The 69,343-nt window shown below is 45.8% G+C and overlaps 4 protein-coding genes across 12 annotated transcripts; 2 read left to right on the forward strand and 2 right to left on the reverse strand.

The window, feature by feature from the left end:
• Window positions 1–1,455: 1,455 nt before the first annotated feature.
• JMJD6 (jumonji domain containing 6, arginine demethylase and lysine hydroxylase) lies at window positions 1,456–7,176 on the reverse strand. 3 transcript variants are annotated; one of them, XM_082861236.1, is made up of 7 exons: window positions 6,840–7,176; window positions 5,937–6,325; window positions 5,197–5,483; window positions 4,219–4,316; window positions 3,621–3,709; window positions 2,776–2,914; window positions 1,456–1,990 (listed from the first exon to the last, which is right to left on the reverse strand). In XM_082861236.1, exons 1-7 carry the CDS (start codon window positions 6,966–6,968, stop codon window positions 1,859–1,861), a joined length of 1,263 nt encoding a protein of 420 aa, XP_082717362.1. In that variant the 5' UTR covers window positions 6,969–7,176; the 3' UTR covers window positions 1,456–1,858. The 3 variants fall into 3 exon arrangements, 2 of the variants coding, with proteins under 2 accessions (XP_082717362.1, XP_082717361.1); XR_014326976.1 differs by having other exon boundaries at window positions 1,869–1,990; window positions 3,621–3,714; window positions 4,181–4,316; XM_082861235.1 differs by lacking the exon at window positions 3,621–3,709 and having other exon boundaries at window positions 4,181–4,316.
• A 460-nt stretch (window positions 7,177–7,636) lies between these two features.
• On the forward strand, window positions 7,637–13,876 carry METTL23 (methyltransferase 23, arginine; the record flags this gene model as incomplete). Of its 2 annotated transcripts, XM_082860951.1 has the most annotated exons (5): window positions 7,637–7,728; window positions 11,702–11,806; window positions 12,814–13,051; window positions 13,137–13,221; window positions 13,381–13,876. In XM_082860951.1, 4 exons carry the CDS (start codon window positions 11,723–11,725, stop codon window positions 13,544–13,546), a joined length of 573 nt encoding a protein of 190 aa, XP_082717077.1. In that variant the 3' UTR covers window positions 13,547–13,876. The 2 variants fall into 2 exon arrangements, with proteins under 2 accessions (XP_082717077.1, XP_082717078.1); XM_082860952.1 differs by lacking the exon at window positions 7,637–7,728 and having other exon boundaries at window positions 11,718–11,789.
• Window positions 13,877–13,996: 120 nt separating this feature from the next.
• SRSF2 (serine and arginine rich splicing factor 2) lies at window positions 13,997–17,171 on the reverse strand. Of its 6 annotated transcripts, XR_014326960.1 has the most exons (4): window positions 16,578–17,171; window positions 16,071–16,381; window positions 15,689–15,792; window positions 13,997–15,059 (listed from the first exon to the last, which is right to left on the reverse strand). XR_014326960.1 is itself a non-coding variant. In XM_082860949.1 (3 exons), the coding sequence occupies exons 1-2, from the start codon at window positions 16,937–16,939 to the stop codon at window positions 16,078–16,080; spliced, it is 666 nt and encodes a 221-aa protein (XP_082717075.1). In that variant the 5' UTR covers window positions 16,940–17,171; the 3' UTR covers window positions 13,997–15,059; window positions 16,071–16,077. The 6 variants fall into 6 exon arrangements, 3 of the variants coding, with proteins under 3 accessions (XP_082717075.1, XP_082717074.1, XP_082717073.1); XR_014326961.1 differs by having other exon boundaries at window positions 15,689–16,381; XR_014326962.1 differs by having other exon boundaries at window positions 13,997–14,441; window positions 14,951–16,381.
• A 559-nt stretch (window positions 17,172–17,730) lies between these two features.
• MFSD11 (major facilitator superfamily domain containing 11) lies at window positions 17,731–41,792 on the forward strand. The gene is made up of 14 exons (XM_082860953.1): window positions 17,731–17,805; window positions 18,090–18,260; window positions 18,771–18,826; window positions 20,312–20,419; window positions 21,342–21,421; window positions 21,544–21,640; window positions 22,692–22,750; window positions 23,298–23,442; window positions 27,160–27,200; window positions 32,292–32,357; window positions 33,850–33,975; window positions 38,703–38,877; window positions 39,595–39,730; window positions 40,612–41,792. The coding sequence occupies exons 2-14, from the start codon at window positions 18,165–18,167 to the stop codon at window positions 40,774–40,776; spliced, it is 1,350 nt and encodes a 449-aa protein (XP_082717079.1). The 5' UTR covers window positions 17,731–17,805; window positions 18,090–18,164; the 3' UTR covers window positions 40,777–41,792.
• The last annotated feature ends 27,551 nt before the right edge of the window (window positions 41,793–69,343 follow it).

Consider the following 69,343-nt stretch of genomic DNA (forward strand, 5'->3'; position numbering starts at 1 on the left):
CACCGCTCACCACTCTCGGCGTCTCCGCTTGCGTGCAGCCGGCCACGTGGACGGCGGGAGTCCCTCACCAACACCAGCGAGGCAACAGATGCAACAAGGCATTCAAAGGATCACAACCCTCCAGCCTTGCGGTCGACCAGCTTGGTTTTAAAGGAGAAGCACAGCACCTTCTCACGCGACATCACGGAGGCCTTCGGTGCTTCACTAAGCATGCAGAGTTTTTTAACTTCTTGACAATCTAGTCTCAGTAAGCAGAAAAAAACAGCATTTGACCGGAGACGGGAGCTTGGGCCAGAGAGGATTATCCAAATTCAAAGAAGACAAAGGAGAAGGTAGGAGCAGAAGACAGGAAAACTGAGTTGGGTGGCCGCCAACAGCTCACGTGGGAGCCACTTCAGGGAGAGCTTCTGCTCAGGGGTGAGCACGGCCTCCACAAGTGTCCCTAATCCTGCCAAGGAAAGTACAACTGCCTGTAATCAGCATGTAGACAGCACAGCTGCGGCAAAGCTGGAAGGATATGTTAAAAGCAGGACCCCCAGGACCCCAGGTTGATGTAATGGCAGGGCTTTCTCTAAAAACTTTTCCTACAAAGTCACACCCCAAGGGCAGATATAAGTCTACAATATAGAAAAAACTTAAAATAGCAAGAAGAGAAATCTAAGTATGCCTGGGAAAAGGACAACTCGGGTTGAGAAATGCACCATCTAGTCTGATAAATCCACTTGATTAAGACACCCGAATTTCCCCCACGGAATTCCAGCCAGACCCCAGAGAATGAGGAAAAGACGACAGAAAGGAACGTAGGTCCTGTTCATCACATTTAAGCAAGCGCTAGGCTGCCTGGAGATACAAAGAACATAACAGGAATGTCAGCTGCAGCAGTCAGGGACTTTAGACAGAATCCCACAGGCTTCAGTATTTCACTATCTTCCTTGAAACCTCACGTCTTTTTTTTTTTTTTTTTTTTGGTGGGCCTTGTCGGGCGGCATGCGGAAGTTCCCCAACCAGGGATCGAACTCGTGCCCCCTGCATTGGAAGCTCGGAGTCTTAACCACTGGACCGCCAGGGAAGTCCAAAACCTCACCTCTTAATGCTACCTATAGTTGACACTTCAACTAGCAGCACATGGACAACAGGGTTCTGGGGTTTAAAGACCCTGGATGCACGCAGAGTCACCAAGCTTCAGTGGGAGCCTGTCGTGTGCCCAGCACCAGAGCAGGTGCTTGCAAAAAGATTAGCTTATGGATTTTTATCTCAAGTTTTAATTTATTTAGATCCTATAGGGTTTAAAACAAAAACCAAAACCCATTGGAGACATGATTAAGATTTTATAAGGAATCTGCAAGCGCTCAAAGCAGCAGTGGCAAACTGGGAGAAAAAGCAGGAAGCCACGCCTCAGGCTCTTCAGAAGATATGGGGTAACTTCTCAGCATTCTCTTCCTTTACTGCGGTAACTATCACTTCCCCATCAAGGGCACCCACCAGCGGAAACACTATCTTCTCCCAAGATCATGACAAGAAGAGCAACAAAGGGATACTCTGGTATTCTCCAGGAAAAAAGTTCCCAAGATATAAAATGAATTTAACTTTTATTATTAAATAATGTAAAGGGTTCCCTTGGCACCATCCACGTAGATTCTCGCCCTTATGCACAAAACAAGCCACGTTCACTTGCATAGGTAGCGGAGAAAAAAGCTACTGTAGCAAATGCTAAGTGACTGGACTCCCGTTCCCAGAGCATCCTCATTCTCTGGCTTTCGCTGGCCCTCCCAGGTCTGCAGGATCCACAAGGCTGCCCCCCAGGGCCCTGCCGCAGGCTGCAGGCACGTCCTCGCACACAGACGACAGCCACGCGTGGTCACCTGGAGGAGCTGCGCTCTTTGCTCACACAGTCGTCCTGGGAGGTGGTGTCCCCGTTTCCCACTGCGCTGCACGTCCTCCTCTTCTTCCTGCGGTGCATCGTCCCCTCGCCTTCAGAGCCGGACTCGCACTGGACACGGGAGGAGAAAAACAGGGGTTCGGTCGGATACAGCCCAGTTCTTCGCTAAACGAACCTCGGCCCTCAGGAGACAGCACGATACTGTCCACGCCTCCCTGAGGCAAAAGGGCCATTTAGGACACAGTCGGGATGTCCGTCTCCTCAGACCCCAAGGGTCCCTCCAGTGTTCTCTAACAGAAGGGGTGTTTGTTTGAAATCAAGATCCACCTCTAAGACTGTGTGAGAGCCAGCACTTTGCGATGGCATCGTGGAATTTCACTGCACAGCACTTAACACTCATAAAACACACGGCCTCCTCCAGAGAGGAGGCAGGATCAGTGGATCACAGAGTCATGAGACAGGCATTTCATCTGCTAAAAGCACCGATGCTCTTACCCAGTGTTGTGTTAGCTTAAACAAGGTGACTGAATTTGCTGAGTTTCTAGGCTTATAATTTACTATCCACGGGGGAGATTCCTAACGTGGGCTTTGAGTTTGGAGAATTCTTGGAGGTGGAATCCCGACACCAGTGTCCGCTAGCTGTGTGGTCCCGGGTCATTTACAGAATCCCCAGACACTCCTCTCACCTCTAGAGATGATTGTAACGATTCACTAGTATGTGCACAGCTGTAAAATGGGCAAAAGTCACCCCACGGCGAGAACGTGGGCAGCTGCAGTTCTTGGAAGAAAGCGAAACACGTTCCCAGCGTCCTCCCTCCCGGGTAGGAGGTGGGAAGGTCACAGCTGGTTTTCAGGGCGACCAGCCCCGGAGGCCTGGGCCGTGAGCACGGACTCACCTCTGAGTCCGAGTCGGACGAGCTGGAGCTGGAGGAGCTGGACGAGTCGCTGGAGCTGTCGGAGGCGATCCCCGTGGACTCCTGCAGGTCGACGGAGTCAGCCAGCACCGCCAACTCAGGGTGCTCCTGCCTCAAGATCCTGAGAGACAAGACCCGGGTCCTCAGTGCTGGGACAGGCAGCGACGCCCACACGCAGTACCCCAGACTCAGAGCTGAGCCCTTTCTCTCCTAGACGCGCCTGTACGGTGCTGAGGACACGCGGATCCACAGGCTGGGGACGAAACCCCCCGTGCTGCTCAGGCTTTCCTGAAAGGAAAACTAGCCACACACAACTCGCTACCCGCTGTGCAGACGAGACAGACGTGCTGCTGAGACGTGAGGCAAATCTTCCTCGAGTTAGTCTTAGTTTTCCCCTTGGGAGAAACAATCTCTCTCGCTCGTCGTTTTTCCTGAACCTTTCCTAGCTGTTGTTTGCTAACCTCTCCTTTCCACAGCACAGTACTTAACGATGGGAGCTGGGCTTGGTTACATTGGTTTGTAAGAGACAAGAAGTATCGAGCAACAGAGAGGGTCCCCCCTCGCTGGAAGCTGAAGCTGGACGGGACTGTCGGGGCAGCAGGCAGCCCTCCCCTTGGAACCTATTCTGGCGGCCACTGCAGCCAGGGACAAAAGACCTGCTGTTCAGGACGGCCTTCAGCGTGACCAAACAGCAGCACGCGGCGGCCTGCGGGACAGAGTCAGTGGGCCTCAGATGCCCGAGAGTCTGGGGAGAACAAAGCCACCACCCTTGCTGGCCCTCTCAGCAGGGAGGTTGGGCACTGAACAGGCCAGAACCCCTCTCTTACCCCGAGAGCTGGTCCCTCCAGGTCAGGGTTGGGACACAGTGGCACGGGGTGGCTGGGGGTGGCTTGCACTGCCGCTGCCCGTGCTGTATCTGTTCTGTGGATAAACAGAGGAGCTAAGTCTCCAGGGCAGCCACCTCGCTCACAAGAACTGAAGGTCATAAGTTTAAATGGGAATAATGCTTTGCGGTAAGAAAAAGAAATAACCAAAATAAAACCCAAACAAAACGGCTTCCTTTGCTAGTGCTAGCTTTGGGAAACCAAACCAAACCAAACCGAAAACAAAACAGAAAACGAGGAACAATCCCAACTGTGACCATGTTTTGACCGAGTGGCTTCAATCAAACATGCAGTCTTACCCTGTCACCTCAAGGCTGGCAAATATCCTGAGAACTACCCTGGCCTTGGACCCACTCTCCTCTCCCCGCGAGGTTTTGCGGCCCCGGCTTTTCCCAGGCCCGTCTAAAATCAGCACATGTTAAGACACCAGTGGACTCTTTCCATTTTATCTCTGGGGTAGAAGTTGGAACAAAGCAAAAATAAGGAAAAAAAAAGGCTCTCACCGATACCATTTCCTCGATAACTTTGGCCTCCCTCTTACCGTCTTGTGCCAGACAACAGGGAAGTTGGTGCTGCTGGCAAAATTCTGGGTAATGGCAATGGTGGTGTCAAGGTTGAGGACAACGTGCCACCAGCCTCCTGAAATCCAACAAGTAAACAGTTAAACAGGATTGGTTCTACACGCGATCGCGCCATGACGTAAACTTCACATAACAAACAACGCAAACTTCAGAACCTGGGGATTCCTGTCCACAAGCGACAGCTTGAGAGACACAGGACCCAGAGCGGTAAATGCTCCTCCTGAGGGCAGCGCTCACCAACGACCTGTTTGGGTAAAGTTTTCCTGGAGCGTGGCTGCACCTGTTCGTTTATGGATTGTACGTGGCTGCTTTCCTGCCACTTGGGCGGAGCTGAGCAGTTCCAACAGAGACTACCCAGCCTGCAGTGCCTAAAATATCTGTTCTCTGGCCCTTTTACAGAGTAAACGTGTCAAGCCCTGTAATCCAAAGCTGTGACCAGAACTGTAAAGGGAGCAAGTGCTTCAGTTTCTAGATGGAGGATGACCATCTTGAACACCCTTACTTCCCACACTCAACCTATCAAAACAAAGTGTAGTTTTCAGGTGTAGGATTTCCTGCCCCTTGGCTCCTAAGTCACTCTTTCCTGACTCAATCCACCCAGTGCTACACTGATCAAAAACCCCATTTACAGAAATTAAGCACAAGTCACTGAACATATTCAATAAGCAAAGACACTAAGTATCTACTAGAAATAAAAATGAACAGGCTCTCTACATACAGGAAGTTTATCAAGTCATTATACATTCAGGTTACAAGAAACGTGGACAGCAGCCCCCCTGAGCATGCGGCCACACAGCAACACATCACTGTCAGAGGCGGGAGCCGTCAGTTCACCCAGAGGCAGCGCGCAGAGGGATTTCTTTGACTCTCCCTATATAGTTGTATTCCAAAATTACAAATTACTGAATTCAAAGAATGTACTTTCAGTTCATCTGTACCTGGTACAAAGACAGTCTCTCCTGGTTTTTGTAAGATTTCCAGGGGTTTGAATTCGGGTGGCCAGGTTGGAAGCTGTGTCCGGGGATAGATAATATTAAACCAAGTAATAGCTTCATCTTGCTGGTTCCCTCCTTCTTCTCGGGTCACCTTGATGAGTTCCCTGGGCGTGCTGGTAGGGAACAGGCACCAGCGCTTGTGGCCCTGGACTAAGGCATTCCAGGCACTGGTTCCCAGGGGGTCGATGTGAATTCCGGTTCCAGAGCGTGGTGGCCCCATCACAAACCACCTAAAAGATGGAAACATCCAAGATATGAAGTGCAATTTGACCACACGTACGCACCACAAAAGAAGCTTTAATTTTACACCAACATGTTATCGTTATTTCAAAGACTACACACATTCTGGTATGCAGAAACGCTGAAGAAATTGTGCATGGACTGACCCCTAACAGAAAAAGGAAAAATCACCAACATGTCTTACTGCTGGACTTGAACTATTAAAATATCCCTTAGAGATCACTGGTTCAACTTTGGTTGCACGTTTGAATCACCTGGGGAGCTTTCAGAAATCCTGATGCCCAGGCAGGAGGCCCTGGGCAGACATCAGAAGCCCTCTAAATAAGTCCCAAGTGCAGCCAACAGAGAACCACTCACTGTTTTGGAAACAGATTAGCTGACTGAGCTCAGCTGCTCCTGCTGCTGTAGACAAGATTATAACCACACCACTGCCCAGTATTTACCTGTAAGGGGGCCTGCGCTTCTCCCCCGCATACTGGAAAAGGTCATCGGTGAAGAACTTGGGCACCTTGTAGTCTTCCAAAAGTTTCCTTCTTTTGGGGTGTTCCCCATAGCTGCTGTCAAAGATGTAAAGGGGGCTGTCATCTCGGGTGCTCTCCATGTACTCGATGTAGTATTTCATCTTCATCTTCACGGAATAGCCGTCGTTATCCTCACCACACTTGAATTTCTGGTTCCGGTATTTCCTTTTGAGGCGCTCCAGAGTCCATTTCTCCTGCGCGGACCAGCCCTCTTGGGCATTCAGCAGAACCACGGGCTTGTACGGTCTTTCGTAACGTTCCACAAATTCACCCACCGACAACTGTAAGGCGTCTGCCCTTTCCACATTGTCCTGAGGGAATCAGAAAAGATCTATCGCATTAAAGAAAAAAAAAAAAAGTCCGGCGGCAGTTAAGGGTGTCCCCCAAGGCCAATTAGCAATCACATACCCAAGGAGCCAGATTCTATTTCCGGCTCCTCTTAGGGAGGGAAAAGGACCTGCGTGTGTTCGGGCACTGCGCACCGAGCGCCACCGCATCAGGGAAGGGGGGCTTCGCGTCTTCCACTCGTGGCTTTTGACAGCCGGGGTCCCTAGGGCCCCGCCGCCCAAAGGGATGCAGGGGTGACGGGCCTCGTGAAGAGCGTCAGGGGCGTGGGACTCCAGCTGCCTCGGCAGGCGCGTTTGCGGCGCATAGAAGGAGGCCCACCCTGGGATCTGGGCCCCGATGACCTCGACCTCCGCGGGGTGCGGGCGAGCCCATCGTAACTCCAGGGGCCGTGCTGGTCGCGGACCTCGGCCCCGGTAGAGATGCGCAGCTCCCGGGGATGCCCGTGCCCCGCCCGGCCCGCGATCGCGGCTCGCTCACCGCCACGGCCGCCGGGTTCAGCGAGAAGCTCTCGTAGTAGTTGTGCCGGATCCAGTCCAGCGAGTCCTTCAGCTCCGGCCGCGCACTCCGCTTGGCCTCGCGGATCCGCTTCTTGCTCTTGTGGTTCATCCTGCAGGGTCACCAGCTGGTTCCGCGACGACCCTGGCGCAGCTCGCTTCCTGCCACCAGTGCGTCCCCTCCCCGACCCGGGCGGCGGCGGCGGCACCAAAACGTCCTTCGCTCCAGCCCGGCGCCTTTAAAGTCGCCTTCCAGAAAATTCACTCCCTAACCACCTCCCGAGCCTCGGGTTGGGCCTGCGTCGGCCGTCTTCCCCGCCCGCTACGGCCTCTTGCGATAAGCCATTGGCCTCCGAGCCTCTGGGGTCCGCCCTCACACACGCCGGGTCTCCGCCATGTTGGGAAGGTCAAGACGCTCGAGGCACCACCTTGCTGCGGCCCCGCCTCTCCCGCACCACCTTGCGGTTCGCGTCACTTCCGGCAGCCGGCAGTTCTATCGTGGCTGGCTTCCGCCAACCTCAGAGTTGGGGCTTCCTGTCTTCTGTGTCCCGTTGGCCGGTTTTCGGGTCTGTTCTCGCCACGTGGCCATTTCGTCGCCCGAGGGGTGCTTACCCCCTTTTGCCGTCGGGTACTAGCGACCCGACGTGGCGCCGGGGAGACGGCCCGAGCCGGTCTGAGAGCACCCGCGCGTGCAGCTTGGCAGCCTGGCGACCCGGCGCCCTCCCCTGCTCCCGGCCTGCCCGGAGGCCACCGACTCCCCTCCGACCGAGCGTGGTCTCCGAGGGCATGTGGTCCGGGCCAAGCGTTTTCGGTTCTCGGAGGAGCCGGGCCTGGGAGCTGAGGGGGCCGTGCTGGAGGTCCGCGTCCCGCAGGTGCGTGCGGAGGCACCCGCCGGGAAGCGCATTGGGGCTGGAGCGGTTCTCGGCCGACCAGGGGCTATAGGGAGGGGGTCCGCGGCTTCCCGCCTTAGGCTGGACCACAGAGCGAAACGGTTTGGACGAAGCCGTTTGGCAGATTAAATGTCCTTCAGTAAGAAATTTGAAGACCCTGCTAGGAGGGAGACCTTTCCATACCTAATATTTCTTGCCAGAAAAGTGGCATTCTTGACACCTAATATTTTTTTGATCTTGTTGAAGGGCTTCTTAATTCAGTTTCTGGGGGCGGGGGGAAGGGATTTCCAACCCTCACTAACCAAATAAAGTTTCTCAGGCTGGCATTGCTTCCTTTCAGCTCATGGCTGACCCCGAACTCTCTCAAGAGCAATTATATTTTATATACCTTCAGTTTTTCAAAGCACTTTCACATTGCAGTGTTTCATTTTTTTAAACATCTTTGTTGGAGTTTACTTGCTTTACAATGTTGTGTTAGCTTCTGCTGTATAACAAAGTGAATCAGCTATGTGCATACGTATATCCCCATATCCCCTCCCTCTTGCGTCTCCCTCCCACCCTCCTTTTCCCACTCCTCTAGGTGGTCGCAAAGCACAGAGCTGACCTTCGTGTGCTATGCGGCTGCTTACCACTAGCTATCTATTTTACATTTGGTAGTGTATATATGACAATGCTATTCTCACACTTCGTCCCAGCTTACGCTTACCCGCCCCCCCCCCCCCCGTGTCCTCAAGTCCATTCTCTACATCTGTGGCTTTATTCCTGTCCTGTCCCAGAACCTTTTTCTTCTTTTTAGATTCTATATATATGTGTTAGCATAAGGTATTTGTTTTTCTCTTTCTGACTTACTTCACTCTGTATGACATACTCTAAGTCCATCCACCTCACTACAGATAACTCCATTTCTTTTTATGGCTGAGTAATATTCCATTGTATATATGTGCCACATCTTTTTTATCCATTCATCTGTCGATGGACACTTAGGTTGCTTCCATGTCCTGGCTATTGTAAATAGTGCTGCAATGAACATTGTGGTACATGACTTTTTTTTTTAACATCTTTATTGGAGTATAATTGCTTTACAATGGTGTGTTAGTTTCTGCTTTATAACAAAGTGAATTAGTTATACATATACATATGTTCCCATATATCTTCCCTCTTGCGTCTCCCTCCCTCCCACCCCTCTTGGTGGTCACAAAGCACTGAGCTGATCTCCCTGTGCCATGCGGCTGCTTCCCACTAGCTATCTATTTTACTTTTGGTAGTGAATATGTCCATGCCACTCTCTCACTTTGTCACAGCTTACCCTTCCCCCTCCCCATATCCTCAGGTACATTCTCTAGTAGGTCTGTGTCTTTATTCCTGTCTTGCCCCTAGGTTCTTCATGACCTTTTTTCTTTTTTTTTCTTAGATTCCATATATATGTGTTAGCATACGGTATTTGTTTTTCTCTTTCTGACTTACTTCACTCTATATGACAGACTCTAGGTCTATCCACCTCACTACAAATAACTCAATTTCATTTCTTTTTATGGCTGAGTAATATTCCATTGTATATATGTGCCACATCTTCTTTATCCATTTATCTGTTGATGGACACTTAGGTTGATTCCATGTCCTGGCTATTGTAAATAGTGCTGCAATGAACATTGTGGTACGTGACTCTTTTTGAATTATGGTTTTCTCAGGGTATGTATATGCCCAGTAGTGGGATTGCAGGGTCATATGGTAGTGTTCTGTTTTTAGTTTTTTAAGGAACCTCCATTTTAAGGAACCTCCTTATACTGTTCTCCATAGTGGCTGTATCAATTTACATTCCCACCAACAGTGCAAGAGGGTTCCCTTTTGTTCATACCCTCTCCAGCATTTATTGTTTGTAGATTTTTTGATTATGGCCATTCTGACCAGTGTGAGGTGATACCTCATTGTAGTTTTGATTTGCATTTCTCTAATGATTAATGATGTTGAGCATCTTTTCATGTGTAACAGCAGCTGGTGGTGTAGGTATTGGCAGTAGCAGTTTAAATATGAGAAACAGCTTAAAAGGAGTTGAAGGCTGGAGTGGAACCCATTTCTGGCAGTTTCTAAATGCCTGCACGTTGAAATACCCCTTTGGATTTTTTTTTGCTGCGCCACGCGGTGTACGGGATCTTAGTTCCCCGACCAAGGATCCAACCCGTGCCCCTTGCAGTGGAAGTGTGGAGTCTTAACCACTGGACTGCCAGGAAAGCCCTCCCGGCCTCCTTTGGATTTCTTCCCAAATTTAGGGAGTGGGTGAAGAAAGGCCTTGTGAAAACAGATACACTTTTTTTTTTTTTTTTTTAACACCTAAATCTGCATAACTCACTCCTCAGGTCAGAAATCCTTCATTGTATTCCTGGGTAAAACCCACCAGGGCAGGCATTTTAATCATGCCTAGCATATTTTAGGCACCAATATTTTTGTTGAGTGTATTGAATGATTAGGTTCAGAACTTCAGTTCCTTCACCTTTGATATTTTTACCTCTTCAGCCTCCTTTCCTACCTCCCCAGGAGGGGCACCCTTTGCTCTAGCAAACAAAGTCTTGCAATTTTGCAGTTTAGCAATCGCTAACTTTGTATACTTACTTTGTACTAGGTAGTTTTCATCGAATCTTCCTAACCTTTCTATGAAGATAGTATTTTGCAGTTGAGGAAACTGAAGCACAGACAGGTTAAATAACTTGAGTGAGGTCACACAGCTAGTGAATTATAGATCTCAAGTTTGAACTCAGGCAGGCTCATTCCGGAGTCCTGGGCTATGTTACCTTGCCTCCCTAAATACCATGCTCTCATCATTCAGTGCCTCCCCAAAGGCTTTGTAAGTTGCCTACCTTCCTAACTGCAGGATTCAGCTCTTACTCAAACCTCTTCTAGGATGTCATCCTAGAACCCCACTGTTCCTCCTTAGCATTACCAGGTTATGCCCGTGCTTAAAATCCTCCAGTTATCTTCTCACTGCACTTAAATAAAAGCAAAGCTTCCCGTGCCCTACAAGACCTCACGAGTCTGGCCTCTGCCTTGCCTCTGACCTGTGCTTGTACTGCGCAGCCCTGCCTCCAGCCTTCAGGCCCACACTGCCAGGGCTCTCTGTGCCCAGTGAGAGGTTTTTCAGTTCCTGCTTCAGGGCCTTTGCCTGAATCATTCTCTCCCCATCTCGAGCAGACCCCTTGTGGTCACTGCCCACTCCCATTTCTCTCACATTACCCTGTTGTATTGTGCTTGTTGCAACCAAAAATATCCACTTGCTTACTTGTTGCTTGTCTCTCCCCAGTAGGAGATAAATATATGTGTATGTAGTTCATATTCCAAGAGAGTTACATCCTCAGCCTATAATAGCCACTAAGCCACTCAGGCCCTGGATAAACTCTTGTTGAGTAAATGAAGGTATGAAGAATGCCTATCACATGGTATTGCAATTTTATATCCCGACGCTCCCCCCACCATAGGATGCAAACTGGAGAGAGGGAACTGTTGTTTTTGTAATGGATGCCAGTGCCAAGCGCTCAGTTAATTGCTGTATGAATATTCTTTTTTAAAAAACAAATTTATTTTTGGCCGCATTGGGTCTTCATTGCTGCGCGCGGGCTTTCTCTAGTTGCGGCAAGTGAGGGCTACTCTTTGTTGCGGTGCTCGGGCTTCTCATTGCGGTGACTTCTTGTTGCGGAGCACGGGCTTCTCATTGCGGTGACTTCTTGTTGCGGAGCACGGGCTCTAGGCTTGTGGGCTTCAGTAGTTGCAGCACGCAGGCTCGGTAGTTGTGGTGCACAGGCTTAGTTGCTCCACAGCATGTGGGATCTTCCTGGACCAGGGCTCGAACCCATGTCCCCTGCCCTGGCAGGCGGATTCTTAACCACTGCGCCACCAGGGAAGCCCTGTATAAATATTCTGACTTCCAGCATGAGTTATTTATGGCATACAAAAAAATTCTTTTCAGGTCCTGCATCTTCAATATGGAATGTATGTTTGGCCCTGTGCTGTGGTCCTGGCCCAGTACCTGTGGTTTCACAGAGGATCTCTGCCAGGAAAGGCTGTTTTAGAGGTACAAGTGCCCTTGAGGTTTGCAAAAATCCTAGATTATTTTCCAATTTAAGTCTATATGCTGGTTATTGGGTTTTGTTAGGTATTTTTTACGTCAGGGATGATCTGGCCAGCTTGTGAGGCAGGTGAGCTAAGAATGTTTTTAAAAGTGTTTAAAAAGAAAGTATGCACCAGAGACCATATGTGGTCCACAAACACTAATATTTACTGTCTAGCCTTTTAGTCTTAAAATGTATCCCATGCTTTCTCACCACTCCATCTGGCTCAACTGCTGAAGGCTTACAGCAGAAATACTATGCTTAAACCCAAAGACTAAATACAGAAGCTTAAGAACATCTCTTAACTTTTGCAAAACCATGTAAATGATATGAAGGCATTTGGTGCTTACTTCTGGCCCAAAGTAGTGATGATTGTCAGCAATTCGGTAAAGGTCGGGAATCTCTATGCCCATCCTCAAACAGGAAGCGTGTGTTTCAACTGATGCAAATAGTAATATTTATGAAGGCACTCCTTGGTATTATTCCTTAGTATGTTTAAGCTCCTTGCTGCTCTCAAGACCCAACTGGAAAATCCCGTTAAATATAAGAAAGTCATGTTGCAGACCTGTCAGGTTTTAGTCACATGAAGGCTATTTATAATTGGTAGTAACAACTGAATGGCTGGTTGTGTATCCACATCACCCACTGAGCTTTTAGAAAGCTGGTGTCCTTTATAATTAGCTCCTTATAGATCACAGACCCTCACAGTTCAAACCCGTTTAAGGGTTGTCAGAATTGAGGGCCCTTTAAAATGTTGAAATGGGCTATAACTCCTTTGACCCAATTAGAACTGCCATGACAAATCTGGAGGAAGCGCCACATAGTAAAGCAGTGTTAAATTATGGCATGTTTTATAGATATGGCAAACTATCTTTACACATTGACCAATGCAAGCATGAAATGAGAAATCATTTGCCAAGATCCATTAATTCTTTGCAGTTCTAAGCAAAACCTTTAACCTTGTCATTAGATTGGAGCTGGAGTGAGCCTTCCAGGAATTATGGCTGCAAAATGCGGTGCTGAAGTAATACTGTCAGACAGTTCAGAGCTGCCTCACTGTCTAGAGATCTGTCGGCAAAGCTGCCAAATGAATAACCTGCCTCAGGTGCATGTTGTGGGACTCACATGGGGTCATGTATCTCGGGATCTTCTGGCTCTACCACCGCAAGACATTATTCTTGCATCCGATGTGTTCTTTGAACCAGAAGGTAAACCTTTTTTGCTCTTCTCAGTAGTAAATTTAGTCAGAGATACAATGGAATTAAAGTCTATTAAGAAGTTTTTTCTTCCCAGACTTTGAAGACATTTTAACTACAGTTTACTTTTTGATGCAGAAGAACCCCAAGGTCCAATTGTGGTCTACTTACCAGGTAAGAAGGTAAGCCTGAACAATCCTGCTTTACTCCCAATTTTATTAAAAGTTAACCCAAGCCTTACTACTCTACTCATTCAGTGTGTAGTTTAAGGATATAATGAGAATATATCTAAAGCAAAACAGGAAAAGCTTGGTTTTTTAAAAATAATTTATTTTTTTCAGTGCTGACTGGTCACTTGAAGCTTTGCTCTACAAGTGGGACATGAAATGTGTCCACATTCCTCTGGAGTCTTTTGGTGCAGACAAAGAAGATATAGCAGAATCTGCCCTTCCAGGAAGACATACTGTTGAAATGCTGGTCATTTCCTTTGCAAAGGACAGTCTCTGAATTACACCTAAAAGCTGTTTTGGGACAATGTCAATACTGATTAGCAACCTGGCAAGCCAACTGTGTGACTCAGACCACTTCAGCTTGAGTACAGTGGATCTGAAGATGGTCAGATCGGTTGACTTTAGATTGTGATGGGTCACATAACCATTAAAACAAAAATTAAAACTCCTATAAGAAAAAGAACTTCGATTGTTCCTAAGTCATTAAAATAGGGCATAAATTAGGTTATGAGAAGAGGGTTACTCAAAACCTTAACAAAGTGCTACCTTAGAGCATTGAGGATAGTAGGTACTTAACTGGCATTTCCACTTTATAACTTAGGGGGAAAAAAATCAACTACTAAACATTTCATTTTAATTCTATACAGTCAGTAACATTCACAAGATAATTGCACAGGTCTTTCAAATAAACGGGGGAAAAAAGACCAAGACATATTCTGAGAAAAGCTAACACCAAGAAAACGTTTTAATTAAACTACAGAAACAATGGTTATAGTACAGAATATTCATGAGCAAAAAGATACACCATGTTATAAGTACTTACAAAGTTACAAACCATTTGTTTCCTTAACATTTTCCACATTTTAAGTTCATACATGAAGATGGTCGGATTTACCATTTTTTGGGGGAGGGGGAGAGGAAGAAAAAAAAAAGGTGTATTTATCATCGCTAGATGTGCTCACTGTATGCTCCGTTATTTATATGCAAGGCCCGGGTGACTGGAAGTGCAGTTGTCAGGCATTTTAATAAACTGGACAGCCATTTGTTTCTGCACGACAAGGCATCTTTACACAGGAGCAATCAGGAGAAAACAGGAAACAGCCAAGCACTCTGCACTGCAACACGCCACCTTAACAGCTAACCAGCATTACTCAACTGCTACACAACTGCGCCTAGTGCACAAAAATACATAAGAGAAGAGATTAGAATTGTGTTTGGTAAACAATCCTTTTTTTAAAAAAAAAATCAAGTCTTTTCACCTGAAAAGTCTTTATACAAATTTGGGTTCAGTTTACCATTTAGACCTGAAGGTAAATAACATATACAAACAATTTACACCAACTTTCGTAGGTTTTTAATTTTAAGGTATGAAGGCAATGTTGAGTCAATCTCTTGACAGCTTTAGGCTGTGTGTAATGGCTGCACACGTTTCCTTAAAAGTCAGGAGGCCACAAATTAGGTTACCAATCTGTTTAATTTCAAACAAAAAAAGTCAGCACTATATAAACAAAAAGGAAATTTTACCTCAAATATCCAAGCCAATAATGAAATCTGAAGTCGTTCACCTCACTAAATTACAAGAAATTTGAATAACAGCAACAAAATGGCACATAAAATGAGTTTGCCACCTGAGGCAAAGCTTAAAACAAGTAAAAAGTTAGACAAAATGTTACAAAATAACCTTTTCAATAGCCAGTTGCTTGTTCCAAGGACTCTTCAGTGGACTGAGTACTACTGAGTACGTGGGTCCTTTTCCCCCAAGTCTTCCTTTATGTTGCTTGTCGACACATCTAGGTTTGAAAAAAAATAAGTTCAGTTTACCTTCCATTATTATGAAATCACCAAAGGTGCACATGGTTTTAATTTCAGTACTTACTAAGGGTCTGGTGAAACCAGTAGGTTACAGAAAGGTTCCAACCAGCCACTAATCAGTTTTTTAAAGGCCCAATTAGGAAAATTTCACAAAGGCTACCATCAGCATTAGAAGTTTGTGTTTATGTATTCTTGGCCAAATAACCCAGGTGAAAAATGGTAAGGGGGGAAAAAAGAAAAGAAAAAAAAAAGAGGGCTGTATCCAAACAAAAGCAACTCGAGATCAGACAATTAGTCTACATTTTAAGTTTTTAGTGTTCAAATGAAACACATTTGGCATTTCAGAATGCTTTAACATCTGAGCTACTTAGGGCCCTTTCCTTTTAAAAAATAGGACCAAACAATTTGAGAGTTAAAGACACACTATCCTTTCCCCACCCAGTGCAATCAATACCTGTAAACTTTTGGTTCCAAAAGTTCATTGCTTCGTTTTTGCAATTCGTTTGCGCCACATCCATTAGAATATGAAGTCCCAGTCAGCACAACAATAGTTGAACTGATTGTTTTCTCTAAGAGGATAGTGCATCTTTAACATTTAAAGACAAACCTGCTCCAATACACGCCCACAGAAACTGGTCCCTGGAGGATCAGCCAAATCAGTTAAAATCTGCAATACTGGCCAATATTCTTTTATCAAACAGGAGACCGCAGCTTTAAAGGGGAAAATGCAGACGTTGGATAAAAACAGCAAGAAATAGTCATTTTCATTAATAGGTCTCAAAACAGTTTACGAAACAGCCATTATTATCTAAGCTTCATACACATCCTTTCTGCAGACCCCTCTCTTCAGTTTTACTCCCAAAGCTGAGTTAGCTCAGAGCAGCACTCCTAACATGAGGAGTCACTTTTATATTAATCGGATCAAAACAACTACTCCAAACCCCATTTCTGAATTCGGGCCGTGAGTCTCGGAGCCCCGCAGACATTACCATTTGCTTAAGAGGACACCGCTCCTTCCTCTTCGGGAGACTTGGGAGGACTCTTGGATCGCGACCTGGACTTGGATTCCCTCTTGGACACGGGCGGAGGACTCCTGGACCTAGACCTGGACCTGGACCGCGAGCGAGATCTGGAGACAGACGAGGACTTCGACTTGGACCTTCGCGCCGATCTGGACTTGGAGGTTGATCGCGATCTTGACCGGGTACGGGACCGAGACTTGGAGCGGCTGTAGCGAGACCGACTCCGGGACCTGGACCGGCTCCGACTCCGGGATCGGCTGCGGCGACGCCGCCTAGGGCTGCGGGCAGGGACGGCGGCGCGTTAGGGTTCCGCGGCCCCGCCCGGCCGCCATTATCTCGCCGCCAGACGCCATTTCCCTGGTCGCGAGCAGAGGGCCCCCGCCCTCCCGCGGCTCGCCGGCTCTGCCCGGCCGCCACCACGTGTCCCCGGCAGGCCTTTGTGAGTCACCCCGGCCGCGACGCCCCCCCGCTTACCTGCGGCTCCGACGTCCGTAGCCACCGCCCCCGTACCTGCGGGGCGGGGGTCCCCGGCGGCTGTGGTGCGAGTCCGGGGGGCGGCCGTAGCGCGCCATCTGCACCCGCAACTCGCGGCCGTCCAGCACGGCCCCGTCCATGGCGTCCATGGCGTCCTCCGCGTCGCGCTTGTCGTGGAAGCGGACGAAGGCGAAGCCGCGGGACTCCTTGGTGTAGCGGTCCCGCGGGATGTACACGTCGCCGACGCGTCCGTACTTCTCGAACACGCGCCTCAGGGTGTCTGGCGAGGTGCGGTAGGTCAGGTTGTCCACCTTGAGGGAGGTCATGCCCTCCACATCGGGAGGCGGGCGGCCGTAACTCATGGCTCTGAAGAGTCGGGCCGGGGCCCGTGACTGCGCGCCGACGGACTAACGCCCCGGCGGGCTCGCGCGCTCGGCTGCGGCGGCGGTCTCGTCAGCCTAGCTCGGCTCGACGCCGCGCCTCTCCCCTGGCGGTTGGTTTCCGCGTGGAAACGTTTGGGAAGGCCTGACTAGGACAACTGAGAAAGCGCGACGCACCCGGCTCCACCAGAGAAGCAACTGGGCCGGCGGCCGGCTCCAGTGCCCGTTTATATCCCTCCTCACAAAATGGCGCCCGCGCCACCCGGAAATGAATCCTCCGATTGGCTCGTCTCGCCCCGCCCCGTAACGTCCCCGCCGCGCGCCCCGCCCTTGTCCGGCGCGCCTGCGCAGAACCCCGCGGGCGGGTCGAAAAGCGCGCAGTCACTGCCGATGGGAGGGGGAGCGGGATTTGCCGGCAGTTGGAAAGCCCGCGAAACGCTCCTTCCGGCTGCGAAGCGCGCTGTGACGGCAGGAAAGGGAGGTGCTCCCCTACTGGGCTCCGCCTTCTTTTCATGCCAATTTCTAAGCTCCACGCAGGTTTTCTGCTCGGACGTCCGCCCCGCCTCTGTCGGGGGGCGTACTCCTTCACCTTGCCCGTCTGTGTTTGCGGCCTCCTCAGACCGCGTCTCCAGGCCCCCTTCCGCAGTTCCTGTCTCCTTCGCTGCATTCCGCTTTTTAGCAACCCCACCCTTGCCGGAGCCCACGAGGTCGGCCCCGCTCCCCCGGAGCGGGTGAGGGAGCCCTAGCGGCGCGCTTGCACGTCCCGGGTAGCCCAGGACTACATTCCCCAGCAGGCCCAGCGGCCGGCGCCGCGGCTGCGGTCAGGTGACCGGGTCGCCTGACCTGCGGTGAGTCAGGGCAGGGAGGGCGGGGCCGTGCTGGCCGCTGCCTCTGGCCCTTGGCCCTAATCCCCCTCTCGGGCCCCTTAAGTTGCAGCTACAACGTTCTTGGCGTTTCTCCGGGTGTTGGGCTCTTCCCTACTCGGATCGTGTCCTAGGAATGTCCTAACTGTACCTGTGGGGAGAACTTCACCCTAAGCCCGGGATTCCACTCCAAGACCTGGAAGTTGACACCTTGGCTGCCCCGCTCCTGGATTTGCCTCCTCCTTTCACCATCTCATTTCTTCTCCCAGGATTGCAGTGGGTTCCCCCCGAGGAGAGCTGACTGCCCTCTGCTGCTGCCGACCTTTTGGCAGAGTTAAGCCAAAATGTCCCCGGAATCTAAAAAGCTTTTCAACATCATTATTTTAGGAATTGCCTTTATGTTTATGTTCACCGCCTTTCAAACTTGTGGAAATGTAGCGGTGAGTTGGAATTTGATCTTCTTCCTTTGAAGTGCTTATCATAATGCATTCCAAAAATGATAATCAACGTTATGTCTAATAATGCGCTTAAGTCGCACCTTTTATTTTGTCACCTACGCTTCCTCGTTTTCCATGATTAGGTTTGATTTCATGTGGCAGACGTTTCTTGTTGGGGTCGTTTATTTCTCTTACTTGATTTGGGGTTTGTATGCTGACCCATTTATTTTATTTTTTATTTATATTAAGGACTACATTAGTACTTGGAGAGTTGAGGGACTAAACCTAAGGCCTAGTTTCAGATGGTCTTCACCCTTCCCCACCCCGCCCCCACACACCCCTCATTGGTTTGCCTTCTGTTCTGTAGTCCATTCTCTTGTCTCGTGTTAGAATTTCAGTATTAAGTATTCGGCATCTTGAATTTTTACTTTATTCCAAGTATTTGGAGAGCGACTTTCTGGGGTGAGGGCAATTACAAAAGGTTTTCATTGATTAGTTTTATCTTCCACACAGCAAACTGTCATCAGGAGCTTAAATAGCACAGATTTTCACGGCAGTGGCTATACCAGGTATTGTACTGTATGATTGGTTTTACTTCGTATATCACAGATGTTGCTTAATTTCATCAAAATCACAGACAACGTATTGTAATTAGATTATTTCTTTATCTAGACTGCTTAGGAGAACATAATAGGATGAAGGTGATGAGTTTAGGTTTCATATAGAATTAGACACTGGGTTTGAAATACTGGCTTCAAAACTTAATTACTGCGATATCTTAGGAAGTTGCTTCTATGAGCCCAGTTTCCTTGCTCAGATCAATGCGTGTAAAGCGCTTGGCACAGTGGCTGGCATTTAATAAGCACTCAGGTATTGTCATAATTAACATCTTCCAAATCCTAAACAGAGGATGTTTTATATGACTCTCGAAATATTTGGTCTTCCTGTTTTTGTGATTTCGTAATTACTAATATATTGTCATCAGGAGTTTTTAGCTTTTTGTTAAGGTGTTTAGGGCCAATTTTACAGGTGGAGAAAATGAAATGAAAAGATCTTCATAAGTCACTAGTACGTTGTGGTTGAAGTTGGGAATGTAATACATACCTGTATGTAAACACTTACAGATTTCTTACTTTCTCTATGGTTAAATACTAGATTGCGGCCAACCCCTTACCCGCTTCCTCCCCAACTGTTCTTATTTGGTTCTGTGTTACCTAACCTAAATCTGACCTTATATATGATAATTGAGAGTAAAAGGATGCTAATGTCCATTTTTTGAAGTGATTAATAATAATACCACAATTTTTTGTAATGTTTTGTCTTCATGTATACCGTAAAGAACAAATGAAAGAACATTTGACATTTGAGAGATTCATAAAAGCCAAAGAATAATTTACTTGGATTTATAAATAGTGGCTTATAAATGACTCTTGAAATGATTTTAGTCACACTTTGCCACAAGACATATATACTGGGGCCAGGTCTACAGTAGCTGAATAATGTTCAAGTGAGACCGTTGGGTTGAGTTAAATAAATTCTGGTTTAAGCAAGTTTTAACTATGTGATTATTTATAGCAGTGAAATTTCATGCTGTTGCCAGGAGTTGTAGGCTAAATTTGTAGAGCAGATTGGTTGACTAGGGCCTCTGGAGTCAGATTACCAGGGATGGGATTCTGGCTCCACCACTGACCAGCTATGAGGCTGGACTTTTGACACGTTACTTACCCCTCTGTGTTTCAGTTCTCTTTTCTATAAAATGAGGATAATGATACGTTTTTCATAGAGCTGTGTTAGCTGCTATTATAATTTACTGGTACATTAAAAACCATATTGTCTAAGGCAGACTGATTCAAAGAAACATTTGACAAGACTTCAGTGTTTTGTACAAGTGAAAACTTTAATATGACATTCAGTGTAAAGATATAATTATAAATCCTGACTAAAGAATATGAGTGCTTATTGCAAAACAAACTATAGACTAAGTGGGTTTGAAAAAGTGATCTTTTGACAGTCTTTCAAGAGTTGTTTTTTCCTTTTGTGTGTTGTGTGTGCAGCATGGCAATTATTTATGGAGTGTTCTCTGCTTCAAATTTGATTACGCCGTCAGTGGTTGCCATTGTAGGACCTCAGCTCTCTATGTTTGCTAGTGGTTTATTTTACAGGTGAGTAGTCCAATTTTCTTTCATTTAATGAGAACACCTTCAGCTTCTTTCAAGCACACAGTAAACTTTTAACGAGAACTTGCTGACTCGGATTGAATAGATTATAGGAAGTATTTCAGGGATTTGGTTCTCTACTTGATGCTCAGGGACACCATTGTTTTAATGTGAGGGAATTTGTGTATATTTGCTTTCATTTTACCACCAATAAAAATAGCATCCAAAAACCTTTCTCTACAAGAGTTGAAAAGAACTCATGAAGTAATCTTATTTTGTATCAAGTTGACTAATGGGAATTAAAACGAAATAACTGAACTTTTCTTCTGGGCTATAGAACTGCAGTCCCACTATGTACTGAGCTGTTGGCAGAGGCCAATTGCAGACCTTTATTCAATGTCTCAGTTCACAAATTTGAAATAGTACGTTAAGAAATGGATAGGTCACATTTGTCCCCTTTTTGCCAGTACCAGAGAAGCCCTTTACAGGTTGAATTTTTTTCTTTTCCTTTTTTTTTTTTTTTTTTTTTGGGCTGCGTTGGGTCTTCCTTGCTGCACGCAGACTTTCTCTAGTTGTGGCGAGCAGAGGCTACTCTTCATTGTGGTGCACGGGCTTCGCATCACGGTGGCTTCTCTTGTTGCGGAGCACGGGCTCTAGGCGTGCAGGCTTTAGTAATTGCAGTGCATGGGCTCAGTAGTTGTGGCTCGCGGGCTTAGTTGCTCCGCGGCATGTGGGATCTTCCTGGACTAGGGCTTGAACCCGTGTCCCTGGCATTGGCAGGCAGATTCTTAACCACTGTGCCACCAAGGAAGTCCTACAGTCTGAATTTTAAAAGAAGAGATCCCTCAGAATTGATTCCTAGAAGGCATAATTGGCATTCTGTTTCAGGTATTGTTTGACTATAATACGTTGACCTGTTATATTTTAGCATGTACATTGCCGTTTTTATCCAGCCTTTCCCGTGGTCCTTCTACACAGCCTCTGTTTTCATTGGAATTGCAGCTGCTGGTAAGTATTTTGATGTTCATTTTCCCTATTTTCCAGGTCTTATCTAAGAATATTGTTTATATGTTTAGTATATAAAGCTAAATGATTTCATTCCCTTGATAAACTTTTGATTTGAATTTTAGTACTTTGGACAGCACAAGGAAACTGCCTGACAATAAATTCAGATGAGCACACTATTGGGAGAAACAGTGGCATTTTCTGGGCACTCCTACAATCCAGGTAATAATTCTTATGGCTCAATCTTTCCTATAATTTTTTTTGTCACACCATTTTTTAGACCCTGGTTGTGTTGAAAACTCAGATCTTCTTGTTTCATGAGTTAAGTTCCTAGGTACATGTGATGGAGATTTAAAATTTTATGGGATTACTTACAAATGCATGGACCTACCTCATTGGAATTTATGACTCGTAAATGGAAAATAATATTAACCATAATGTATTTAGCACCTGCTATACTTTAGGTACTACTGGGCTCTTGAATTTCAATAATCCTCACAACCCCCTGCAATAAGAAGGTATTAGCTCCATTCTACAGATGAAATAACAAAGGCTTAGTTAAAAGTTAACTGATCCAATCATCTGGATTCCAAAGGCCATGTCCTTCCCACCCAGCTATGCCACCTGGTAGCTGTTAACAGTTAAATTTCTAAAGTGAGACTAACTCTATAATGATACAGCATATTATATATTTCCTAAGTAAAAAGCAACAACAGTCATTCTGTCATGGAATCTGTCCTGACGATTTACCCTCATGAATCCTAAACGCCTAAAATTTTGGCCATGATAAGACTTAACAAATGCAGATGTTGTTTTAAGAGATTGTATATTCTGAAACTGGAGTGTAAGTGAATGATTTCTTCCCTAGGAAAATACTAAATAAAGTATCTCATTAGATGCAGATAACTAAATCATGGATTTTGTTTTTCACCAATTCTTTAAAATATAGGATTTTAGAGGAAGGGTAAACTTGTTTCCAAGGAGTCATTTCCAGAGCTTCAATAAGTCGCATGTTTCACAGTGAGTCAGGTCTTTGGAGGACAGTCTGAATCAGGCTTCTCTCATGGGGAAGGAGACAGTTCCATCTGGCTCAGTTGAGTTTTTCAGAAAGAGGGTGAAGTTGATGTTTTCAATGACTTAGGGCAGGTAGATAACTTCTTTAATCATGTAGGCCTCTCTTTCTCTTCTTTTACAGGTAATGGAAAAATTATTTCAAAATCCATAAATATGAAAATAACTTCCCAACATCCTCTCCCTCCTTTTCTTCCCCCAGCTTGTTCTTTGGAAATCTCTACATATATTTTGCTTGGCAAGGGAAAACTCACATATCAGGTTTGTCTTATTCACTGTGCCTCATTCAGTAAGTTCAGCGCAAAATAGCTGTTCCACGGAAATGCCCCATATTGCTTTGTTCACATTGTTCTAGTGAACCGTGGTACCCTCAGTCCTCTCACATTTTAGCTTTTAGTCATCTTTTCCCTTGGATTATGTTATTATACTAAGACTACAGTTTATGACTGCACTTCAGGCAGCATCTCAAAGTGTGGGAGAAGGTTATGCTCTGTGTGAGGAGACTAGTCAGTTGTCAGAAGACTTTTTAATTCAGTTGTTTTGTCTGTTCCCTTCTTTGATTAAAAGAATAAGATTAAGTTCTTGTGCTGTTTTTCTTTTGGCTTATTAGTATTTCTCTGACTGAAAGACAAAGGGGGATGTATCCTATTTTTCTCCTTGTCCTAGGTTTTTACTGATGCAGTAAAGTAAGATTTAATGACAAAGTGTGTTGATGGTTATAAACAAACATAGTACTGAACATAATGCTAACTCTGGAATTGTTTGTATGGCCAGTACTATCTACTTTCGTCTTTGTTTTTCTCCCTAGAGAGTGACCGAAGAACAGTGTTTATCGCCCTGACAGTGATTAGCCTTGTGGGGACAGTTCTCTTCTTTCTCATTCGGAAACCAGATTCCGAAAATGTCCTGGGAGAGGATGAATCTTCTGATGACCAGGACCTGGATGTCAACGAGTAAGAAGTTGGAAACATTCCTTTCTATTTTAAACTATATTTTGAGTAGGTCTAGTCTAGGAATTACCAGCCTTTTATAGCCCTAACTGATAATCCAGTGCTGGGCAGAAATGAGGGAAAAGTTTTAAAGCAAATAAGCAGAGAAAGAAGATAAAGGGGAGCTGCCAGGGAGGAGGGAGGGAAAGGAAGGTAGACAGAGGCGGGGAAGGTAGTGAAAAGGTTTGTGGGGGATTTAAGTCTAATCCCAGGCCACCAGCTGTGTGACCGTGGACAGTAGCAATGTTCCCCTGAGTTTCTCTAGGCCTCAGATTCCTCATTCAATTCAGCAGACATTTCCTGTGTTTTAATGTGTGAGGATATAGGCTCATAAAGTTGTATAGAAAACAGGGCTTCCCTGGTGGCGCAGTGGTTGAGGGTCCGCCTGCCGATGCAGGGGACGCGGGTTTGTGCCTCGGTCCAGGAATATCCCACATGCCGCGGAGCGGCTGGGCCCGTGAGCCATGGCCGCTGAGCCTGCGCGTCCGGAGCCTGTGCTCCACAACGGGAGAGGACACAACAGTGAGAGGCCCGTGTACTGCAAAAAAAAAAAAAAAAAAAAAAAGTTATATAGCAAACAATCCTCAGTTACTATTTCTTGGATCCAGCCCTAAAATTTTCCGATCATGTGGTACAAGTGAGTGGCAGGGCCATCAGCAGTCGTTACAGATGAGCTGTGGTTACACCCATGCTCTGGATTTTTTTTTTTTTTTTTGCGGCACGTGGGCCTCTCAGTGTTGTGGCCTCTCCCGTTGTGGAGCACAGGCTCCGGACGCGCAGGCTCAGTGGCCATGGGTCCCGGGCCCAGCCGCTCTGCGGAATGTGGGATCTTCCCGGACCGGGGCACGATCCCGTGTCCCCTGCATCGGCAGGCGGACTCTCAACCACTGCGCCACCAGGGAAGCCCCATGCTCTGGATTTTGCAGTAACCTGTGCAGGTAGTTTTCCCCGATGTAGCCCCTACTGGGAAACAATTACACAGTCCTGTTTTTCTAAAAATTGTTAATTACCTTGAGCATATTTCTTTTCTTTTATTTCTTTTTTTTTTAACAAAACTTTTTGTTTTTGTTTTGTTTTGGCCGAGCTGCACGGCACACAGGATCTTAGTTCCCCGACCAGGGATGGAACCCGCGCCCCGTGCTGGGTTCCCTCATTTCTGCACAGCACAAACCCGTGCTGTGGAAGCACGGAGGCTTAACCACTGGACTGCCAGGGAAGTCCCAACAAAAGTTTATTTTTAAATGTACAATAGGCTCCCAAACAACACTTCATTCTAGCTGTAGGTGGCAACAGATGTTATGACTGGGAAATCCAGATGGTTAAACAGGAATGGAATTAAGGACCATCATTGCCTCAGGCACAAAGAACAGCTTACTTTTGGCCATATTTCTTAATTCCACCTCTGGCCAGGGGCCCTTCTCTGAGGCCTCCTCTCTCTGTTTCTGCTTAAATGTCTTATCTTCCTCATCCATCTCCTTGTCCTGGTCCTTGGGCTGCTTCAGGGGCTGCTTCTTGCCACATTCGAGGCAAGACATGGCTCCTTCCTCCCCTTCCCCAGACCCTGCCACTGGAAGCAGGGACCTATTTCAATTATAACTAAAACTGTTTGAAACATCACAGATGATTTCTCTGCAGGTTATCATCTAGATTTGAAGAAAGGGGAATGAGAAATCTTCGCCACTCTTGTTCTGCTTTGTGAATTGATAAAATTATGAAGCTTGCCTTATAAGCATTTTACCTATTGTTAAAAATTTTGCATCGAACTTTCTGTGCTGCCTTTTTAAAGCCCAAAAAGGGCATAAAATTCTCCAGTCATAGGATCATTAAGCATTCAAAATTTGCACTGTTCAGAGCAAAAAAGACATGTTTATATAAGTATACAAACATTTATGTGTATATGTACCACATATGTGTTTTTTTAAGCACAAACAAATGGATATTGGAGAAGGGGTCTATGAAGATGAATGCCACAGATTCAACAAAAATTAAACACCCATTCATTCAGCAAATGTTAGGTGTTGGTACTGTGAAGACAAATACAACCTGTCCCTGTTTTCAAGGAACTTTTCTGATAGACAAGGGATCATGTAACTGTCATAAGGTGCAATGCTGAGGGGTACCACTTAGCCTTTTTTAGCATTCTCTTTTTCTGAATTGTCTTCCGAACTTGAAACTTGTGTCTTTATTCTGTAAATAGCACCATGTGCCAGCCATCTTCTAAAGGGGAGGGAAGGAGTAATGAACAAGACAGAGAATTCCCTGTTTTTATGTAACTTAATTGTAGAGGGGCTGGTAGACGATACCCCGTAAGAAAATAGCAGAGTAAGTGCTAGAAGGCAGTGAGAAAGGGGGAGGTGGTGGAGAGCTGGCAGGTGAAAAGGTGTGAAGATCTACTGATGGCCATTGCAGCAGATGCCAGGGGTGGAAAGGGGTGTGGTGGGCACCAGGAATGCCAGAGGCGCCTGGGCCTCTCACAGTGCAAGTAGGAGTGCACTGTGAGAGTAGTGCAGCGGACAGAGAGTTGATTACATAAGGATACAGCAGGAGTTTGGATTTTCTTCTTGGTGTGATTAGAAGCCGCTGAGGAAATAAGTAGGATCTGATTTTAAAGGATTCCACTTTGCGGAATCCACTTTGAATGACTTGCAGCTGATAGTAGCTGAGTTGATTATATTTTAATAGTCTATAGAGTACAAATCAGTTTCTACTTATTTGGGGCCTTGAGTGTGAAATAGTATAATCCACACCTGATCCTGTCCAAGTACTAGATGAGGGAACTGTCATTAAATGGCATTCACATAGTATTTGCTTCCAGGGAAGGCATGAGTTTTTATGGTGGGGGAAAAAGTTTTCCTGTTGGTTAGAAGATACTACCATTTTTGTGTTAGTAATTTATTTATTTAAGTCAACTAGATCTCCTTTAGGTTTTTTTTTTGCTGTTCTTGTTATTTCCGGTTTGTTTGTTTGTAAATGATATCCTTTAAAGATCTAAGAGGAGTAGACTTGGCTGGTAGGGTAAGAAATGTAATTTTTTAAAAACTTTCTTACCCTAACCTTGTAAATAATTACACTTAAGTTACTTTATCTCAATTAATTCTCACAGGTAAGTGATAGTGTCCCTGTTTTATAAATGAGGAAATGAAAGTTAGAGAAATGAAGTCACTTGTCTAAAACCACGCAACTAATAAGTGGCAAAGCAGGCCTCAGCCTCAAAGCCCACGTTTTTAACCCACAGATGACATCGCACCCAACCCCCTACCGCCAACGATGGCGATGCTTTTCAAGAGTTCTAACACTGAAGAACCACCGAGTAGTTTTTACATAGTTGGAGTGGTGGAAGATTGAGCCCTCACAAATTGTTTTTACAGTTTGGAAACAGCGTAGAGGAGATTTCTGTCCTGCCTGAAGTATCATTTGTGAAAAAGACATGCAGGACTCCGTGCCCTAAATTTAATGTGAGGGAATCGTGCTCCACGGTGGCACTTTAACCACATCGTTCTCTGAAGCAAGGACCTGGGTCATGAAGGGACACCCTGGAGCAGGGAGCGTTGAGGCCACTGCAAGTGTTTGCCAGACCACGTAGAGGGCAGCGCTTTTACAGATTTAAGTGAAAATGTGATAGTATTCTTGTTCTCTTTCTCCATTTTCAGGGGAAAAACTTTTTCCTTTTTATCTTTTCAGGTCTGCCCAGAACAATATGACAAAGGCAGTAGATGCATTTAGTAAGTATTTTCTGTGTCTGAAATGCAGGAACTGTTCAGGAACAACTTCAGCATTTGCCTTTCCCCCTTTCCCTGGTAACTTTGGATTGACGATACCCCAGTATTTTCATGCTTCCAGGTATGCCGCTCTGAAATATGCTAGTCTTCTCAGTAAGTATCTCTGTAACGTGGGGGATGTGAGGGATGGAGGGTAATTCCGTGCCCTACCTGAGCACGTGTGTGAGGGGGGCCTGAGGTTAGGAGTTTACCCGAGGAAGTGAGGACACAGACCATTTCTTCGTGCATCGCTTGTCACTCCTCAGAGCAACGCAGGAGCTTGGGTGACCCAGTAGCGTGTAAGGCCAATCACGCTCATCTGTTGAGGGTTCTTCCTGACTAAACCTCTCGATGTGCTTTATGTTGTTTTGTTCTCACGACAGTTCTGTGAGTATCATATAACACACACGTATTATTATCTCCATTTTATAGAAGAGAAAACTGAGGCTTAGAGAAATCGTTTACCCAGGGTCAAGCAGGGCATTCCTTTCTTGTTATCAGAGGCCTAGAAAGCCACGTTGGCTTCTTTGGTGAACATGGAGTCAGGCAGAGGGAGGCTGATGGCCTTCAGGCTTATGGGATGGTTCGTCCAGCCTCCCTGCTCTATTACTGAACCCCTCTCTGGATGTCTCTTGATATTAACCAGTTTCAGGATGTCCTTCCTAGGCAGTTGTACAAACTTTGCCTCAACTCCTCTGTGAAATGAGACACTAACACAGTTAGGGCCTCACGCCTTTTATCACGGAGCTGGTTGGTTACTTGGTGTAGGGTTCAGTAGTAATAAGAAACTGGGCTGTCAGGTTTGAATGGAGAGAAATAAGGCAGCGGCCAAAAAGGACAAGACATATGAGGTGCTATAGGGCAAGAACATTTAAATTTAGGTGACGATTCCTGGCAGCTAGGGAGCAGTGTGACATTATGAGGTGGCAAGGAAGCCGAAGGCAAAGAGAGAAAGGAAAAAGAATGTCCAAGCTTTTCTGTCTGTGAGCCGGTGGTTCATTTATTATTTAATCGTGACTTTCCTTCAGTTGGTGCCGTGGTAGGTATTGTACAGAAAGGGTTCTCGCTTATCTAGAAGGCGCTTCATTCCTCAGTTGAATGTATATGTGTAATGCGATTCTAGAAAATTGCAATAAAATTTTCTTAAATCTATTTTTTGGTCCTGATGAAAGGTTCCTAAAGTTCACCTGGAAGAATAAACGTCTGTCAATAGCCAATATAATTTTTAAAAAGAACTTTCCCTAATAAATATCAAAACCTGTTATGAATCCATTTGAAAACATTGGAATACAAAGAGCAGTGGAACTGAAGTCTAGACCCACAATGGAATTCGGAATACAGTAAAGTAGTCTTAGAAAAGCAAGGCCAGACAGCTGACTGCATGGGAAAAAATGGAGTCTTACACTAACATTCCAGGTAGATTAAATGTAAAAATGAAGCCATGATAGTAACCGTAAGAAATTAATTTGGTAGAGGAAAGCCCTTCACGCAGGTCTGTCAAACAGGGAAAAGGATGCTCTTTGGGGGACTTCTCTGGTGGCGCAGTGGTTAAGAATGCAGGGGACACGGGTTCGAGCCCTGGTCCGGGAAGATCCCACATGCCACGGGAGCAACTAAGCCCATGTGCCACAACTACTGAGCCTGGGCTCTAGAGCCCATGAGCCACAACTATTGAAGCTTGCACGCCTTGAGCCCGTGCTCTGCAACAAGAGAAGCCACTGCAATGAGAAGCCTGCGCACCACAACGAAGAGTAGACCTTGCTCGCCGCAACTAGAGAAAGCCCGCGCACAGCAACGAAGACCCAATGCAGCCAAAGAGAAATAAATTAATAAATAAATAAAATTTAAAAATAATATTAAATTAAAAAAAAAGAATGCTCTTTGGTTATCTAAAATATAAAATTTCAGTCTCTCAAAATCTAATGAGTTAAAATGGCAGGGAAAATATTTACAGTATATGATAGTTATGAACTAATAGGAAAAACATAAACACTCCAGTAGAAAATACTTATTTTATAAACAAAGGAGAATTATTATAAGCTAAGTATGAGAAATGCAAATTAAGTTTTCTATCAAATTTCAAAAGATAAAAAATAATTCTCAGTATATGGGGCATAGGTACATGCGTAAGACCACAACGCTAAAAATATACACTTGTATTACTTTCTGTGATTTGTCAGTAAGTATCAAAAGCCTTAAAAATGTTTATACCTTTACCCCAGCAATTCCACTAATAGGATTATCCTCAGGAAATAATTAAGAATTTTGGCCAAGATTTAACTACTGTTTATATTAGTGAGAAATGGAAATAATTTAAATATTCAACTACAAGCCATCTATCCAACAGATTACTGTAGCCATTAAAATGATCACTACGAATATTAGAAAATGTTTGTTATGTGAAAATAAATTATAAAATAGTATAAATAGTGGAATTTCTTTTTAATAAAAAAAAGCATAGAGAAAGTCTGGGAAGAGACCCATTAAGGTGTTAGATTATTTTCCTTAATAGAATAACTTTATTGAGATGTGGTTCATAGTAGTATACAGTTCACCCATTGAAAATGTATAATTCAGTGGTGTTTAGTATATTCACAGAGTTGTGCAACTGTCACCACAATCAATAACCTATTCAGGGAGTTCCCTGGTGGTCTAGTGGTTAGGATTTGGTGCTTTCACTGCCATGGCCCAGGTTCAGCCCCTGTGCGTGTGGCCAAAATTAAGTTAAAAAAAAAAAAATTATTTTGGCCACGCCATGCTGCTCATGGAATCTTAGTTCCCCGACTCTGGGTTGATTTTTCATTTTCTTGATGGTATCTTTTGAATCACAGAAGTTTTAAATTTTTGATGAAGTCTGATTTAGCTATTTTATCTTTTGTTGTGTGTGCTTTTGGTATCCTAGAAGGCTTTGCCTAACTCCAGGTCACAAAGATTTACTCCTGTATTTTTTTCTAAGACTTTTATAGTTTTAGCTTTTACATTTTGGTCTGTGATCCATTTTGAGTTAATTTTTTGTTTGTTTGTTTTGTTTGTTTTTGCGGTACGTGGGCCTCTCACTGTTGTGGCCTCTCCTGTTGCGGAGCACAGGCTGCGGACACGCAGGCTCAGCGGCCATGGCTCACGGGCCCAGCCGCTCTGCGGCATGTGGGATCTTCCCAGACCGGGGCACGAACCCGTGTCCCCTGCATCGGCAGGCGGCCTCTCAATCACTGCGCCACCAGGGAAGCCCCATTTTGAGTTAATTTTTATGGATGTTGGGATGTAGGAGTCCAGCTTCATTCTTTTGCACGTGGAGATCAGTTGTCCTAGCACCATTTGCTGGAAAGACTATTCTTTCTCCCATTGAATTGTGTTGGCACCCTTGTTGAAAATCAATTGACTGTGAATGTAAGAGTTTATTTCTAGATATATGTCTGTCCTTATGCCAGTACAATGCTGTGTTGATTATTGTAAATTCTGAAATTGGAAAGCATGAATTTTCAGCTTTGTTCTTTTTCAGGATTGTTTTGACTATTATTGGTCCCTTGAATTTGCATATGAATTTTAGGATCAGTTTGTTGGTTTCTGCAAATAGATTATATTGGGTTTTTTTTTGATAAACAATTTTTTAGAGAAGTTTTAGGTTCACAGCAAAATTGAGAAGAAGATACAGAGATTTCCCATATATGCCCTGCCCTCACCCGCACATAACCTTCCCCATTATCATTGTCCCTCACCATAGTGGTACATTTATTACAATCAGTGGACCTACAGTGACACATCATTATCACCTAGAGTCCATAGATTACATACCTTAGGGTTCACTCTTGGTGTTGTACATTTTATGGGTTTGGACAAATGTATAATGACATGAATTCACCATTATAGGATCATACTAGATTATGTTTTAAAATTTCTTTTCGTTACCTAAATTTTCTGATTAGTCAAAAGCAGATATGCTTTGCTAATGTAATTTTTTTAATTAAAAATATTGTTTTAAACTTTGTTGATCATGTATTTTTTTCCTGGAAGTATGTGAAAATGATTGGTGAAAATATTGCATTTAGTTTCACTTTATTTTCGTGAAATTGAAGAAAAAAAAAACTATCTTCTTTTGTATATGGAGAAATTCAGGACAGAGTGTTTGTGATTTATGTGCGTTTCCTGGTCATCCGTTGAATAGGAACTAAATCTGGATCCTCAGGCCAAGGGTGAGCTGTAGGGGCCACACCACCGCCTCCAGGGCTGAACTGAGGCCTGAGCGCTCCTGCTGCAGAGCTGGCCGCACCAAATAATGTCTCTGTGAGACTGGAGAGCTTTCATTTATTTCCAGGCTGGTTCTGATTTGGGGTGGATTTTGGTTTTGTTTTCCCCCGCCACCTTTTTAAAAAATCTGGATCTGCTATTAGTAGGATCCTAGATAAGTGGCCTTAAATTATGAAATGTGAGCAGGTTCAAAAAAGTTAAAATGTGCAGTTTTTAGAAATGCATTTTCCATTGCAGATTTCAACTAAGTTGAACAACATAAAAATAAACATTAAGGGGATCAGAAAAAAATAGGCAGAACTGAAGTTTCAGTCCTCAGATCCAGAGAGAGAATCTCAGGAAGCGGCATCCCAGCTTCTGGTGGTCAAAGAGCTCCGCTGCTGATTCTGACCTAGAGTCCAGTGTTAAACCTGCCCTGTGACAGTTCCTTAGGGAAGTCAGCACTTTGCCAACTGCTGACTCTCTTAATAGCCTAGCCTTTAATCAAGTCTGTTGGAATAGTCTGTTGTTTTGTTTGGTTCTATTTCTTTTCTCTGTTTCATGTTTTGTTTGTTTTCATGAGAGCTGGAGAATGTGTTAGAGAAAGCACAACTCTAGACTATATTTACACAGTTGAAATCAACATATTTTTATAGGGCAGATTTAGTTCATACCTTAACCATTTTAATCTGAATCATTAACCTCTGTCCCAATGTATTTGTTTATTGGCATTATTGACAAGAGGTGTTTTGGTTGAATGAATGTTTTATAAGTTTTGTTTGATTAAAATGTAGTTAAGTACTCCTAAATTTTTTTTTTCCTTTTTTATAGAAAAGTCTCTTAAGTTATGTGTCACCAAGGAGATGCTCCTTCTTAGCATTACAACTGCTTATACAGGTAATGGGATTAATTATGGTTTTGGTTTTCTGTGGCTGCATAATTACAGTAAGGGTTGAAAACAGCAACTGTGTTACTTTCTCACAATTCTGTGCATTGACTGGTCTCAGCTAAATGGTTTTTCTGATGGTCTCGGGGTCTCTTGTGGCTGCTGTTAAAGGGTGGCTGAGGCTAAAACTTCCAAGGAAGTTTCATTTGCATGTCTGAACGGGTCTGATGCTAGCTGGGTCTCAGATTTCTCCTTGTGTCTCAGCCAGCTATGTGACCCCCTCCCACACTGGTGAAAGCAAATCATAGGGCCAGCCCAAATTCAGTGTGGGATGATTCTACACAAGAGTTTGAAAACTGGGATGCCTGGTTCATCCCAACCAGTGATTTTAGGGCAAAATAGAACACTACAGAAAATAATCATGAGTAAATCTGGGTAACTTGGCGTGAATTAAGATAATTTTTAATGAAATGGAATGAGTTCTGTGGCTTACAGTGATAATGTGATGTGATAATAGGTGGAATACTCTTAGGTCTTAAGGAAATCAGTTTCCTTGTAAAAATTGCTCTAATGTGTCAATTATTACTTTTGCCGTTACAGTTGACCCTTGAACAGTGAAGGGATGGATTAGGGGTGCTGACCTCCCCCGCAGTTAAAATCTTCATATAACTTTAGTCCGCCCTTTGTGTCTGTGCTTCCTTATCTGCTGATTGAACTAGCTGTGGATCCTGTAGTCTATATGGACCCACACAGTTCAAACCCATGTTGTCCAAGGTTCAACTGTATGTGCCTCATCGGTATAAACGTCTTATTTTTAGGTCAAACAGAATAAATATTAAACATCCTCAGAATTCAGTTAAGGTTTTGTAGCATTAAGGAATCAGGTCTTCTACTCATTTGCTCTAATTTTCTACTCGAAGTTTTGGAATTTCTTTTCCTAGGACAGTGTTTTTAATTAAAACTTTTGACTTTAAGCAAAAGTGGATAGTAGGTATTGGTCTTACAAATGTATATCCCTGTTCCCTTGGGAAGCTATTAATAAGGATAATGAGCACTTTAGTTTCACTGTTACAAGTTTATGTTAATTATGTTCTCTGTTCATCCCCTGTCTGCGCACAGAGTGACCATTTTTAACATAAGGGTGTCTTCGCTTATTTGAGTTGTATGCTTTTATCTGAAATGTGTGACAACTGCCGTCTTGTGGCTAGTTCCATGTCATCAGTTAGGTCACGTAAAATTATGCTTTGCTTGGGGAGTAGCATTTCAGCCTGTGTGAATTTTGTTTTATCCGTGTATAGCTCAAATACTACTAGTCACGAAGAAAAACCAGGAAAGGGAGACTGTGCATTTTTTTCAATACTAAATCCAGCACTTCGCAATCCATGGTTGGTTGCATCTGAGGCTGCAGAGTCTTGGATATGGAGGGCTGACCATGGGACTTGAGCATCTATGGATTTTTATACCTAGGGACAACTGTAATTTAAATCTCATTTTTTTCTGAAGGTCTGGAATTGACTTTCTTCTCTGGTGTATATGGAACCTGTATCGGCGCTATAAATAAATTTGGAACAGAAGAGAAAAGCCTCATTGGACTTTCTGGGATTTTCATTGGCATTGGAGAAATTTTAGGTTGGTTGAAGAAAAAAAGTTTTTGCGCTAAATCAGTTTGTTATAGAAATTTTAAATGTACTTCACCTCTCTATCCTTGAATTTCTGTTTCCTTGCTTTTATACAAATGGGTATGTCTTTGTTTTTTTTTTTTTGTTATCACTGTTCTAAAACTAAATTACAAAACATTTGCCAAATAATTCAAGACAAAACCATAAGTAAGAAAACATATGGTCTCTCCCAGCTTTTCCTCTTAAAATACTTAGGGAAGGTGTATTAGAATTCCTGAATTTTTTTAAATTTATTTTTTATTTTTTAGTGTGTTAGTTTCTGCTTTATAGCAGAGTGAATCAGCTATACATATATCCCCATATCTCCTCCCTCTTGTGTCACTCTCCCACCCTCCCTATTCCACCCCTCTAGGTGGCCACAAAGCACTGAGCTGATCTCCCTGTGCTATGCGGCTGCTTCCCACTAGCTATCTGTTTTACATTTGGTAGTGTATATATGTCCATGCCACTCTCTCACTTTGTCCCAGCTTACCCTTCCCACTCCCCATGTCCTCAAGTCCATTCTCTACATCTGCATCTTTAGAATTCCTGAATTTCTTATTCTCTGAATCTCTGACACCAGTTGGATGTGCGACAATACAGTTCAATTCTGACACTCCTAGAGTTAGCATCGGACTCCACAGGTTCAAGGGTGTAGTCCTGCAAGACCAGCCTCACTTGAGACATCAGTCATTAAGTCCTGGGTCCCAGGCTATCTTCCCTTCTGTCCAGCTTGGCTACACATTCAAGGGTTCCCACCACACCCCTGGAAAATGCTATACTTGCTGTTAAAGTTTATTATAAAGGATGCAAATGAACAGCTGGATGAAGAGGTACATAGGGCAAAGTCCAGAAGGGCCCCTAGTGTAGGAAGCTCTGTCCCGATGGAGGCTGGGTGTGGCACCCTCCCATCATGTGGATGCAGTCATCACCAGGAAGCTTTCCCAAACCTGTTTTGTAGGGATTTAGGGAGATCTCATGTCACATGGTTGATTAAATCATCCACCATTGGTGATTAGACTCAGTTTCTACCCCCTCTCCCCTTCCCTGAGATTGGGGGGTGGGGCTGAAAGTTCCAACCCTCTAATCAAGGCTGGGTCCTTCTGACAACCAGCCCCCATCCTGACTATCTAGGGCCACCTCCAGACCCCCTCAAGGATCACCTCATCATCATAAATTCTGGTGTCATTGGAAGGGATTAGTTAAGATAACTAGAGACATTCCTTTCACTGAGAAATTCCTAGGGTTTTAAGAGCTCCATGCCGGAAAGTGGAGAGAAGAGGACAAGGCAAAGACCAAATCTCTTTTTATTATACCACCAGGTATTCCTTATTCAGCAATGATCCGTTCAGTACTTGCAGTATGTTGGGTGTTGTGTCACATATGAGGAACTTACCAATGCAGCACATATTTGTTGGGAATCCATTGTATGAACAAAACATGGAGCTTATATTCTTGGGGAAGAACACAGACAATAAAAAACATTGGAAACTTAGAATGTCAGACAGTGATAAGCACTATGGAGAAAGCAGACTTTGGTGTATTTTTGTTCCCTAATTCAGCAGTCCCCAACCTTTTTGGCACCAAGAACAGTTTCATGGAAGACAGTTTTTCCATGGATGGGGGCGGGGGGCATGGTTTCGGGATAACTCAAGCACATTACATTTACTGTGCACTTTATTTCTATTATTATTACATTGTAATATATAATGAAATAATTATACAACTCACCATAATGCAGAATCAATGGGAGCCCTGAGCTTGTTTTCCTGCAACTCGATGGTCCCGTTGGGGGTGATGGGAGACAGTGGCACCTGACATGTGTTGCTTATGTCCAGTCTGCTCCATAAGATGCAGCTTAATTGTCACGTGGCACTCACTGATAGGGTTTTTTTTTTTTTTTCAGCTATTGATATTGTCATATTTTTGGAGTTTAGCAATCCTAATAGGTGTGCTGTAGTATGATTTTAATTTGTAATTCCCTAATAGTATATGATATTTTTGTATGATTTTTACTATCTGTATATCTTTTTTGGCCAGGTGTCTTGTTCAAATCCTAACTCATTATTTATTTATTTATTTATTTTTGCTGTGTTGGGTCTTCGTTTCTGTGCATGGGCTTTCTCTAGTTGCGGCGAGTGGGGGCCACTCTTCATCGCGGTGCGCGGGCCTCTCACTGTTGCGGCCTCTGTTGTCGCGGAGCACAAGCTCCAGACGTGCAGGCTCAGTAGTTGTGGCTCACGGGCCTACTTGCTCCGCGGCATGTGGGATCTTCCCAGACCAGGGCTCGAACCCGTGTCCCCTGCATTGGTAGGTGGATTCTTAACCACTGTGCCACCAGGGAAGCCCCACTGATAGGGTTTTGATATGAGTCTTCAAGTAACTGGTTTATTATGGTCTCTGTGCAGACAAACCTCTCTGCTAATGATAACCTGTATTTGCAGCCACTCCCCAGCGCTAGCATCACCGCCTCAGCTCCCCCTCAGATCATCAGGCATTAGATTCTCAAAAGGATCATGCAACCCAGATCCCTCGAATGCACAGTTCACAGTAGGGCTCATGCTCCTATGAGAATCTAATGCTGCTGCTGACCTGACAAGAGGCAGAGCTCAGGCAGTAATGCGAGCTATGGGGAGCGGCTGTAAATACGGAAGAAGCGGCTGGCCTGCTGCTCCCCTCCTGCTGTGGGGCCCGGTTCCTAGCAGGACACCGGTACCCCTCCCCTAATTTATTGCCAACACCTGGCATGTGTGTGTGTGTGTGTGTGTAAACATGTTAATACAGTTACAGAACTTGTTTTAATGTCTTTGCTCATTCTAACATCTGCAACAGCTCTGGGGTAGTGTTGTTTTATCCTTTACAACTTTATCGAGACATAATTCACATGACGTGTAGTTCACCCGTTTAAAGTATACAGATGAGTGTTTTTTAGTATATTCACAGGGTTGTACCGCCATCACTGTAATCTAATTATAGAACATTGTCATCACCCTTCTCCAGGAAACTGCTAATCTACTTTGTCTATAGATTTGTTTATTCTGGACATTTTGTGTAAATGGAATCATACAATATATATAATCTCTTGTGTCTGGCTTCTTTCACTTAGCACAATGTTTTCAAGATTTTCCCATGGTGTAGCATGTATCAGTACTTCATTTCTTTTTCTTTCTTTATTTTTTACTTCATTCCTTTTTATTACCAAATAATATTTAGTTGTATGGATCTACTACATTTTATTTATCCATTTATCGTGTCACAGACATCTGGGTTGTTTTTGCTTTTTTCTTTTTTTTTTGCGGTACACAGGCCTCTCACTGTTGTGGCCTCTCCTGTTGCGGAGCACAGGCTCTGGACACGCAGGCTCAGCGGCCATGGCTCACGGGCTTAGCCGCTCCGCGGCATGTGGGATCTTCCCGGACCGGGGCACGAACCCGTGTCCCCTGCATCGGCAGGCGGACTCTCAACCACTGCGCCACCAGGGAAGCCCTGTTTTCGCTTTTTGGCCATTATGAATAACGCTGCTGTGAACATTGGTGTATACTTTTTGTGTGAGCTTATGTTTTCATTTCTCTTGCATGTAAACCCAGCACTAGAATTGCTGGGTCATGTGCTAACTCTGTGTTTGACTGATTTGTCTGCTTACGATGGGTCCTGTCTTCCTGTCTCTTTGCATGCCTGGTAGTATTGTGGATACGAGCCATTGTGAACTGTACCTTGTTGGGTGCAGGATGTTCTTTATGTTCCGGTTAACGTTCTTGAGCTTTGTTCTTGGATGTGGTTCATTTACTTGGAAACAGTGTGATTTTTTTTAGGTCTTGCTTTTAAAATTTGTTGGACGGGATCAGAGCACTGCTCAGACTAGGGCTAATTATCCCTCACCCCTGATGGAAGACCCTTCTGTGTACACCCAGTGCCCGTGAATAATAAGATTTCCAGTCTGGCTGGTGGGACCAGGCACTCTTCCCTGCCCAGGGCAGGGCACTGATACCTCTAATCCTCTTGGAAGTTTCTTTCCAGGCCTCTGCTCATTTACTCACATCCTGTGCTGATCAGCTGTCCTTTCTTATACTCTGTCTTGGGGACTCAGGCACCTTATCTCCCCAGACTCTCAGCTCTGTCTCCTCAACTCAGAGAGGCTGCGGGCCTCCACCTGCCTTCCCTCCTCTCCTCCCTCTCCCTCCCTGCAGCCCACAGCCTCTCAGTCAGCTGGGGCAGGTGTGGGCCTCACCTCATTTGTTTCCTGACTCTCAAAGATCACTGCCCTTTGTCGCGTCTTCAAAACCATTGTGTCATATTTCTGGTACTTTTTTTGGCGTGTGGGGGAGTGGGTCACCTGTGTGCATTTTGTGATCTGTTTTGTCTTGTTTATTTTTAGTCCATTTGCGCAGCCGTGGCATTTTTCTACAGTAACTACCTTCTTCTTCATTGGCAACTCCTGGTCATGGTGATGTTTGGGTTTTTTGGAACTGTTTCCTTCTTCACTGTGGAGTGGGAAGCTGCTGCCATTGTAGCCCGGGGCTCTGTTAATAACTGTTTCAACAGTTATTTCTTATTTTCTATATTAGTGCCTTCTTTCTTTCTTTTTTGATTAAATTAGCTATTGTTTTGTCCGTTTAATTTATTTTTTCAAAGAACTAAGATTTTGATATAGTAACTTGGCCTTGGGTTTTTCTGTTCTCTACTTCATTCATTTTATAGGTGGAAGCCTCTTTGGCCTGCTGAGCAAGAATAATCGTTTTGGTAGGAATCCAGTTGTGCTTTTGGGCATCCTGGTGCATTTTATAGCTTTTTATTTAATATTTCTCAACATGCCGGGGGATGCCCCTATTGCTCCTGTTGAAGGAACTGATAGCAGTGCTTACATCAAACCCAGGTACAGTGACTCTCCTTTTTCTAGTAATTTAAGGAAGAGTGGGAGGTAGAGGATGGCTAGGAATTTAGAATGGAGCAGTTAATCCTTTTCTGCAAGTCTGTTATCTTTCTAAGGTCATCTGTCAAGTTTTAATGAAGCCAGAATGAGTTTAGATAGGAATCCATAGAGAATCCCAAGTTATTTTTCTAATTGCTGGTTTTAACCTTTCTCCCCACTAAATCTTTTTCTTGATCTGTGAAGGAGCACATAAGTATGTGATTTGAACTTTATATCTCTGCCTTTCAACCAGTGAAATCTCTAGAAATTTGGGCCCCGAGGAAGAGCAATGAGGAGCGAGGGGTGATCTGCCAGCTGAGCCGGCCACCCCGTTCTCTCACAGTGTCCACAGGAGCTTTGAGGGTGTCATTTTTTTGCACTCAACTCTCAAAGTCATTGTAGATGTGAGTGTTTATGTCTAGATCCACAGTCCAAGAGCAGCTCTGCCCCAAACACAGTGTTTGCTTCCCCAATAGTTAGTAGACCAGAGTTTGCTAGACTGCGAAGGTGAGTGCGTTTGAGCATAAATTCTGACTGTAAATTCCAGTATTTATTCATACTTGTTTCACAGTGTTTAAAACTTGAAAGTAAAATGCTTTTGTGGGCGAGTTGTTTCTACATTTTAATCAACTCTAACAAATATTGTTAATGCTCACTCTAAATTAATTTTGTTTTATTCAGCAAAGAAGTTGCCATCTTCTGCAGCTTCCTGTTGGGGCTTGGAGACAGCTGCTTCAACACCCAGCTGCTTAGTATTCTAGGTTTTCTCTATTCTGAAGACAGTGCACCGGCTTTTGCAGTCTTTAAATTTGTGCAGGTAACCTCTTCTTCAGATTGTGTTTAAAGCAGGGTCTATTTTTTTTTTTAGCAAACTTTGTTTTCTTAATATTTCTTAAATGAAAGTCAAGGACAACCTTTGAAAGGATTTGTGGGACTTCCCTGGAGGTCCAGTGGTTAAGACTCTGCACTTCCACTGCAGGGGGGTGCAGGTTTGATCCCTGGTCAAGGAACTAAGGTCCCACATGCTGCATGACGCAGCCAAAAATAAAAAATAAAATAAAATAAATAATAGGGCTTCCCTGGTGGCGCAGTGGTTGAGAGTCCACCTGCTGATGCAGGGGACACGGGTTCGTGTCCCGGTCCGGGAGGATCCCACATGCCGCGGAGCGGCTGGGCCTGTGGGCCATGGCCACTGAGCCTGCGCGTCCGGAGCCTGTGCTCCGCAACGGGAGAGGCCACAATAGTGAGAGGCCCGCGTACCGAAAAAAAAAAAAAAAAAAAGGATTTGTGATTAGAGTTAGGAAGCAATGAGTAGTGTGATCTTTTTTGCCGCATCACTTGTATAAGAGATTTTATGTTCTGGTCTCTCTGTGGCTCAGACTTCCTTAGATACCAGAACTCATAGTACACACATGTAACAAGAGTGTTTCACACTGTTCATGCACATTATTTTATAACTCCTGTTTTTTACAAAATACTATTTTAAACAGTAGCTTACTTGATTGTTCCCAGCTCTCAGCAGGAGTTTGTGGTGCATGTTTGTGAGCTAGTGACCAAGGAAGTGCATCTAGATGCAGAAAGAGCAGGGAGCCGTGCAAGGCACAGGAAGCCTTGGGTCAGAGAGCGGTGGGACTCCTTGTGGAGCGGCTGGGTCACCTGTGTGCATTTTGTGATCTGTTTTGTCTTGTTTATTTTTAGTCCATTTGCGCAGCCGTGGCATTTTTCTACAGTAACTACCTTCTCCTTCATTGGCAACTCCTGGTCATGGTGATGTTTGGGTTTTTTGGAACTGTTTCCTTCTTCACTGTGGAGTGGGAAGCTGCTGCCATTGTAGCCCGGGGCTCTGACTACCGAAGTATTTGATGAAGGGTGCGCACGAGAGGAGGCTGCCTCTTCAGACAGCTCGGCTGGGCGGTAGGGCTCGGTGGAGGAGGCCCGCTCTCATCTTCACAGTACATTGGAGGATGTTTAGGATGGAAAATCAGAGATTTAAGACTGCTAAATCTGCCAGAGTTGGTATTCAAGTTTACAGATGTTAGTTGTTTAAAACTAGTGGAATAAGGGAGACTTGTACTGTCGATTATGATTGTTCAAAGATGTTGTTTTTTCAGTTCATCTGTCTCGCGTTCCTTTTGATCATGTTATAAACGTGTAGGTGTTTTCTTCTCCCCCTGTTCTCTTTGAACGATCATGCTTTGATTGAAACTACTAGGCCATATGTCATATGAAGACTCCTGCTGGGTATGGCGTATGTGTTACTATGTAATAAAAGGGAGCATATGCCACCCCACACGTGTCTGGGAATGACATTTAAATAAATCATGTGATGCTGAAATGGAATCTTTGAAAAGAGTGGCACATTCTTTCTCTTTAAATGTTTTTGTTTGATAAAGTTTTCTTACCTTGTAGTTCATAGCAAGGGGGGGGGCGCTAAGCAAGTATTATGAAATGAGGTAAAAATTGTCTTAAGTTTTAAAAACAGGAAACTAACATTTGTAGATGAACAAAAACACATTTACTGGGGCAGGATTTTGCTAGTAATTTTCCTGGAGGATGCAACGCATTAAAAAAAAAACCCCAAAACATGTAGTGAGGTCTAAGCTATGGTGGCAGGCTGCCGTCACTTATATATCTTTTTACAGCAGACACCATTCCATAAGCGTGTCTGGGAATGGAATGTAACTATCTGGGGCGATGTTTAAATGGAAATGTTAACTTTTTTTTTTTTTTTTTTTTGCTGTATACGGGCCTCTCACTGCCGTGGCCTCTCCCGTTGCGGAGCACAGGCCCCGGATGCACAGGCTCAGCGGCCATGGCTCACGGGCCCAGCTGCTCTGCGGCATGTGGGATCTTCCCGGACCGGGGCACGAACCCGCGTCCCCTGCATCGGCAGGCGGACTCCCAACCACTGCGCCACCAGGGAAGCCTCTGTCACCATTATCTTTTCCGAACATTTTCATCATCCCAAAAAGAAGCCCCGTGCCTGTTAGTAGTCATTCCCCGTTCTCTGGCCTGGCACTGGCAGTTACTCATCTACTTTCTATCTCTGTGGATTTGCCTATCCTGGACATTTCATATAAATGGGAAAGCTCACTTTTGAAAGTCATGCTTAACTGTACAAATGAAGACTTTTATGGCAAAGTAAATTTAACCAAGAAGACAGACAATATTTTGTTTTCCATTGTTTTTAAAAGCCAGCTTAGAAATTTTATGGAGTGTGATGTTCAGACTTGATGACAATAGCAGGGGGTCGGAAAGCTCTGTAGTTAGCTGGGACCCTTAGAGAAGTTTCATTTGTATGCAACACTAAACTCTTTTGCCCCAAGTTGTAAAGTTTTGGTTTTCTTTCTTGAAGTTGAGATAAACTCAGTTGTTAGTTGATTTTATATAAATAATTTGTAAATGCTATTTCAGAATTAATAACAAATGATTTTATTATCTCCTTAAGCACATCATTGTTTACCCAGGTGTGTTAGTTTTCTATCACCACCATATGACAAATCACCCCAGAACTTAGCCACTTAAAACAGCGCCTATGTATTTTCTCACAGTTTCTGTGGGTCTGGAATCTGGGCGTGGCTGAGCCAAGTCCTCCAGCTCAGGGTCTGTCACGAGGCTGAGGTCAAGGTGTTGACCGGGTGGCCCCTGGGGGGAGGACCTGCTTCTCAGCTCACTCGTGTGGTCCTGGACAGGAGGCAGTTCCTCGCAGCCTGTTGGACTAAGGGTCTTAGTTCCTCACGGTTGTCCTCAGGCAGCTGTCCTCAACAAAGAAAGCAAGTGAGGAAAGCCAAAGGCAGGTGCCAGCAGGCCAGAAGTCACCATCTTTTATAACTTAATCTTGAAAGTGACATCTCCTCACTTCTGCTGTATTCTCTTTACTAGATGCAAGTCACTAGTTCCTGGCCACACTCAAGGGAGGGGGCGGGGGTTACACCAGGGAGTGAGTAGGACCAGTAGTGGATCCCCAGCGCCATCTCACAAGGCTGCCTGTCGCACGTGTCAGCTGGGAACTGGGTCCTGCACTCCCGTGTCGCTCATTCTCCCAGGCTCGGGCTCCCTTTGCCCCTGATGGATCTGCAAAACTAGGCGACAGAGGTTAAATAGCCTCTGTTAATGCCGCTGAGTACATCCACCCAAGGCAGCTGTAGCCTCTCATCTCCACTGCTAGGATTCCTGGTAACTTGTCAAAAGGGAAATGAAACGGAGTGGGGCCAGTGGGTCAGAAACACAGCTTCCGGGCTGCCTCCCCCGTTGCTGTGTGTGATGGTGTTCACGTTAGGTTCTGTGCTCACATTTTGTGTTTCGAGGGTTTGGTTTTGTTTTTACTCAGTTTTTGTGCCTATAAATAGTGTTGACCTTGGTGAGCTCTTTATTTGACTGGTAACAGTAAGCTCATCTTTTAAATTTGTATCATTATTTGAGTCTAAAATGAAATATGAAATAAAGAGTTTAATTTTTATGCTCATCTTATGGACTCTGTCAAATAATCTATCTTCATGCCTCTAGGTAAGTAAAAGTCTTCGCTTTGTCTCACATGGGGGTGTGTGTGTGTGTAAATATGGGTGTGCCGCTCTTTTGCTACAAATTTCATACGGTGTGTATGGAAGTTTGGCTTAGCCCTTGAGCAGCCTTTACTGAGGCACAGATGTTTCTCTCTGTGTGAAGGGGTTCCCCTCCCACGCCCTATTTTCTTCCCAAAGGCTTGGAAACCTCAGAGCCTAGGCTTTGGCTGTTGTATATACCGAGGGTTTCTTTCCTCTGAGAGTTTTGGCTGGTTGGTTGGTTGTTGATTTAATACAGAAAAATCCCTTGGAAATTTTTAAGGTCTCAAAATACAGAAAAGTTGCCAATTAAGCAGAAAAAAAAGTGTTGGTGAGGATATAGAGAAATTGGAATCCTTGGGAGGTAGGAAGATAAAATGGTGCAGCCTTTATGGAAAAAAAAAGCTAACACTAGAATCACCATGTGATCCATCAATTCCATGTTTGGGTGTATACCCCAAAGAACGAAAACAGGGACTTGAAGAGAGATTTGTACAATCATGCTTGTAGCAGCATTATTCACAAGGGCCCAAGTGTCCATTAGTGGATGAATGGGTAAACAAGGTGTGGTCCATACATACAATAGTATCCTGCATGCTATTTAATGGGGGCAGAGCCGCTGCACACTTAGCACGCGGCAGTTAACGCGAGACCCTGAGTGCGAGACCAGGGTTAGAGGTCCCGCTCAGTCAGCCTCGTTGGGGTCCTCGAGCAGAGAGTACAATGAGAGCTGATGGAGGCCTTCTCCCTGGGGCCCTCCGGCCTTGGGATGGGCGGGTGAGGTGGGGGCCTGAGGACGGGCTGAGGGCTGTGTCCCACAGAGCTCCAGAGCCCTCCCCTCGGCTGCCCGCTGGCTGGGACCAGGCCTTGAAGCAGCAGCGAACCTCTCCCCATCCCTCCCTCGGCAACCTGATGGCGGCGGCAGTCTCTGTGGGTCACAGACCATGGAGGCCTCAGCACCTGGAGTATATGGACATTGCCATTAAGGTAACAGCTTCAGGGAATTCCCTGGTGGTCCAGTGGTTAGGGCTTGGCGCTTTCACTGCAGTGGCCCAGGTTGGATCCCTGGTTGGGGAACTGAGATCCCGCAAGCCGCACCAGAAAAAAAAAAAAGGTAACAGCTTCAACCAGCTTCAGTCTCTCAGTTCAAGTTTCAAAAATTGGTCCAGCTTAGATCCGTTGTCTCCCGCTAGGAGGTGGCCAGAGGTCAGGGTTCAGTTGCAAGGACACTGCACATCATTACTTCAGGTCCACTTCTGTGGCTGGGGCTATTCAAGGGCAATTGTTTGTGACCTGGGACTTCACCTGATGGGTATTTGCTACAACATGTACTCCTATCGATCCTATACAACGGATCCCCTCCAGTTTAAATGAGAAGCCTGAGTCCGGCTGGTCCTGGGCCCCTGGCTCCCTCAGTGATGACGGCTGGGCAGGGTCTGGGGACCTGGTCCCGAGGGCACTACCAGATTTGCCTTCTCAGCCGGGCCTGGGCACTGGCGGGAGGACCCGGACTGGGGTGCTGGACGAACGCTCCCAAGCAGGGTGACCGGCTTGTGCAGGGACCCCCTACTTTTAGCCAGGGCCTGGATCTCAGAGGGTGAAAGTTGAGCCTTGGGACCTCTCCTCAGAACAGAGAATAACATTTGTTTTGGTGGAGCGTTACAGGAACCTGTGATGTGACCATGCCCTGGCCTCAGGAACAAAGGATCTGACACCAAGAAGTCTGCAACAACTAGCCACGCCCCTCCCTCACCTCTCCTATAAAAGGGCTTTGCTGAAAGCTTTTTGGGAGTTGGGGTGGTGGTTTTCTTTGTTTGTTTTTGCCCGCCCACACAGCTTGCAGCATCTTAGTTCCTTGACCAGGGATCCAACCTGGGCCACCGCAGTGAAAGCGCCGAGTCCTAACCACTGGACTGCCAGGGAACTCCTAAGTTGGGAGTGTTTTAAGGCATGATTCACCCGTCTCCTTTCTCTGCTCCAAACTCCAGCGTTTTGGTATTGTTTGGCTTCACCGTGCGTCGGGCACACGGACTTGGTTCGATAACACTACAACATGGATGAGCCTTGAGGACATTATGCTAAGTGAAATCAGCCCGTCACAAAAGGACAAATACTGTATGATTTCACTTATGTGAGATCCCTAGAAGAGCCAAACTCATAGAGACAGAAAGTAGAATGGTGGTTGCCAGGGCCTGGGGGGCTGGGGGGAAACAGAGGTATTGTTTAGTGGGAGTAGAGTGTCAGTTTTGGAGGATGAAAGAGTTCTGGAGATGGTGGTGATGGTCGCACAACAATGTAAACGTACTTAACGCCACTGAGCCATACACTTAAAAATGGTTAAGGTGGTAAATTTTATGGATAAAATTTCCATGTATTTTACCACTTAAAAATAACAATAAAATTTTGTGGCGCTGCATGGTATGTCTCAGGGGACCCCAGGACTTCTCCTAAATTGAAAGATTTGCTAGCAGGAATCAGGGTACTCCCAGCTAGGGTTCACTACAGTGACATGGTGAGGATATACAACCAGGTCATCAGGGACAAAGACCCGGGGGAGTCTAGAGGAATCCAGGTGAAGGCTACCTTATGCTCCCTCCCTTCCCTGAGGGGTCACCTAGAGCTTCCTCTTCCCCCAGCACTGAAGATGCAGCAGCACGTGTGGGATGTTTCTGTCCAGGAAAGCCCACTAAAGACACAGCACCCAAGGGTTTTACAGGGGCTGGTGGCAGGCACCCTCTGCCTGGCATTTACCAAGATTCTAGACTTGCAGAGAGAAAGCAGGCAGTTATTCAGCACAAACCGCATTTTTTTGCACAGTCTGGACACAGTGAGATACTCTTGCCCGTTAACTGTTGGCTAGAACTGATGATCAACCCTGCCTGCTGTGTTTACCCTTTCATGCACAAGGCCAAGGCAGTGTTAAAGGAGCATCTTACAAACAAGGTTAGAATATTTCTTCTGCATCACCAATGACACAGAAAATCCTATAGAGGGAAAGGCCTTGAAGTGAACTAGCCCTGGGTTTATTGTTGTCAGGCTTTTCCTTCAGGGCCACAATCCTTGGAACTGTTCTGGCTTGTTCTTGTGAGCTAGATGTATGTGACTTTCACAGATGGGAATCTCCAGTTTCGCCCATTCTGAGGCTTCCCTGGGGTGCTTTGTATCAGGGAATCTTAGAATTGCTCTCAAGGATGATGGTATTTCCGAAACCCCTGTTGTTAGGTGTGACTCCTGTACCAGTGTCAAAGACCAGGATAGCAAGTGATTCTAGAAACTGTCATTGCTGTTCTTGGAACGAATTTTATGAAATTTTAGGTGAATTAAGTCATCTAAATAGAATATGTGTATATCCTTATTTTCTCAAATTGAGAGACTAATTGAAAGCAAACATTCTTTACAATATGGCCTAAGTGTCCACTTCTGTTACTTTTTTAAAAAATAAATACTTAATTATTTGGTTGCTCTGGATCTTAGTTGTGGCAGGAGGGCTCCTTAGTCGTGGCATGTGAACTCTTTAGTTGCGGCATGCATGTAGGATCTAGTTCCCTGACCAGGGATTGAACCCGGGCCTCCTGCGTGGGGAGCGTGGAGTCTTAACCACTGCGCCACCAGGGAAGTCCCCCACTTCTGTTACTTTTGGTCTTTCAAGAAAATAGAAGTCTTGGGAAGATTGGATAAAATTCCAGCCATATAAGGGGATAAATGTGATACTGTGAGCCTTTGTTTTATAATCAGCAGTGAAATTATTATGAATATGGATTATGGATATTGATTAGGAGACAGATTTGATAAAAAAAGCTGGAGAGGGCCTGGAGAAAAGGAAACCCTCCTACACTGTTGGTGGGAGTGTTAATTCGTGCAGCCACTATGGAGAACAGTATGGAGTTTCCTTAAAAAAACTAAAAATAGAGTTGCTGTATGATCCAGCAATCCCACTCCTGGGCATATATCTGGAGAAAACTTTAATTCGAAAAGATTACATGCACCCCAGTGTTCATAGCCGCACTACTTACTATAGCTAAGACACGGAAGCAACCTAAATGTCCATCAACAGATGACTGGGTAAAGAAGATATGGTATATATATATATATATATAAATACACACACACACACACACACACACACACACACACACACACAGTGGATTACTACTCAGCCATAAAAAAGAATGAAATAAAGCCATTTGCAGCAACATAGATGGACCTAGAGATTATCATACTAAGTGAAGTAAGTCAGAGAAAGACAAATACTATATGATATCACTTATATGTAGAATCTAAAATATGACACAAAGGACTTCCCTGGTGGCGCAGTGGTTAAGAATCCGTCTGCCAATGCAGGGGACAAGGGTTCGAACCCTGGTCTGGGAAGATCCCACATGCCGCGGAGCAGCAAAGCCCGTGTGCTGCAATTCCTGAGCCTATACTCTAGAGCCCACGAGCCACAACTACTGAGCCCACGAGCCACAACTACTGAAGCCCGTGTGCCTAGAGCCTGTGCTCTGCAACAAGAGAAGCCACCGCAATGAGAAGCCCACGCACGACAATAAAGAGTAACCCCCGCTCGCTGCAACTAGAGAAAGCCCGCGTGCAACAACGAAGACCCAACGCAGCCAAAAATAAATAATTAAAAAAAATATATATATATGACACAAGTGAACTTATTTACAAACCAGAAACAGACTCACAGACATAGAAAACAAATTTATGGTTACCAAAGGGGAAAGGGGGTGGGGGAGGGATAAATTAGGAGTTTGGGATTAGCAGATACAAATTACTATATATAAAATAGATAAACATGGGAATTCCCTGGTGGTCCAGTGGTTAGGACTTGGCAGTTTCACTGCAGGGGACCAGGTTCGATCCCTGGTTGGGGAACCAAGATCCTGCAAGCTGCACCAGCCAAAAAAAAAAAAAAAAAAGATTAACAACAAGGTCCTACTGTATAGCATAGGGAACTATATGCAATATCTTGTAATAAACCACAATGGAAAAGAATATAAAAAAGAATGTATATATGTATAACTGAATCACTTTGCTGTACACCAGAAACTAACATAACATTGTAGGGACTTCCCTTGTGGTGCAATGGTTAAGAATCCACCTGCCAATGCAGGGGACACGGGTTTGAGCCCTGGTCTGGGAAGATCCCACATGTCTTGGAGCACCCGTGCGCCACAACTACTGAGCCTACGCTTTAGAGCCCGTGAGCTACAACTACTGAGCCCGTGTGCCACAACTACTGAAGCCCGCGCACCTAGAGCCTGTGCTCTGCAACAAGAGAAGCCACCACAATGAGAAGCCCACGCACCGCAATGAAGACTAGACCCTGCTCGCCGCAACTAGAGAAAGCCCGTGCGCAGCAATGAAGACCCAACGCAGCCAAAACTAAATAAATTAAAAAAAAAAACAAAAAAATACAACATTGTAAATCAACTATACTTCAAAAAAATATTTTAATTAAAAAAAGATAATTAGATTTGAAAAGTTAATGTCATTAAAATGTAATGTCTCATTACATAATTAGTCAAAATGTCTTACTAACATAACTACTTAGGCTTGTTTGGTTGGCTTCTTTTGGTTTGGTTTCCAGCAAGTAAAACACAGTTAAACAACTTATAACTCATACTTCTTAAGAAAAGGATTGTCTATATTTTCTTAAGAAATAAGGAAATGAAAAAAAATAATAAAAAATTTAAAAAAATTAAAAAAAAAGAAATAAGGAAATGTCGTCCGTGGAAATAGTCTGACTCTTGAAATTTTGTGTGATTTATTTTTTTGTTTGTTTCTTTAGAAACTTTTTATTTTATTGAATTTTTTAAAAGCAGACTTTTTTTGGCCATGCCGCATGGCTTGTGGGATCTTAGTTCCCCAACCAGGGATTGAACCTGAACCCTCAGCAGTGAAAGTGCCTAGTCCTAACCACTGGACCACCAGGGAATTCCCAAGTCTTTCATTTTGTACAGCTCCTCAGACCTCCTTTCTATCTGCTAGGTTGGATGCTGCCTGATTCGAATTGATGTTTGCCCAAACGTTTAAAAATGTTAATATGCCTTAGTTTACCTTTTAACAGGATGTACACAGTTTATCCATTCACCAGTTGAAGGACATCTTGGTTGCTTCCGGGTTTTGACAATTTTATGAATAAAGGTGCTATAAACATCTGTGTGCAAGGTTTTGTGTGGACATAAGTTTCATCTCCCTCGGATAATTACCAAAGAGCACAATTGCTGCATCGTATGGTAAGAGCGTGCTTAGTTTTGCAGGAAGCTGCCAAAACATCTTCCACAGCAGCCCTACCATTTGCCTTCCCGCCAGCAATGAATGAGAGAGCTCCTCTTCTCCACGTCCTAGCCAGCATTTGGTGGTGTCAGTGTTCCAGATTCGGGTCATTTTAATAGGTGTGTATTGGTATCTCATTGTTTTAAGTTATGTCAACAAAAAATTAGTCAATCTAAGAAAGAAAATGGAAAATTTTATTCAAGCCAAATTTGAAGATTTTATAAAACCCGGGAAGAGCATCTCAGAAAGCTCTGAGAAAAATTGCCTGTTAGAAGTCAAGGCACAGGTATACGAGTTTTTTGAGACAAGAGAGCTGTACATTTAATGACGTATTGTTGACAGTTTACACAATCCAGATCTGAGCGTCATCATGGCCGTGGGTCATGTGGCCTCTTACAAGATAAAGACGGAATGTTATCTTTTAAGGAATTGCCTTGTTGATGCTAGGAGAATGCTGCTTTTTTTTTTTTTTTATCGAGCAGGTATTTCTGCTGCTGGGGGAGGTTTGCTCGATGCCTAATGCAGATACACAATGCAAAGTAGTGGGGAGAGAGGAGGCCCAAGGGCAGAGGAAATTTTTTATGTTTAAATTTTTCTTGTCTTGCCATAAAATATAAATTTTATTTCACAGTTGCATTTCCTTGATGACATATGATGTGGAGTATCTTTTTATGTGCTTATTTGCCATCTGTATACCTTCATTGGTGAGGTGTCTATTAAATTCCTTATTCTTTTTATATTTTGGATAACAGTCCTTTATCAGATGTACATTTTGCAAATATTTTCTCCCAGCCCATGGCTTATCTTGTCACTCTCTTGAGTGTGATTTCTTTTTGTTGATCCATAATATACTAAATTTTAATTACTAAGTACATTACGAAGTATATTTTTGTTAATCTGGTAAGCCAAGAAACTACGTTTCATAGTGGCTTTCAAACTTGAGACTGTTTTCAACTTTGTGTACAAATGGTCTGAATATGCCATCAGCTCTTCCCTGGTGCATCTGGTTGTGACTGTTGGTTTTCTGAACTGCTATTAAATCTGGAAGGTTTGATGTTTTTATCGCGAGTAGTTCTGCCCTGATTCTGTGTGAACTGAGATGGGTAATTTAAAGGAAAACCTGATTGCCATTTTAGAGACGTCACATCCAAAAGAGGCTCATTTGGGCATTTCTTTTTTGACTTCATTTCAATTCATTGGTCTTCCTTTTTTCTTTCCTTACTTAAAACATTGTCAGATATTCCCAGTTCTTCAATCTTCTTTGTTTATATTCTAAGCCTGTTTGACTTCTTTTTAAAATCGGTTTCATTCTATTTTACATTTTAAAAGGGATCTTTTGGGATAACTGTCACGTGAACTGAAAAGCAGAGTCTTTGGATGACTCATCTCACAGACACTGGGAGGGAAAAAGCAGATTTTTTTTTTTCCTCTAATTTTGTGTGGTTACAACCATTCAAATAAGAGAGGAGCCAGTAAATCTTTTCAGTCAGTGTGTTGTGCTGGGTAAGGGGACTGTTGGATAGATGCTGCTGACAGAGAGAGCCACGCTGGGGGTCTGGGCTGGGTCTCCTCCTGCAAGTGGGTCTGCTCCTGCAGCTGGTTGCACCTATGACTATGCTGTGTGTGCCCGACTCCGCAGGAAATGATTTGTTTTGTGTCCAGAACTTTATTTATCTTTTAAATGCATTCATTCATTCATTCATTCATTTTGGCTGCATTGGGTCTTCGTTGCTGCGTGTGGGCTTTCTCTAGTTGCAGCGAGCGGGGGCTACTCTTCATTGTGGTGTGTGGACTTCTCATTGCGGTGGCTTCTCTTGTTGTGGAGCACGGGCTCGAGGCCGCAGGCTTCAGTAACTGTGGCGTGCGGGCTTCATTAGTTGTGGCTTGCGGGCTCTAGAGTGCAGGCTCAGTAGTTGTGGCACACGGGCTTAGTTGCTCCGTGGCATGTGGGATCTTCCAGGACCAGGGCTCGAACCTGTGTCCCCTGCATTGGCAGGCAGATTCTTAACCACTGCGCCACCAGGGAAACCCCTGAGCTATTGTTTCATGACTGCTTTTCCTTTATTCCTGCATTTCCTCACTTCCCTAATTAGTAGATGCTTGAATCTGCTCTTTGGAACTCCGGAAAGGCCCAGGAGACTAAAGCCTTTTTCTACAAATAAGAAACGGGGGACACAGAAAGGCCTTTGTACCCAGAAGGGCCCTGCAGGGTCCCGCTCCATTTCACTTTGACTTAGTGTTGACTGAAAAAAAAATGTACAACCTAAAAGTTGAGAATTATGTTTTATTTGGTGGACTTACTCAGGTCTTAAGCCTGGGATGCAGCCTCTCAGATAGAACTGAGGGATGGTTCTGAAGAGGTCAGGGAAGAGCCAGGATACAGAGGAGTTTTTGCAAAAAAACGCAGGTAGTCAGAACATCAAAAGATTACTGTTAATTAAAGAAAACCAGACGTCTCAAGTTAATGAATTTAGCACTTTTCTGTGTCTGGGAAGAGGCAAGAGTCTGGGGCTTACTGCAACTTTTCCTTTGATGTGCACCTTAACTATCTGGGCCAGTATCCTGTTTATCTCCATGCTGAGTTCCCCTGAGTTCTCCATCCTGAGTTCCCCTCAGTTCCCCTGCGCCATGGGATGTCTGCCGTGGCTGATGGCTTGATGGCCACACTCTTTGTCCATTTTTTTGGCCTGTCCCATAATTTTGCAGGATAAGGTAGATTGTGTTTGGTATACAGTCAGTTTTCCTTCCTGAGAGATCAGCTCTATCATCTTACTCCTTTCTGGATCAGTGTAATCATTGAAACTAGCAAAAAAGTGAAGAGCCCAACACAGGGCATGATTATTATTATTTTTTTCTATATCTTTATGTATTTATTTTATATTTTGGCTGTGTTGGGTCTACGTTGCTGCATGCGGGCTTTCTCTAGTTGCAGCGAGCGGGGGCTACTCTTCGTTGCGGTGCGCGGGCTTCTCGTTGCGGTGGTTTCTCTTGTTGTGGAGCACGGGCTCTAGGTGCGCAGGCTTCAGTAGTTGCAGCACGCAGGCTTAGTAGTTGTGGCTCGCGGGCTCTAGAGCGCAGGCTCAGTAGTTGTGACGCACGGGCTTAGTTGCTCCACCGCATGTGGGATCTTCCCAGACCAGGGCTCAAACCCGTGTCCCTTGCCTTGGCAGGCAGATTCTTAACCACTGCACCACCTGGGAAGCCCCAGGGCATGATTATTTGTGTCTGTTCATGTTAAATACTTAATATGCTAGATGGGCCAGTGCCACCAAGCCCTCCAAGGCCCGATTCTCCAAGGCGAATTTCCTTTGTTTACAGACTTCACTAATCTGTAGTGAGTGCTTAACTGTACTGTATCTATACTGAGTGCTTAATTTAACTACACTGTTTTGTTTTGTTTTGTTTTGTTTTTGGCGGTGCTGCGTGGCTTGTGGGATCTTACATAGGTCCCCAACCAGGAATCGAACCCAGGCCCTCGGCATTGAGAGCACAGAGTCCTAACCACTGGACCACCAGGGAATTCCCTTAACTACACTGTTCTCTGCCCTTTTGTTTGCCTCTTGGTGGGTGTTGAGCCAAAAGAAACAACCAAACCAAAGAGCAGGAGAAGGAAGGATTTCTTACTACTTGCAGCAAGTAAGGAGAGCACTGGGGATCTCTCCTAAAGCGGCGTCTCTCCAAGCAGCAAAACTGGGGAGGCAAGGAAACAGATTGTCCCATAGGGTCCCCAGAAGGAGTGCTGACCTGTTGACACCTTGGTTTTAGCCCAGTGACACCCGTTGTGGATTTCGACCTCTAGAACTATAATAGGTTTATGCTGTTTTAAGCCACTAAGTCTGTGGCAATTTGCTACAGCAGCCATAGAAAATTAATACAGGGAGAGATTAATTTTTAAAAATCCTATCTGATGAACTACTCAACTACTTCTTTCATGATGGTTGAGAATAGATCTAAGATAGAGGTGGTGTAATTTTCATTAAACGTCTTAGTTTAGAAAATGTTGGTGGTTCCTAATTTCCTACCTGATGAAGCCTAAACATTTTTTAAAAATAAATATATTTATTTATTTATTTATGGCTGCGTTGGGTCTTTGTTGCTGCCCACAGGCTTCCTCTAGTTGTGGTGAGCGGGGGCTACTCTTCGTCGTGGTACGCAGGCTTCTCATTGCAGTGGCTTCTCCTGTTGCAGAGCATGGACTCTAGGTGCATGGGCTTCAGTAGTTGCAGCATGCTGGCTCAGTAGTTGTGGCTCGTGGGCTCTAGAGCGCAGGCTCAGTAGTTGTGATGCATGGACTTAGTTGCTCCGCGGCATGTGGGATCTTCCTGGACCAGGGCTCGAACCCGTGTCCCCTGCATTGGTAGGCAGATTCTTAACCACCGCACCACCAGGGAAGCCCTATATTTCTTATTATATCACAACCAGTATAGATCTGAGCTACATGGTGACCCTTGGGAAGTAGGTAGCAAGTAAATAATTATTGCTCTGTTATGATTCTGAAAATATGAAAACATAATAGATTCAGACAGGCAGCCCTGAGATCTTAAGGTTTGGACATGGAAGGAACCTCAGAGAATATTTAAAACCTAGAACACAGATACAGAATATAAAAGTCTTCATCATTTCCAATTAGAGCACAGAACCACACCTCCGTGTCCTAAATTTTGGTATAAACTTATCCCACCTCAAACCTGTCTGGCCAAAGCTTAAAAATCACCAAAATCTTCCTCCATGAATTTTCTTGCTTTCCTTCTTGCTTTTCTAGCCACTCTTGTAGCCTTAAGTTTTGTTTGCTCTTTTTAATAAATGTCTGGCTAAAAGGCTTTTCTTGGAGTCAAAGCACTGAGGTAATATCCTTAAGGGAGGTACAAAGTTCAAAACCTGGCTTATGTGTCCAGTAAGAAATCACTTATTCTGGCATAGAGAGGGAAGAATTGCCTTAATGATGCCATAAATGCCATAAATGGTCTTTATGAAATTCTCTCCAATTAAACAGCCTTCTCCTCTGTGCTGTGGTCTTTAAATTGGCCAGGTCACTCCTCTGTGGGTAATAGCCAGCTCGCAATGGATTGTTGCTGCTAGTAATCTTTTTTTTTTAAGAAAGAAAATCACACACATAATAACCTGTTTGAGAAAGCCACTTACTGGGACATCATGATTTGTTTTCTGGCTGCAGAACAATGAATGCAGTGCACAGCCGTCTGTACGCTTCCCTGCATGCTACCGGACTGATTGGCTGCCGTGAAAGAACCTGAGACGTGTTCTATGCATCAGAGCAGAAGGTACATACTTAGAATCTCCTGCATTTGTACGTGTATAAATACCATCCCCACCTCAAATGTATGACAGGATGATGGGTATGGTCATGCTCTGCGACGACCAATGAGAATTATGAGTTTAAATTTAGTGGCAAGCAAGCATAAATAAGGAAATATTGCCTCTTCCAACATTAAATACCTTCCATATTAGTGAAAGTTAACCTCAAAAGGAAGAGAATTAAACTACTCAGGTGAAAATGACAGGAAGACACTGTTCTAGGAAGACGCTGAAACTGACTCAAGAAGAAATAGGAAACCTGGAAAGACCTATAACAAATAAAAAATTTAATTAGTAATTTAAAATCTTCCCTCCCCCCACAAACAAATCCAGGCCCAAATGGCTTCACTGGTGAATTTTATCAAATATTTAAAGAAGAAATAATACTTATCCTTCACAAATTCTTTCAGAAAATAGAGAAGGAGAGAAACACTTTCCAACTCATTCCATGAGGCCAGTATGACTCTGATACCAAAGTTAAAGACATCACAGAAAAGAAAACCACAGTCAACATAGAGGCCAGAATATTAGGAAACTGAATCCAGAGAAAACGAACATATGAAGAGGATGGTACACCGTGACCCAGCAGGATTTATCCCAGGAATGCAAGATCAGTTTTGTCATCCAAAAACTTATGCAGGAGGTTGCAAATAAGAAGAGAGTTTAGGGCTTCCCCGGTGGCGCAGTGGTTGAGAGTCCGTCTGCCGATGCAGGGGACACGGGTTCGTACCCCGGTCCGGGAAGATCCCACATGCCGTGGAGCGGCTGGGCCGGTGAGCCATGGCCGCTGAGCCTGCGCGTCCAGAGCCTGTGCTCCGCAACGGGAGAGGCCACAGCAGTGAGAGGCCCGTGTACCACAAAAAAAAAAAAAAAAAAAAAAAGTTTATTTGGGGGAGGGGTCTTAAGAATTGCAGTTCGGGGGCTTTCCTGGTGGCGCAGTGGTTAAGAATCCGCATGCCAATGCAGGGCACACGGGTTCAAGCCCTGGTCCGGGAAGATCCCACATGCCGCGGAGCAACTAAGCCCGTGTGCCACAACTACTGAGCCTGCGCTCTAGAGCCCGCGAGCCACAACTACTGAGCCTGAGTGCTGCAACTACTGAAGCCCATTAGCCTAGAGTCCGTGCTCCGCAACGAGAGAAGCCACCACAATGAGAAGCCCGTGCACCGCAGCAAAGAGTAGCCCCTGCTCATCACAACTAGAGAAAGCCCACACGCAGCAATGAAGGCCCAAAGCAGCCAAAAATAAAATAAATAAATTTATTTAAAAAAAAAAAGAATTGCAGTTTGGGAGACACACATTCAGGTAATCCGGAAAGAGTGTTCCAGGGAACAGAAAGAGTCAGGGACTTATGAAGACAAAAAGCCATGAAGTTGTTAAAGGTTGCCTGGCGAGAACTGTGATTCACTCTGACCGAGTCAGAAAATATTTGTCCTTAAGGAATCACAAGTTATTTCAGGGTAGGGGTCTAATTAGTAGATAGATACGCTGTCATGAGTTATTTTAGGGTAAGTGTCCGATAAGTATTTTGAGTTTCTGGCAGGCATTCTGGATGACTCCATCAGGTCAAAGGTTACATTCCATCCAGCCTGAGACGTGCATAAGTCACACTTCCTTAATAGTCTCCAGGCTCCATTTAAGAGTGCTCTCTTAGCAATACCACTGAATTTTGATTCCCCTTTCACGGTTTAACATCCAAAAATCAATTTACATAATTGTGTCATTTTCCAGCACCAGTTATTCTTCAACACCCACTGGTTGTCCTACAAGTAAATTCAATTCTGACACTAATTACCCAGAGTTAGCACAGACCCCTTAATTTGAAGCCTGTCTCACAAGACAGCCCTCAGTTCTGTTGCCACAGTCACAAATCTCGGCTCTCCCCAAGGCTCTGGCACTTCTGACTGGCTGACCACAAATTCAGGGGCTCCCACATTCCTCCTTCAGATTTGATAATTCTCTAGAACAACTCACAGAATCAGAAAAGCACTATACATACTTTAGCAGCTTTATTATAAAGGATGCAACTCGGGAACAGCCGAATGGAAGAGATGCACGGGCAAGGTGGGCTGGGGCACAGAGCTTCCGTGTCCCATCTGAATATGCCACTCTCCCAGCACATTGAGGTGTTCACTGCCATGGAAGCTCCCTGAACCCTGTTCAAGAGTTTTTATCAAGATTTAGTTATGTAGGACTTCCCTCGTGGTGCAGTGGTTAAGAATCCGCCTGCCAATGCAGGGGACACGGGTTCGAGCCCGGGTCCGGGAAGATCCCACATGCCGCGGAGCAACTAAGCCCCCGAGCCACAACTACTGAGCCCACGTGCCACAACTACTGAAGCCCGCGTGCCTAGAGCCTGTGTGCCACAAGAGAAGCCACTGCAATGAGAAGCCTGCACACAGTGATGAAGAGCAGCCCCCGCTCGCCGCAACTAGAAACAGCCTGCGCGCAGCAACGAAGACCCAACGCAGCCAAAAATAAATAAATAAATTTATTTACAAAAAAAAAGATTTAGTTACGTAAGCGTAGTTGATCAAATCACTGGCATTAGTGATTGATTCAATGTCCAGTTCCTCACCCCTCCCGGAGCGGGGGCTGAAGTTCTAACCGTCTAATTACATGCGTGGTTCCTCTGGCAACCAGCCCCCATCCTGAAGCTATTTAGGGGCCCCAAGAATCACCTCATTAGCATAAACTCAGGTAGGGTCCAAAGGGACTCATTAAGAATAAAGACACTCCTAGGGCTCAGGAAATTCCAAGGATTTTAGGAGCTCTGTGCCAGGAATCCAGGACAAAGACCAGGTGTGTGTGTATATATATATATATATTTTTTTTATTATACTGCAGTAATGCATCATATTAATAGAATAAAGGACAAAGCTACATGATCACTCACGTCACAGAAAAAGCCCCTGACAAAATCCAAAACCATTCATGATTGAAAACAAACAATTCCCTGGTGGTCCAGTGGTTAGGACTCTCTGCTTTCACTGCAGGGGCCTCGGGTTCGATCCCTGGTCTGGGAACTAAGATCCCGCAAGCCAAGTGGTAAGGCAAAAAAAAAAAAAAAAAAAAAAAAATAAACAAACAAAAATATAAACACCTCTCATTAAAGTAGGAACAGAGAACTTCTTCAACGTAACAGGAGCATCTATGGAAAAGCCCACAGCTAGCGTGCTTAGTGGTGAAAAAATGAATGTTCTTTCCCTCAGATCAGGAGCAAAAGAAAGGCAAAACGTACGCTTTCGCCACTTCTGTAGTAAGACCAAAAAAAAAAAAGTCATCCAGATTGATAAAAAATAAAACTGTCAATCACAGATGACATGATCTTGTATGTAAATAATCCCAAGACTATACACACACAAACCTACTAGAACTAACAGGTTGAGCAAAGTGGCAAGACACAAGCCCAACATACAGAGATCAGTTGTATTTCTATGTACTAGTACTGGGCAATCTGCAAATAAAATTAATACGATTCCATTCACAGTAGCATCAAAAGGAATAAAATATTTAGTCATAGATTTAACCAAAAAATGCAATTTCTGTTTGCTGGAAAGTACAAAGCGTTGCTGAGAGAAATTAAAGTTCTAAATAAATGGAGGGAAGTTCCATGGTCATGGACTGGAAGACTCAGTATTGTCAAGGTGGCACTTCTCACCTCATCGATTATAAAATCAACGCAATCTCTAACAAAATCCCAGCTGGATTTTTTTTGTGTGTGGGGACAGGTTGACTTTAAAATCTATAGGGAGGGCTTCCCTGGTGGCGTAGTGGTTGAGAGTCCGCCTGCCAGTGCAGGGGACACGGGTTCGTACCCCGGTCCGGGAAGATCCCACATGCCGCGGAGCGGCTGGGCCCGTGAGCCATGGCGGCTGAGCCTGCGCGTCCGGAGCCTGTGCTCCGCAACGGGAGAGGCCACAGCAGTGAGAGGCCCGCGTACCGAAAAAAAAAAAAAAAAAAGGAGGTCCTGGTAAGGAATATGGAACTAATAAGCTACCACCAACCAGAAGAATTCGGGAAAGGTCAAAAGGAGAGAGGAGACTCCAGTCCATATGTCCTACCAACCTCCCAGAATCCTTCTCACTGGAATCCATCTTGGCTGAGTGATGCACGTGCCACCAGGAAGGACCCTGAGTCAGACTATGGGCCAAGCAAGATGATTGGCCAGAGACAACGCGGAAACTAACCCCATTACCATAAAACCCGAGACTGCGAGCCACGTGGCAGAGCAGTTCTCCTGGGTTCCCTTACCCTCCTGCTCTCCGCCCAGGCGCCCCTTCCCAATAAAGTCTCTTGCTTTGTCAGCACGTGTGTCTCCTCGCACAATTCATTTCCGAGTGTTAGACAAGAACCCACTCTTCGGGCCCTGGAAGGGGTCCCCCTGCCTGCAACACTTGGATTAACTAGAATTCTCCAAACTGAATTACGAGCATATGGCATCTTTTTTCTTTGATCTAGTCGAAGAGAATTTAGTTAGTGCATCGGAGCAGCTTGTGGAAGCATTGCTTTATCAGGACATAGGGAATGTGTCCCATTGTGCAGCCTGGGTTTACTGAAGTTCCAGTAGTGTTTGGGATATTTATTACCAGGTGAGGAGAGTGGGTTAGGAAGATCTCAGAAGCCTCTAGGAGGGAGTAAATTGTTTAAATATCCCATGTGCCTCTGAAATTGAAGCACAGGGCTGAGATGCTAAGTGGGTAAAGTGGGCCTGTGGGTCCCAGCTCTTGCTGACTCCATCTCATTTGTCTCTCTCTCCAATATTATGCTCCTCCGTGCAGATTTCTCACCACTTGTCTCTCTGTGTTATTGGAAACGTCATGGTATCCACAGTAAAGCCAATTTAAACGCAGTAGAGTCTGCAAGCATTAACACTTATGCTCGAAAACGGGGAAAATCATAGAGCCTGCTGCAGGAAGGTCTCATCGCACTGTTAACCAGTGTCACCGGGGGAGAAGAGATGAAAAATGGCCTGGAGGGCGGCAGAGTGAATTTCATTCCATGCAAAGAAAAACGAGATTAAAAATATTTCAAGGTGGGCTTCCCTGGTGGCGCAGTGCTTGAGCCTGCCGATGCAGGGGACACGGGTTCGTGCCCCGGTCCGGGAAGATCCCACATGCCGTGGAGCGGCTGGGCCCGTGAGCCATGGCCGCTGAGCCTGCGCGTCCGGAGCCTGTGCTCCGCAACGGGAGAGGCCACAACAGTGAGAGGCCCGCGTACCACAAAAAAAAAAAAAAAAAATTCAAGTCAATAAAGTACCTTCAAGTGCGTGCACTGGACAAATAAACCAGAGTCACAGGTGTTGGGAAAAATCACAGAATGGAACAGGGTCTGTGCAATGTGGAGGACTTCAGTAACCGGCCATTTGTGAGGTGGGAGTCATAGGGATTCACTGTCTTCCGGGTGGGGGAGGAGGGAGTGCCTCGGAGTCGCTGGGGGCCTCGGCCCTGTGTGTCCCTGTCACCATGGTTTCCAGTCTCCTGGGTGATCTGAAAGCATGTCTCTTTTATTCTGCCTAGTTCCCTCTTTTGTGGCCCAGCTTGCTCTCGACCTTACCCTTTTTTAGATTTCTAGAGTGGGTTTCTTAGCCCTGACCGCCCCCCCCTTTTTTTTTTTTCTGGTACGCGGGCCTCTCAGTGTTGTGGCCTCTCCCGCTGCGGAGCACAGGCTCTGGACACGCAGGCTCAGCGGCCATGGCTCACGGGCCCAGCCGCTCCGCGGCACGTGGGATCCTCCCGGACCGGGGCACGAACCCGCATCCCCTGCATCGGCAGGCGGACTCTCAACCACTGCACCACCAGGGAAGCCCGCCCTGACCCCTTTGACATTTGGGCCCTGTCATTTCTCTCGTGGGGTGTCCTGTGCATGACACAATGTTGAGCTTCCGTGGCCTCTACCCCCAGGGTGCCCGCAGCACTCCCCTCCACCAGTTGTGACAACCAAAAATATCTCCAGGACTTCCCTGGCGGTCCAGTGGTTAAGACTCCGAGCTTCCACTGCAGGGGGTGAAGGTTCGATCCCTGGTCAGGGAACTAAGATCCCCCGTGCCATCCTGTGCGGCGCAGCCAAAACAAACAACAACAAAAATCTCCAGTCATTGCCACGTGTCCCCGAGGGGGCAGAATCGTCCCCACTCACTCCTGTAGAGAGTCTCTATTCTAGGAGGTGGCATAACTTAGCTGAGTCTGAAGACTTCTGAGGCATTGAAAGGGCCTGCCTTGCTCAGCATGGGTCAAATCGCCCTCTTGGAGTCAAATCAGCTCCATATAAATGACCACTTAATGGTGTGGTTGATGCGGTAGACAGAATAATGGCCACTCAAAGATGTCCCCATCCTAATCCCCCGAATTTGTGAAAATGTCACCTCGCACAGCAAAAGGGATTCTGCAGCTGTAATGAAGTTAAGGATCTTGAGAGGGGAGATATTCCCCGATGCTCTGTGTAGCTCCCGTGTAATCACAGGGTCCTTGCGAGTGGGAGGCAGGAGGGTCAGAGACAGGGAAGGAGAGGTGATGTCAGAAGCAGAGGTGGGAAAGAGATTGAAGACGCTGGCCTTGAAGGTGCAGGAAGGGGCCACGAGCCAACACATGCCTCTAGAAACTGGAAAAGGCAAGGAAATGGACTCTCCCCAGAGCCTCCAGGAGGAACCAGCCCCGTTACTGACGCGGGTCCTTGGACTCTTTAATCAATAGAAACTGATAAGAAACCTGACGAGGAATTCAGGCAAAGCTTTACTGGGACTTGTGCAGCCCGAGAGAGTGAAAACGAGTAACAGGTGCCCTTGCGTGCTCCTGCGGGTGGGGGTGAGCTGCTCCCTTAAATGGGGGGAGGGCAGGGGTGGATCGGTGGGTCGGGCTGGAGGGGGGCTTAGGTGGCCTGTCCATCCCCTTGGTGGTGCCGTGTGCAGGGGTCATGCACAGGATCCTGCTTTTGCTCCCGGCACCTCAGAAATGGCAGTGGGTTTGTGGCCTTTTTGTATCTTTTTTTAAAAAAATAAATTTATTTATTAATTAATTGATTTTTATTTTTGGCTGCGTTGGGTCTTCGTTGCTGCGCGCGGGCTTTCTCTAGTTGCGGCGAGCGGGGGCTACTCTTCATTGTGGTGCACGGGCTTCTCATTGCGGTGGCTTTTCTTGTTGTGGAGCACGGGCTGTAGGCACTCAAGCTTCAGTAGTTTCGGCGCGCGGGCTCAGTAGTTGTGGCGCACGGGCCCAGCCGCTCCGCGGCATGTGGGATCTTCCCGGACCAGGGCCCAAACCCTCGTCCCCTGCATTGGCAGGCTGACTCCCAACCACTGCGCCACCAGGGAAGTCCCAACCTTTTTGTATCTTATTGTTCCTAATTGCCCCAACTGCACATGCACCGCAGTTGTTTTTAGCCCCTTGTAGTTTCTTTGTATTCTGTTGTTGTGGAGACGTTTGTTCAGGTGTAAGCAATGCAGCCAAGGGTCTCGGGTCCCAGCCTGTCTCAGCCCTGTTGACACGCGGTGAGACCCGTTTCGGACTTCTGACCTCCAGAGCTGTAAAATAATAAATGTATGGTGTTTGAAGGGACTAAGAAAAGAGTGCAGTGGCATTGGTTGTTCTTCCTCAGCTAGACAAGGCTCCAGAGAGGGGGAGCAGTGCCTGGTTTCCTGCACTCCCACAGCACAGTGCTGTTTGCTGGCGAGGGGAAGTTGGAAGCAGTATCTGCCATAAACTTTGCGATGAGGTTAAGTCCTCCTCTTTCCTGCAGGGGCTCACGGGAACTGATGGCCTGGGCATTGAGGCAACCTCTAACCCATCAGCTGGGATGATTGCCTGCTGGAAGTCAAGCTGGGAAGTAGTGCAGACCCGGCCTGGACCTGGGAAGTGCGTCTTGAACCCTCATCTCTCCGTGGTACCTCAGTCACGCACATCCATCAGTCAGCGTCCCACTGGGAGCCCCGTGGACTTCTCTTCTTGAGAGTTAGCACCCAGGGGGTGCTGTGAAATGCAGATTGAACAGTGCAAATTTGGGGGTCTTTTCCCCATTTACCGTGGGAGTCGGGTTGTGTAAAAACTGACTAAATTCATTGTTTCACTTAGAAATTTTTTAAAAGATTTTTTAATAGACCTAATTTTGTAGAGCAGTTTTAGTTGACAGCAAAATTGAGTGGAAGTACAGAGATTTCCCATATACCCTCTGCCTCTTCACACGTACAACCTTCCTCACTGTCAGCATCCCCACCAAAGTGGGACATTTGTTACAATTAACGAACCGACGCTGACACGTCATTATCCCCCAAAGTCCACGGTTTACAGCAGGGTTCACTCTTGGTGGTGTACCTTCTATGGATTTGGACAAATGTACAGTGGCATGTGTCCACCACTACAGTAACACACAGAGCAGTTTTGCGGTTTTCCTTTTTTTTGTTTGTTTGTTTTTTTTGCGGTACGCGGGCCTCCCACTGCGTGGCGTCTCCCGTTGTGGAGCACAGGCTCCGGACGTGCAGGCTCAGCGGCCATGGCTCACGGGCCCAGCCGCTCCGTGGCATGTGGGATCCTCCCGGACCGGGGCACGAACCCGTGTCCCCTGCATCGGCAGGCGGACTCCCAACCACTGCGCCACCAGGGAAGCCCCGGTTTTCCTTTTAATGCAGATCGCAGACCATGGGAAATACTTTGCGTGGGATCAGCTTGCTCAGTAGATACTCGGTGTAATTCCCCTGTAGCTTCACCCGGCACTTATGACTTTGGCCAGTTATCTATTAAACGTATATTGTTTGTTATGAGGAAGAGCAGGTGAGAGAGTGCAGCCAGGTCAGTGTAAAATCCTCCCAACTGCATGGAGAATGTTTAAGTCATGCTCACTGACTGAGATACGTTCAGCAAGTACCAAGCACCCAGTACCACACATTAGGGAGCAAAAGCCACAGAGCTTGGTCCTCCTAGAGTTTCCAGCCTACACAGGGTTGTTTAGGGAGCTTGGCAAATCCGTTAACTACAGATGAGGAATAAGACAGGATTTGCCCAGATAATACAACAGAACTTTCTTAGGAAAGGATGGAGTTGGCGTGTAGGTCCTAGCAGGCCCTCCAACAAGCCAGTCCAGGCAAAGCTTCAGATGCCAGACCACGGGGTGAATGACCCCTCCCGAACTTCCTTCTGTCCTCCTGGCATTTTTGCTCACTCCTATGGGTGGGTGAGGAAGTTGACAAATGAGAAACCCAGGTTCTGGTCCCTGCTGCGGGTCTTTAGGTTGGCCATGGGCTCCCTCAAATTGAGTTTGCTTATCTGAAAAGAAAGGTTTGGACATGACGGCCTCTGGGATTTCTATTAGCCAGGACAGACTGATTCTCATGTGGATGGGGGCCCTGCTAGACCAGGTCCACCTCTGTTTGTTTCCATGTCCTGGTCGGTCAAATACCACCAATCCTTAGCTAGAGCTTCAGATGAATTCCAAATGCTTGGGCAGAAGTTTCAGCCACGGCCCTGTGGCCCTCTAGTCCTGCACTGCTTGTCAGATCAACAAGTTCCAGCAGGAATGCACCTCTTTCTAGCCAGGGGGTGAGTAGGAATTACTGTGCTGGTTTTGGAGTCTTGCAGGAAAGAAACGTCCAGGAAATCGGGCTCTGTCCTCTTGTGCCCTGCAGAGGGCGCCCTGCTCTTGCGGTTGGCCTGCGTGCGTCCTGTAGGTCGTTGCCTCCTTTTCGTGTGGCTGAGGCCCAGGGCTGGGATGGAAGAGGAATGGAACTGACATAGTAACTTCCGATGCAATTTAAACTTGGACTCGGCCCCTCAAATGAAGCTTCTGCTGCACTGTTCTGACTTCCACACTTGTGCCTTTCTCCTCTGGCTGACGTGGAGACGTCTGTCCTTGTCCCGTGGCCTACATCCTCACGTTCCTATTTAACCCCCCGAGTTCATAAATTGTCCCTATCTTTCATTTCCTCTTTGAAAGACACTGAGAAGTCAATTTGTGGAAAATGAGGTCCACTCCTCCTGGACCTTGTATGTTATGTTTTAAGGCAAAACCACTTTACAGATATTACTCTTTTGAAAGTGGTTTTGCCTAAAAACATAACTTACAAGGCCCAGGAGGACTGATTCATTTGGTTCCCTTTGCCCTTTACTTAAGAAGAAAACACAAACAGGAAAACTGTGAAGTAACAGTTAAAACCAATGTATAAATTCATTTCTAACCAAGCTCTAGAATTCCTGGAAAATACTCTGCGCTTCCACTGCAGGGGGCATGGGTTCGATCTCTGGTGGGGGAACTAAGATCCTGCATGCCATGTGACATGGCCCCCCAAAAAAAGAAAGTACCGTAGAATATATATATATATATTATATATATATATATTATATATATATATAGCCTTAGAGCCATTTAATACCGCTGCAGGTTGCCATGAGGAGGGTAGGGGCCGAATGGTGGCACAGAGGAGGGGCACTAACCCGTTGTCACGGGACTTCCTTACTGCGGAGCAGTTACAGCTGTGGGGGAGAGGAGGGCGGACGCAGTGCCGTTTCCCATCCCTCTGTGCTCTCTGTGGTCCCCTGTGTCTTCCTCCGTGAGCACAGTATGGAACTCTTAGGCTGGCTCCAGGGGTCATTTGTCCCTCCCTCCCACATCCAGGGGACACCTGTCATAGCGTCCCTCAACACTTGCTGTCAGAAACACACAGCTGCTGTCTAACATCTGCTGCCCTTACCGGGACTTAGATGAATTTCCCTGTTTTTATTTTTGGGATGAGCTAGTTACCCTTCCGTAGTGGGTTCAATAGTGTCCCCACCAAAAGATATGCCTGTCCATATCCTAACCCCTGGGGGCTGTGAATGTGACCTTACTTGGAAATAGAGTCTTTGCAGATGTGATTAAGGTGAGGATCTCGAGATCTTCCTGGATTTGGGATGGGCCCTGAATCCGATGGCTGGTGTCCTGATAAGAGAAAGGAGAGGCGGAATGGAGGCTCACAGAAGGAAAGGTGATGGGACGACGGAGGCGGAGACTGGAGTGATATAGCTGCAAACCAAGGACACCAAGGAGTGCAAGAAACTCCCAGAAACTAGGAGACAGGCTGGGAGAGCTCCTCCCTCAGAGGCTCCGAAGGAACCAACTCTGCCGACACCTTGATTTCAGACTTGCAGCCTCCAGAACTGGGAGAGAAGAAATTTCTGTCGTTTTAAACCCCGCGGTTTAGGGTAACTCATTACGGCGGCCCCAGGAGATCAATATACCTCCTCCCCAAGCCCTGACCATTTCAACAAGGGTGTGTGATGGCTGGCTCTTATTTTTTAATTAATTAACTAATTAATTAATGAGGTTGTGCTGGGTCTTTAGTTGTGGCAGGCGGGCTCCTTAGTTGCGGCTGCCCCTCATTTTTGATTCTCGGTTAAACCATCCCGTGTTTTTGAATAATTTACATTTCAGGACTTCTCTTCTGGGCCCCTCTGCCTTGGGCCGTGGTAAACCTCATGGGTACAGTCTCCTCCCTGACTTCAGCCAGCTTTCCCACCAGGTTTGCTCTGCTGACCACCAGTGGGGCCGACTGGGTGCCTTTTCTCTCACCTTCACTTGGGCGGGCTGCTTATGCACTGAGGCCCAGTGACATGTCATTAGCTGAAAAGAGTCTCAGAAGGCTAATGATGTTTTCTCCTGCTTTGTCCTCTCTTCTCTGTTGATTTCCTGAAAATAGACTACCTATTTTTAAAATTTATTTTATTTATTTATTTATTTATTTATTTGCGGTACGCGGGCCTCTCACTGTTGTGGCCTCTCCCGTTGCGGAGCACAGGCTCCAGACGCGCAGGCTCAGCGGCCATGGCTCACGGGCCCAGCCGCTCCGCGGCATGTGGGATCTTTCCGGACTGGGTCACGAACCCGTGTCCCCTGCATCGGCAGGCGGACTCCCAACCACTGTGCCACCAGGGAAGCCCTATTTTATTTATTTTTATTTTGGGCTGCGTTGGGTCTTCGTTGCTGCGCGCGGGCTTTCTCTAGTTGCGGCGAGTGGGGGCTGCTCTTTGTTGCGGTGCGTGGGCTCCTCATTGCGGTGGCTTCTCTTGTTGCGGAGCATGGGCTCTAGGCGCATAGGCTTCAGTAGTTGTGGCACGTGGGTTCAGTAGTTGTGGCTCACAAGCTCTAGAACGCAGGCTCAGTAGTTGTGGCGCATGGGCTTAGTTGCTCCGTGGCATGTGGGATCTTCCCGAACCAGGGCTCGAACCCGTGTGCCCTGCATTGGCAGGTGGATTCTTGACCACTGCGCCACCAGGGAAGTCCCTGTGAATCTGTTTCTTTTCTGTTATATTCACTAGGTTGTTGTATTTTTAGATTCCATATATAAATGAGATCATACAGTATTTGTCTTTCTCTGTCCGACTTATTTCACTTACCATAATACCCTCCAAGTCCATCCACGTTGTTGCAAATGGCAACATTTCATTCCCCTTTGTGGCTGAGTCATATGCCATTGTGTGTAGGTATAAGACGACACAAGTTTATTTGCTCACTGCTCTGGAAGGCAGACATCAAAATCAAGGTGTCAGCAGAGCATGCTCCCTCCGGAGCCTCTAGGGAAAGGTCCTTCCTCACCTCCTCCAGCTTCTGGAGGCTCCAGGTGCTTCTTGGCTTGTGGCCACATCACTCAATCTCTGCCTCCCAAATCTCCCTCTGCCTTTCTCTCTCTCTTTCTCTCTCTCTCTCTCTTTTTTTTTTTTTTTTGGCTGCACTGCAGGCTGGTGGGACCTTAGTTCCCTGACCAGGGATTGAACCCACACCCTTGGCAGTGAAAGCGCAGAGTCCTAACCGCTGCACCGCCAGGGAATTCCCCTGCCTTTCTCTTATAAGGACAGGTGTCATTGGATTTAAGCCCAACCTGATAATTCAGGATAATCTTATCATGAGACCCCTGGTTTAATGACATCTGCATAGAGTCTTTTTCCAAATAAGGTCACTCGCACAGGATCCGGGAAGTGGACAAATATTTTGGGGGGGGCCACCGTTCGGAGAGTGAGTGTGCTTTGGGGTGCAGCTGCAGCTGTGTTTCTGAGCTGTCCTTCCCCCCCAGGACTCTCTGAAAGGTGGACTGTCTGACCGCCTCTCTCTCACATCTGCAGGCTCTCCCTCCACCCCCAGCACATTTTCCTCACCTTGTAAACCACTTCCAGTCTTGAACACAAAACAAACCGAAGACCCTTCTTCTTAAGACCACTGTCCCTGGAACTCCATTCATCCCATTTTTCCTCAGCTCCCGGATGGCCCGTAAAGACAGTCCATGTTCCAGGTCTCACACCGTGGGCCTCCCTCTGGGCTCTGCACATTCTGAATCTGGGCCTGCCTCCGGAGGGGCTCCTGTGACCATGACCGTGGCTGCTGGATGGAGCCCCTGGGATCCTCCATCTCTTTACCACGTTTCCTGGGTTGGAGCCTTACCCTCCCTCTGGCTCTGTAACAGCTCCCAGCTGGGGACACGTGGGCCAGCCAGGGGTCTGTGCCAGTGGAGAGTGGGTCTCAGCTCAACCCCTCACTAGCTGCCTGTTGAATTTGAGCGAGGCACCTCTGCTCTGCGCCTTGGGGGCTCAGCTGGCCGTGGAGGCCATCGGATGGTGGAGGTTGAACAGGACCAGTCGGCAGGCGCGCTGTGACTTCCGCGGCTATAGGGGCTCCTCCAGGGGAAGGTGATGAGGGCTTCCCTTCTCTCCCAGCTCTGCTCCGAGGGTGAGACAACGGGGTGGGGGATGAGGCCCAGGGTTTCCGAAGCCCTGGTCCGAGGGTGAGACAACGGGGTGGGGGATGAGGCCCAGGGTTTCTGAAGCCCTGGGACGTCTTGCTCAGCGCAGCCTCGTCCTTTCAGTACGGCTGAGGTTTCTTCCTGGGAATCTCCATCAGCAACTGGAAGGGCCCGGCTGGCAAGCGCTGGGGAACGAGGCTCCACACCTGCTGTCTCCTGGCTGGAGAGAGGGCGCAGCTCTGCCGATGAAATTCTACGTGGATTAATTAAAATGGGGGAAAGCATTTCATTGTTGGATCTTGTTACGGAGGTACCAGAGCCTCTTTTTTGGTGGTGGTGGTGGGGAACATGCTCCAAGCCTAGGTTTTTTTGGGGTTTTTTTTGGCCAGGCTGTGCGGCTTTCGGGATCTTACTTCCCTGCCAGGGATCGAACCCGGGCCCCGGGCATTGGAAGCTCAGAGTCCTAACCACTGGACCACCATGGAAGTCCCAGCCTGGGGGTTTATGGTAGGGGAGAAGCCGGTTGCCTGCCTCACTAGAGGTGTGGTGTTAATCCTTAAGGCCAGAAGGGAAGGGCTTTCATGGGGGAAGTCTGCAGGGG

Source organism: Leucopleurus acutus, assembly GCF_964270905.1.
Source record: "Leucopleurus acutus genome assembly, chromosome: 19".
Classification (NCBI taxonomy): domain Eukaryota; kingdom Metazoa; phylum Chordata; class Mammalia; order Artiodactyla; family Delphinidae; genus Leucopleurus; species Leucopleurus acutus.

Excerpts from the sequence above, each read along its gene's own strand:
- JMJD6 (XM_082861236.1), bottom strand. The coding sequence starts at position 6,968 with ATGAACCACAAGAGCAAGAAGCGGATCCGCGAGGCCAAGCGGAGTGCG. Across the intron at positions 5,484-5,936 it reads AAGCGCAGGCCCCCTTACAG|GTGGTTTGTGATGGGGCCAC; the intron begins GTAAATACTGGG and ends TCCATCTTTTAG. Across the intron at positions 4,317-5,196 it reads AGAGACTGTCTTTGTACCAG|GAGGCTGGTGGCACGTTGTC; the intron begins GTACAGATGAAC and ends GTTGGATTTCAG.
- MFSD11 (XM_082860953.1), top strand. The coding sequence starts at position 18,165 with ATGTCCCCGGAATCTAAAAAGCTTTTCAACATCATTATTTTAGGAATT. Across the intron at positions 20,420-21,341 it reads GCTAGTGGTTTATTTTACAG|CATGTACATTGCCGTTTTTA; the intron begins GTGAGTAGTCCA and ends GTTATATTTTAG. Across the intron at positions 21,422-21,543 it reads CATTGGAATTGCAGCTGCTG|TACTTTGGACAGCACAAGGA; the intron begins GTAAGTATTTTG and ends TTTGAATTTTAG.
- SRSF2 (XM_082860949.1), bottom strand. The coding sequence starts at position 16,939 with ATGAGTTACGGCCGCCCGCCTCCCGATGTGGAGGGCATGACCTCCCTC. Across the intron at positions 16,382-16,577 it reads TACGGACGTCGGAGCCGCAG|CCCTAGGCGGCGTCGCCGCA; the intron begins GTAAGCGGGGGG and ends CCCTGCCCGCAG.